Below are 70,597 nucleotides of genomic sequence, written 5' to 3' on the forward strand. Positions count from 1 at the left end.
AGAAGTTCACTGATTGCGAGGTTAGATGTTCACCTATTGAAAAAGTTTGTTGCGCTTTAGTCTGGGCTACACGAAGACTCATACAATACATGCTGTAGCACACTACTTGGTTTATCTCCAAGTTAGATCCGCTAAAGTACATGATGGGTGTGCCTGCTCTCTCTAGAAGGTTAGCCCGATGTCAGATGTTATTATCTGAATTTGACATTAAATATGTGAGCCAAAAGGCTATAAAGGAAGTGTCATATCTGACTTTTGGCAAGCATAACCTCTAAAAACTATGAACCACTAGACTTCATGTTCCCAAATGAAGATTTGATGGACATATATTTAGAAGAAGCCAACACCTCCACATGTGACACCTAAAAAATTCATTTCGATGGTGCATCAAATGCGTTAGGGCATGGCATTGGAGCTATCATGATCTCACCCAAAGGAAATCATTATCTGTTCACTAGTATATTAAACTTTGACTACACTAACAACGTGGCAGAGTACGAAGCTTGTGTTTCAGGGATCCGGGCTACTATTGGACATAACATAAAGACCTTACGGGTATATGGATATTCCACCTTAGTAATCTATCAGCTCCGAGAAGAGTGGGAGACAAAAGATGTAAAGCTGGTGGAATACAGAAAGCTCATATTGGATCTACTCGAATAGTTTGATGAAGTCACTTTCCATTACGTGCCTAGGGAAGAAAATCAAATGGCCGATGCCTTAGCTACTTTGGCAACAACATTCAAGACTGACAGGGAGTCTGACATGATGCCAATTGACATGCAGTCGTATGAGTACCCATCTCATTGTTACCAAATCGAAGAGATAAAAGATACCAAACCTTGGTACCACGACATCCTGTAATACATTAAGAATCAAAGTTATCCAGAAGAAGCTACCAAAATTGACAAAAGAACAATTAGAAGGATGGTGGAGAGATATGTTCTTGACTGAGAAATATTATACAAGAAAAGTCATGATCAAGACTTGTTAAGATGTGTAGATACAGAAGAAGAAAAGATGAAATTGGAGGAGGCACATGACGAAGTTTGTGGAACTCATACAAACGAACATATGATGGTAAGACAAGTTATGAGTTGTGCATATTTCTGGTCCACATTGGAGAGTGACTGCATCAACTATACTAGAAGATATCATAAGTGCCAAAAATATGGGGATAAAATAAATGTTTCACCTCACCCTCTTCACGTGATGACGACACCGTGACCCTTTTCTATGTGGGGCATGGATGTCATTGGACAAATCCTTCCAAAAACTTCAAATGGTCATCGGTTCATTCTAGTAGAAATTGACTATTTTACCAAATTGGTGAAAGCTACGTCATATGCTAGTGTCACTCACTCCACTATTTGCAAGTTCTTGAAAAAGGAGATCATATGTCGGTAATGCAACAAACTTAGATGATAGATGACACTTGTGAACAATTTAACATAAAGCATCATAACTCTACTACTTATAGAATGAAGATGAATGGAGCGGTCGAAGTAGCAAATAAAAATATCAAGAAAATAGTAGAGAAAACAACTAAGACATACAAGGATTGGCACGAGAAACTAAATTTCCTTTGTTTGGTTACCGAACTTCAACTGGGGCAACCCTATTTTCATTAGTATATAGGATGGAGGCAATATTGCCCATTGAGGTAGAGATCCCATCACTTCAGGTTTTGTCAGAAGTTAAACTAGATGATGCAGAATGGGGGCAAACTCAATATGATCAATTGAACCTAATAGAAGAAAGAAGGTTGAAAGCCATTCACCATGGTCAACTCTACTAAAAACGAATGATCCGAGCACACTATAAGAAGGTTCACCCAAGAGTATTCCAAGAAGGAGATCTTGTACTGAAAAAGGTCTGGCCAATCCAAAAGGACTACAGAGGAAAATGGATACCAAATTGGGAAGGGTCTTATATCGTAAAAAAATGCCTTCTCCGGAGGAGCACTAATCTTGACTGAAATGGATGGGATGGAACTGCCTAATCCTGTTAATTCGCTTAGGGTGAAAACCCTAAAGGGTGCCCTAAGTTAAAGCTAAAAAACGTTTAGAGTGAAAACCCGAAAGGGCGCTCTAAATTGAAAAAGAAAAAAAGAAAAACAAGAACAAAAAATAAGGTGGGTCCAAGATGAAAACCCGCAAAGGGCATCTTGAAACCAATGATGAATCTAATTTAAAAACCCAAAAGGGAGGCTTGGATAATGATCAAAGATTCACGCATGGGAAAGTTCTTAGAAATAGACAGTAAAGTATCAAAACATCCAAGTCTTCTGTTGACTTAACAATTTGGAGGAATTTTACACTCTCCCGAACGTTGTCACATCTTCAAAGTTCCCGTGACAAAAGATGTACTCAAAAGTCATCTAATGGTGTATCAGTTCAAAGGCGTTTGCATCGTCGAGATCTAGGGTATCTACTTGTATTTCTTTTATGTATTGACTTTTCAAATGTTTGCCATGTATTCTTTGTTCTTTTTCTCATAAATAAATATGGTAATTTCTCTGAAAAAAAATCAATTCCTTTCAAGCATCTTAGATTGAATTCAAATAAGAACATTTTATTCACTTTTGGAAAAGATCATTGTGTATTACTGCACAAAAATTTACTGAAAAATACAGGTGTTTGGAAGTCGATAAAGGTTCTTGCACCATACTTGAGATAATAGATTCTAGTTTATTGAGACGACATTGATTAAATCAAGACTATAAGTAAAGTTTTTTCAAAACTCCCAGAGAGTATATCAGATCAAAACCCGTTGAAGATCAGAGGATCCAAAATCAAGAATCAGATATTCAAGATTGGAAAAAATCAAGAATCATCAAGAATGACAAGAAGAGATTGAGAGTTCTCTCTAAACCCTAAAATAACAATATTGCATATACATTTTAGGCATACATAAGAATATTGCATCTATAGCATCGCATATATGCATTTTGCAGACTTTTGTTGGAGTCAATTTCAAACTCAAAAGAAGCTCAAGATTAAAAACAATGCATCCCATCCAAGCTATATTTCAACTTCACAATGGAAGATATCTGGCTCAAGGTAAATTTATTTAATCTGGATTCAACTTCATGACGAATGAGTCACCCACGATTTCAACTTCACAACGAAGGATATTGTGCCCAATAGATCGACTTAATTTCACAACAAATGAGTCATTTGCAACAACAATGAAGTATCTCCCAACCTAATTTACAGTATAGCTCAAGGCGAGAAGGGTTATCTGTCAACGAAAACTTTTGAGTTCGATTCCATTTAGCTCGAAGGCGTATCAACCGCATGGTAGCAGCGATGAATTACTTTCCGGTTGAATTTTCAAACTGAGATCTTTAAGCCAATAAGATGACCAAGGGTGGCTACGATTTGGCAACAATAAGTCATTGTCCAGTTCAAATTTCGGACTAAGTTTCAACTTCACAGCGAAGGATATCATGCTCGAAGCATCCAAGACCGACTCAACTTTAGGATGAAGGGATCAACCATGATTCTAACTTTATGATAAAGGATATAGTGTTCAAAGACATCTCAAGATCAACTCAACCTTACGAAGAATGAGTCACCTGTAATACGGCTCAACAACAGGAAGCCATTTCCTATTTTTAAGTCAAATTTCAACTACGCGATGAAAGATATTCGATAAGAGAATCGACAGACATTGAGTAAGATTTTAGTCACAGAGAAAGATATCAGACTCACAGGGGAAAAATTCGATTTTGGACCCTCTTCTTACCGAACAAAAATATGTGTCCTTTTATCTTTGCCCTATTTTTGTTACACGATAAATGGGCAAAGAATGGCAACTGTAGACACTTATTTTTGTCAGTGGTCTTTTTTAATATAGGATAGCATACATAATAATTTCAAATATAGTTTTTAAAAATATATAATATATAGTTTTTGGAAACTTATTTTTGAAAAAGTATAATATATACTTTTTAAAAAAATAGTTTTGAAAACGTATAATATATGATTTTAAAAAACATTTTTGAAAACGTATAATATATGGTTTAAGAACATTTTTGAAAAACATATATATAATATAGTTTTGAAAACATACTTTTGAAAATGTATATATAGTTTTTAAATATTCTTGGAAGAATATATAATATGTAATTTTCGAAAACATATTATTTTTGAAAATATAATATATTATATAGTTTTTTCCTTTTAATGTATATATATAGTAAGCTTATTATTATTTTATATATTATATTATATTATATTTTTATTAATTTTATTTTTATTTTTTAGGGGTCCAAGTCCAGTTCGATAAAAAAGGTCCAAGTCCAAGGCCTAACCGGGTAGCCTGACCCAACAGACCCGATTCAAAGCCCAAATTGAATTAGGGTTTCGTACTAAGCAAACAGTGCTGCACGAAAAAGAAAATAACGTGCGTGAAAGCCACGTGCCAACGTGGTTACCAACTGGCCAGGATTCCCAGCCAAACAACTCGAGACTAAACCATCCCGGGATGGCCAGTCACACGAACGACCGAACGGCCCGAAAATAACGGAAACTAGGGAAACAACCCGTGGGTAGTGGAAACAATAATAATCGGCGGTGGGGTACAAATACCCCCAACCAATATTTCAAAAAACAACGATAGTCACGAAAAACCCAGCAAACAATGGAAAATACCACGACATCCAACAAAAACAAAAAAAAGAACAAAAAAGCAAGCAACAAAAAATGAAGTACTCTAAATAGCAAGAAAAATCATATAAAGCATTTGGCTTTGAGGTCGCGTGGAGGAAAACACGGCGGTGGAAAGCCAAAAGTTTCTAGAACTTGAAGGTAACTTTGGGCCTAGACCTACACTTTTTCGGGGTTTTTTATGAGATTTTGGCATCGGTTTCGTGCTCACTGGGTTGGGGAGAGCGTTTTAGGTAAGTTTAGTTTTTTTCAACCGCCAGAGCGGCTAAGCAGCGGCGTTCGGTGGCTGGCCATCAGGGCCGGTTGGAGAGCAATGAGAGGATTGAGAGAGTTTAGGGGGAGCTTTGGTGAGAATGAGTCTGAAAATGGGTTTTTGGGTATTTATATACCAGGGACCTTTGTGTAATTAATATACTTTAATTATTTTCACGGTCCCTCAAAGTTTGATGTGTAATTCATTTTGGTCACCTATTGTGATTTTACCTCTAAATTTTCAATTAATTCAATTCAGTCCCTATTTAAATTTCTTATATTTTACAAATTTACCTCCTAATTTTTTATTTTTTCTTGCAGTTTTCAATTATTATCAATTTGGTCCCTAATTTAATTTTTTTACAGTTAAATCCTTTTAATTTAATTTTTTATATTTCTTAATTTAATCTTGTTTTGTTTTGATAGTAAACACTGATTTGATTCATTATTTTTTAGGGTCAATTTTAAACTCTTCAATGGTAAGTAATTCAGATCAAACTTTTTAAATTTTAATTTGATTTTTAATTTTCACCATTAAGACAGCCGGGAAATTAAATTGGTACCGAAAGGGCAGTACAAGGGTACTAATCTTTCATTGACTGTAACCGACTCTCGAACCCGACATATTTATGGTAAAACGCAGATCAGGTAAGATGATAAATTAGGGTGTCCGGTCAACCTAAATATTTTTCTAAAAAATAGAAATAAATGATTAGTGGTGGCTCTAACATGTTTTATTTAAGTTGAAGCCTAATTCTGGGCCCACATGAAGGATGGTTACAACATACATAGAGGTTACGAGAGTACAAGTACATGATATTTCATGTATTATAAAATAAATATCTATACTAAAATTTAGCGTATCTTATAAAAAAAAACTCTTCTAACATCCATACAAAATCCTCCCTACAATGTGAACTCCAAAAAATTGTAAAGGATATAAAAAGATTACATATTTTTAAAATAATTTCATGTCATAAATTTAAGGCTTAGCTGTAAAATAAGTGCCTAAATTATATCGCTCTTCACGAATAGATACCTACAGTATTTTTTGAATGATCTCGTTGCCTAACGTTACAAACGTTACAACTTTAGGTGTCCGAGTCGTAACTGCCGTTAGTTTTTACATTAAGTGACACGTGTCATAATCTGATAATTTTAAATTTTTTAATTAAAAATATTATATTTATATAAAAACCCTAATTTCTATTAAATTAAAAAACCTTAAAAATCATAAATCCTAACCCTAACCGACATAGTTTCCTTTCAATCCACGACCACCGCCGTCGACTTAGTCCCTACCATCCTCCTAGTCATATGCCGTTGTATTTGCGTCGATTGGTCGTCAAAAGCGTATGGGATCGCGATTTTTATCCTAGGGTTCGCGGGGTACAAAACGTTGATTGACCGTCGATCAGTCGCAATTTCACTGGGATATTGATCGTCGAGGGTAGGTGAGGTCGGATGGAGCTTCATAGACGGCAAATGACTACAACCTGTGTGGGTAGGTTGAAATGAAGGTTTTTAAAGTTTTGTTTCTATTTCAAAATTTTTGTGCGTGTTCTTTTTAAAATTATATAATTTAAATTTTTAAATTTTAAATAATTTTTTTAAAATTACTAGAATGTGACACGTGTGTTCTTTTTAAAATTATATAATTTAAATTTTTAATTTTAAATATATTTTTTAAAATTACTAGAATATGGCACGTGTCAATTAATTAAGGAGAAAATTAACAGCTTTTATAGTTTGAACATCTAAAATGATAACGTTTGTAACGTTAGCCGGGATCATTCAAAAATATTGTAGGCACCTATTCGTGAAAAACACTATAGTTTGAACACTTATTTTATAATTAAGCCTAAATTTAAAGGTTAAAACTTATTCTATATTTATAAAATCAAATAATTGACTACTAAGAAACTTAATTCGAGAATATTTCTTGTCCAAAATAAATATTTACTTATTAAATAAACTCGATTAAAATCTGACTCAATATCTAATAAATTGCTTTAATTTTTATTATTGAATTTTCAGTAAGATTGGTTTGAGAAAGTTATGGTTCAGACTTGCAAAGCACATACAAAATCACCACCGGTATCTACATCAGTATCATCAATGTCATCAAGATCCATACTACCACCAAGCAATTGAGCACCAACTTTGAGACCCGCATCAGGCTCCCTAGCTCATCTATTATAGACAATATTTTTTCAATACTCAGACTGATCATTTTCTTCCTCAATTTTCAGTTTCCTATCCCCTCCTTCCATGAACTCCATTGGCAAGTTCTTTAAAAACCAGGGATGCTGCTTGATTTATGGTGTGGTTATTCTCTATGAACACAAATACAATTCAGTGTCACCTTACATGTGAAGAAATCTGTTAAAAAAAACTCGTAAACATGTCGAAAATTGTATGGACCTTTTCGGGGTCTGCTATGAAAGTCCTAGATAGTAGATGCTTGCAGTCCTTGGAGAGTCGAACGTAATCGGGGATAAAATAGTGGACACTAAGAATCCACTATCGGAATCCGATTCAGATTAGATTTTTTTCAAAACACTAAACCATCATATTTACACATTCTTTTTCAATGATTAAGCACCGATGGTCGATTTTTGAGCAGAAAACGAAGATCTTAATAAGAATACTTACCTTCCCATCATATTCTTTTTTTAGATAAGACCTCAGGGGCAATATAGGCCGGGGTTCCTACAGTTGATTTGGGCTGGGAATGAAACACACTTGACTGTAACAAATATGTAGTGGAAAGTTAATAATTGAGTTCATATATAGTATGTAGAGCAGAATTGCAGAAGCATATATGGTGAATGATTTAGTAGGATCACTGCCTTGGAGTAGCCGAAGTCGCATATTTTGAGTCGCGGCGTCAGACTTCCGTTTAACAGAGTGTTTTCCAGCTTCAGATCTCTATGAAAAATTTCCTGTGTAAAAGAGGATAAACTTAAAATGGAAAACAATTTTCAGAATTAAGGAATACAGTAGGCAAGTATATGTTGGAAACGTAGGTCGGCACTCGAAAATTTATAATTCACACGCTATTATTAATTACAAGTATAACATTAGCTTCTACTAGTTTACAAACGCAACCCCGTTATTCAAAGATTTGCTAAACTATCTCTCGTATGTTTTTCACTTTTGACTCACTAACATACATAAACTAAAACTATCAAGGCCTTTTATAGGCAATTTAACTGCCTAAGTATGTTGCATTTCCAAGCTGTGCTCTACTTCAATTTTGCAATTTAGTTGATAAGCTTTGCATGTGATGCTGCCAAGTTTTGTTGCTTCCCGACTCTTTAATTCATTTTCCATTTGTCACGTTAAGCTTTGCCGCCTTAATCTTAATCTTTCATATGCCACATTGCCTTTCATCACATGTTTATTTTCCATGTTAATTCTTAAATAATTCATGATTCATTAATCAAGAATCTTCTAGCTTTTACCACTTTAATCTTGCGATGTTAATGAGTCAAAATCATGTTTGACTTTCAAACATTCCCTCTAAAACTTGATTTTTCATTCCAAGCTTTTCTTTGAGTCTGTAGAATACGTCTCCTTTCAATGGCTTTGTGAAAATATCTGCTAGTTGATCTTCAGTTCTGTAGTAAATTAGTTCCACATTTTTATTCTTCACATGCTCTCGTATAAAGTGATACTTTGTATCAATATGCTTGCTTTGACTATGGGAGACTGGATTCTTGTCCAGGGAAATTGTAGACTTGTTGTCGACATAAATTATAGTTGGCTCTCCTTGTGCCAAGTCTAGCTCGTCCAAAATATTCTTTAACCATATTGTTTGGCAAGTGCATGATGAAGCGGATATGTATTACCTTCACATTTCGAAAGAGCCATCGTTTGTTGCTTCTTTGATGACCATGAAAATCCTGCAGAGCCGATATGAAATAGATATCCAGAAGTACTTTTTTGGTCGTCTAAGTCTCTCCCATAATCACTATCAGAATAACCAACCAACTTCGAATTTTTGAATGCATGTAGAACAAACCATGATATGTTGTACCTTTTACATATCTCAAGATTCTTTTTGCTGTAATCCAATGATCTTGTTTCAGATTCTCCATGAATCTGCTTACCAATCCCACAACATATGTTATGTCTGCTCGTGTGATAGTCAGATACCTTAGAATTCAATAATTCTTTTAAACAACATCGAATTCACTTGCTCTCTTGTTGAATTCTCACTTAATTTCATGTCTGGTTATGCTGAAATGGCTACAGACTTGCAATCTTCCATTCTAAATTTTCTTAAAATTTCTTCTGCATACTTCTTTTGTGATATAAATATTCCTTCTTGCATTTGTTTCACTTTAACTCCAAGGAAGTATGACATTTCTCCAATATCCATCATTTCAAATTCTTTAGTCATAACTTTCTTAAAATCATTAAACATACTTGGATTATTTGCTGTGAAAATCATGTAGTCTACATATAAGCACACAATCATGATATCACCATCTTCATTTTTCTTCGATGGACTCTTCATGAACTCATTTCTTTGGAAGTATTCATCCATTCTCATGTTCCACGCTCTTGGAGCTTGCTTTAGTCCATATAAAGCTTTCTTCAATCGATAAACGTTGTACTCATGTCCCTTTTTAATGTATCCAGATGGTTGCTCAATATAAACTTCTTATTCTAGGTAGCCATCTAGAAATGCTAACTTCATATCCATTTGATAAATCTTCCATTTGTTTTGTGTTGCAACTGCTGTGAGAAGTCTGATGCTCTCGATCATTGCTACTGGAGCAAATACTTCGTCATAGTTTATTCCTTGTGTTTCTCGACATCTCCTTCTTTGTTAGTCAAAGTCTTGTAAACCCATTTTACTCTAATTGGGTTATGACCTTCTGGTCACCTTGTTAGCTCTCATGCATCATTTCTTTCTATTAATGCAATTTCTTCATCCATTTCATTCTTTCATTTGTCATCTTCAACCACTTCTTCATATGTTATTGGATCACTATTCACAAGTAAGCAAAAAAAGTGAAACATTATTTAATTCATAATCGTTATACCTTTCTGGTATTCTTCTCTCCCTCGCAGATCTTCGAACTTCTGTGGGAGGTACTTCAAGATTTTCTATTATGTTGCTACCATCGTTGCTACTGCTGCTTCATGACGATGATGCCTTTTGTTGAGGACCTTGATCATCAGCTTGTTCATCTTGATTGATAAGATCGTCATCTTTATCTTCATTAAAAAATAGTCCTTCAACTTTCTTTTCTTCTTTGCTCCATCTTCAATATTCTCCTTCATCGAACTCGACATCCCTTGAAATTATTACCTTCTTGGTAAGAGGATTATATAACTTGTAGGCTTTGCTTTTTACATCATAGCCAACGAAAATATATTTTTCTCCTTTGTCGTATACTTCACACTTTTGGTTGGACATCGGTTCAATAGGTAAAATGCACATCGAACTACTTATGCCCAGAAATTTCTCGGTAGATGCTTACCTTTTATTATGCTTCTTGCCATGTCAAGGATTATGTGGTTCTTTCTTCCTACAACTTTATTTTGTTGTGGCGTGTATCTGAAAATCAACCGATGGATGATGCCTTGCTCTTTACAGAAGTTTTCAAATAAATTTGATGTATATTCACCTCCTTTATCTTATTTGATTATCTTCATATATTACTTTGTTTTTCCGCCATTGCTTTAAATTTTTTTCAATTTTTCTAATGCTTCTGATTTTTCTTTCAAGATATAAATCCAACATTTCTACTAAAATCATCAATAAAAATTAGGTAATACATGTTACCACTAAGTGATGGTATGCAAAAAGGACCGACTATATCTGTATATACTATCTCCAACGGTCTTTGGGCACTCCAGGATCTACCAACTTCAAAGCTTTGTCTATGTTGCTTTCCTTTAATGCAAGCCTCACATAAATGATTTGGAGGGTTGATCTATGGCAGTCCTTTCACCATACTTGTTTTTGATAATAGCTTCAAGCCAGAAAATCCAAGATGTTCATATCATAGATGTCATAGCCATGAAACATCTTTAATTGTGGTCTTCATACACTTGATTTCTCCCGAATCAATGTCAATTGTAAAGAGACGATTTCGAGTCATATTAACATGGGCTATCAATTGTCCTTCTTTATTTTCAATGGCAAGTGAGTGATTCTTCATCTGCATTTCATATCTTTTTTCAAGGAGTTAACCAAGACTGATGATATTGCTTTTCAAAATAGGTACATGATAAACATCTGAGATGTTTTTCTTTTCACAATTTCTTTGAGTAATCATAACTTCTCCTTTTCCTTTTACTTTCTTGTGTGAGTCATCTCTAAAAGTTACTCGCCCATGGACTGTTTCATCTAATTTCATGAAGAACTCCTTTCGACCACACATATGGTTGTTAGCACAATTATCAATATACCAAATATTTTTCTTGAATTCTTCATTTCATTTATAAGTGAGGAATACATGAGATTTTTCAATTTTTTATTCTTCAGCTGTTGCTAAGTTATTTCTTTCTTATTGTTTAGGTGTTGATCGACACTCATAACTATAGTGACCATACTTATTACAATTATAACATTGTATCTAAGATTTATTTCCTTGTTGATATCTACCTCTAGCTCGACCTCGGCCTCTGAATCCTTATCCACGACATGATGTTTGATTGCTTTCACTTATTTGATCAGTGCCATATGACTGGCCACCATGTCCACGAGTTTCTCATCCTCATCCTCCTCTGTATCTTCCACGATAACCACCACGATTTCCTCGGCCTCATGTGTAGCTATTGCTAGCTTCTCTTTCATTGACATTCATCTTGCTTTGTAAAGTTTGCTCCAAATTTTCAGAATCTTCATTTTGTTTCATTTTCTTCTCATGGGCTTGAAGTGAACCCACAAGCTCAACAATCGATATTTAAGATAATTTTTTTTGATTCTTCGATTGTCACGACAATGTAATTGAATTTTCGTGTCAACGATCACAAAATCTTTCCATCACTCTAACTTCATTGAGTGATTCCCCATTTCTTTTCATTTCATTCACTACCGCTTTTACACGACTAATATAATCATCGATGTTTTTAGTATTTTTCATTTTTAACATCTCAAACTCAGCTCTAAGGGATTGTAAACGTACCTTTTTCGCTTTTTTGACACCTTGGAGAGATTTTTGTAAAATCTCTCACGCTTGCTTTTCGGTCTTTGTATCAAAAAAAATTTCAAAGGTTGATTCATCTACTCCTTGAAAAATAAAAAAAACAATGCTCTTCTATCTTTTTTCTGGGATTCCTTCAATATCTTCTTTTCTTCATTGGTCAGGGCTACTTCTGTTGCTGCATTTTCAAGCTCAATGTAACCTTCCTCGACGATATCTCAACAATATTGGGAACCTAGTAACGCCTTCATTCGAATGCTCCAATTTTCATAGTTTGTCTTTTTCAATCTCGATATTTGAGGTTGAATCATGTTGGCCATCCTTACCGCTGTGTAAACACGAACCAAACTCTGATATCACTTGTTGGAAGCGTAGGTGGGCACTTAAAAAATTATAATTCACACACTATTATTAATATGAACCAAAGTACGAGTACAACACTAACTTCGACTAGTTTACAAACACAACCCTGCTATTCAAAGCTTTGCTAAGCTATCTCTCATATTTTTTTCACTTTTCACTCACTTACATACATAAACTAAAACTATCAAGGCCTTTTATAGGCAATTTAACCGCCTAAGTATGTTGCATTTCCATGTCGTGCTCTACTTCAATTTTGCAATTTAGTTGATAAGCTTTGCATGTGATGCTGCCAAGTTTTGTTGCTGCCGACTCTTTAATTCATTTTCCATTTTCCACGTTAAGCTTTGCCTCCTGAATGTTGATCTTTCATATGCCACGTTGCCTTCTATCACATGTTTATTTTCCATGCTTAATACTTAAGTAATTCATTCTTCATTAATCAAGAATCTTCTAGTTTTTGCCACCTTAATCTTGCCGACGTTAATGAGTCAAAATCATGTTTGACTTTCCAACAGTATGGACATATATATATACCATTGCATGGCAATAGCTCACTCGTGATATCAGTTGTAGATAAAGGTGTTCATTTTTCGGTTTTAACCGAATTAACTGTCCGAACCGAATTAGTTCGGTTAATTCGGTCGACCACCGAATTAATTCGGTCAGGGAACGGTTAAGAAATTTTTTAGAATTCGATTAACGGTTAATTCGGTTCAAATCAGTTAATTAACTGAAATTAAATTTTAAATTTTAAATATATTATATATAACATATGTGCTCAGCCCAAACCATTTAAAACCCAATTAATAATTTAAGATCCAATAACTTTTAAACCTAAATCAATATTAATTAATTAAAAAATCCATATAAAGTTTTATTTTATAATTATATATTATTTAAATTAATTGTAAATTGTTTTTTTGAATTAAAAAATATTCAATTTTTATATAAATTAGAAAATTTTTTAAAAAATTTTGTTAATTCGAAAATTAACCGAAATTTATTCGGTTCGGTTAATATTTTCAAAAAAAAGTTCGGTTCGATTAACGGTTAAAGAAAAAAAAGTCCGATTAATTCGATTAATGATAATTCGGTTCGGTCGGCCACCGTTTTAACCAAATGAACACCTCCTAGTTGTTGAAAGAAAAACCTTGCCTGATGCAGTAAATACAATAAGAGTGAGCTAAAAATGAATAGAAACATGTTAAAATTTATAAAAATGTTTATGAAAATAGACCTCATCTTCACTAAATCTACCAGCATTGCATATTGTTTCAAAAAGTTCTCCTCCAGCTGCATATTCCATGACTATGGCAAGATGTGTTGGTGTTAACAGGACCTGGAAGTGGGAAGAAACAAGACTTGAAGGACTGCAAAACATAAACAATTTCAGCTTAAACCTTACCTCTTTGAATTTTATTATATTTGGATGCTTCAAAGATCTATGGTTCATAATCTCCCTTTGCACATGCTCTGCAGATCTCATGAAATCAATCCACCATTAAAGAGAAGAAAGACAACCCAAATTAGGCAGTGAAAAGACGAAGCCAAGTACCTTGGGGCCTCTTTCAATATACTTGACAGCAAAATGCTCACCGGTTCGCTTGTCCCTAGCAAGTTTAGCAACACCAAAGTTGCCTGATCCAATATCTTTCAGTATCTCATAACGCTCCATTTCTCAGCAAGAAGTTATTGCAGTAAAAATATGAGCTTTAAATAATGTTGTGTTTTGGTTTTGGGAGTGGGATTGGTGAAAGCAAAGGGCCAAGGAAAAACGATGATATTGAGGGTGTCAACGCCATCGAGACAAGAAACAGACATTAAACGTGGAAGGCAATAAGAGGTCGGAAATCGAAACAGATAGCTTGCCTTTTTTTTTTTGTTGGTCAAATTATCTTTTAAATTTAATAAACTTGAATTATCTAAATACTTTTTTTTATAAATATTTAACCTTTATTATATAATATACTCATAGTGTTTTTAAGAAAACTATTTAGACCTCGTTAAGTGTATTATTTTTAGAATTTTTGAATTCAAGTAGTTACGTCTACATATGTGTGCACGTTGTTAGTGATTAAGAAAGATCCTAAAAAAATACTATCTTCTGATCACTCTGAATTATTCAAAAGTAGAAGAAGATTGTTAACCTAATTTAACGGAATATTTTCAACGCAAAAATTAGAGTTAGAATTTTTTATTAATCTAGGTAAGTATAAGACAATATCTATTTAAAGATAACTCTCAATCATTTGATATTAAACATTCACGATATCTATTTAAAGATAAACTTAAAGAATAATTTTAATTTTTTTACTTTTAAAATTAATGATAACCCTTTTCATCTAGATTTTACACGGGTACAGAGTCAAAAGTTAAGAGAACAATATGTATAGATATCAAAACATATAATAGTCAAATTATTTAACTAAAGACCAAAACTACGTCATTTTAATTTTTAGTTTTCATTTATTTGAACTTTGAAAATTTAATTTTGACTTTAACTCAAAATTCAAACAAAAATTCAAGTTGATAATAATAAACGCATCTTGCTAGAGTAATCGAATAAAAATGAAAATTCAAACAAAAAATTTAGGAATAGAAAATTCAAGTTAATTAAAATACCAAATTGAATAAAAAATAAATGGAAAAAATAATAAATTGGTCGTTAATAATAGGAATAGAAGTTACATAGGTATTTTATAGTATTAGTGGAGCATTTGGTTAAATTTAGTAAAAATATACTTAAAAATGAGTAATCAAAGAAATAAAGAAATCATGCAAAGTTAAAGGATTAGATTGAAAAAAAATAATAAATCGATTTTCATAAATAGGAATTGAAGCTATATAGCTATTCTAAAATGGTTTAGGAGTTTATGGTTCAAATTTGGTCAAAAATGGATTTAAAATGAAAGAGAAATTGAAGAAATATGAAAATCAAGGAGTAAATTATAAAATAGTAAAATTTAGTTTTTTGAATAGATAAATTTGAACTCAACTCGAACTTAAAATTGAAATTGAAATTCAATTTGACTTGAATAGCTTAAAATTAAAAAAAAATCGATTTTCAAGTAGAATAGAGTTTTATTCATACCTACTTAAATGTGTCATCACATGATTGAAGGATTAACTTTATTGAATCAAACTTAAATTAAGATCAAATTGATGGAATACACAAGCAATGAGAGGATCAAATGCACAGCTATATAATTTTTTTAACTACCACGTCAACAAATCTATTATTTGTTAATGACTAGTGACTTGATTGATAACATTTTTAATATTTAAGTGGCTTAGTTGAGGAAAAGGTTTCATTCAATTGTCAAAATTTAATCAATCTCATAATTTAGTGATTATTTTTTATTTTTTATATAATTTAAAAAAAACACAAAGCAAAAATAAGTGTTCAAACTATGTCTTTTAAGATTTAGGTGTTTAATGAGTTTTTCATTCAAAGTAGATGTCTAACGTTACCGACGTTAACTTTTTAGGTGCATGGCCAATCACAACTGTTGGATTCGACCATTATCTGACACATGTTAGATTTATAAAATTTTATTTTAAAATAAAAAATAAAATTATAATTTATCTAAGAAACACATTTTTTCTTAAATCTAAAAAAAAATTCAAAACTCTAAAAACCTGTTGAAAACATTTTTGATGTTTCGATATAACAAATTAAGTGTTATTGAATTTTAAGATTTTATAACCATTTTTAAAGTATATTCGATTAAATTATTCGAATATCAAAAATATTACTCCAAGTTTTTCAAGGGTCAATTTCAATCCTTACTAAAGTGTAAAATTGTGTTTTAAACTTAAAATATTTTTGAAACAATTTTTACAAAGTATTTCAAACCAAAACCGAGCCAAAAATCAATTTTATAAAGGTATGTACCGATGCACTATTTGATGTATCGATGCACACCCTAATTTGAATTCATTTTATGTACTGATGCACATCCATGCATTGATGCACTCCTGATTTTATTGAAACATCAAATGCATTTTATGTACCGATGCACAAACCATGCATCGATGCAGTCCTGGCTCTTTTTAAACATCGAATGTAATTAGTGTACCGATGCACCCCAAGTGTACCGATGCACTAGGTCTTAAAACGGTCAAAATATTTGAATTTTACACACAATGTATCGATGCACCTTGAGAGTGTACCGATGCACCTACGCTCCCAACCAGATTTTTAAATGACAATTACACAATAACAACTCTATTGACTTCACCAATGATCCCCAACGTTCAGAAGTGATTCAAGGTGTATTTAAACAAGCTTAGGAGCCATTGATCAATAACAAGAAAAACAATTATGAGAGAATCAAAGAGAAAGCCTTGAACTTATCGTTTGAGCATTTTGAAGCCTATTTTTCATTCAATATTCATTTTGCTTTCAAGAACACCCTTTGTACTCAATTGTATTATTTTTTAGCTTTCTTTCTTTGTTCTAGAATTGTGAAAACATCTTGCCTTGTGAGGTTTTTCTGTAAGTTTGCGAAATTTGTATTCTTCTCTTTGGGAGAGAGTGTTCTAAAGAATTTGGGGTATAGTTCTTGAGGGAGTTGTAAGGTTACTCTTTGTCCTCAAAAGAAAGAACAAATTAGTGAATTTGTTGGAAAATCCTTAGTGAGGATAGCTAAGGTAGTGGACGTAGACTTTGGTTGAGAAAGTCGAACTACTCTAAATCGTTGTGCAATTATTTTCCATTTTCTGCAAAAGCTTCCACCAAAATTTTAATTGACAATTCACCCCTCTTAGCTATTTTGTCGATCGATTAACTCAACAATTGGTATTAGATCCTCACTCATTTGAAGGTTTAATCACCTCTTGAGTTAATTTGGGAAGAGTTAAATCGATAAAGATGATGTCCACTTCTGGTTCATTCTCCATGGAAGAATCCAGACCAATTGACGTACATCCTTACTTCAATTGAACAAATTATCGTCGTTGGAAGAAGTTCATGATGATATTTATTCAAGCCCATGATATGGAAGCTTGGATGATAATCAAGAAAGGATATTCCTCTCCTACTAAGAAGGCAAAAAAGTGGAGTGATCAAGAATGGAAGAAAGCTTAACAAAACACAAAGGCTATGCACATGTTATGCTGTGCAATTGATCCAGAAGTCTATAATGGAGTTTCTTCTTGTTCAAACGCCAAGGAGTTGTGGGATAAGCTTGAGGAAATCTATAGAGACGAAAAAGAAGAGCAAATTCCAATGATGTCTCTATTTTCTCTAACAGAGCCCAAGGTATCTTCAAACTCAAAAAAGTTAAATTTACGTTCTTTTAATGAGTTACAAGATGCGTATGATGAATTATTTTCAGAGTTTGAGACCATGAACTCCAAATATAAGAAATTGATTTCTAAATTTATAGCTAAAAATGATCTTCTTTTGAAAGCTAAAACAGACTTGGAAAATCAAAATGAAATATTGAAAAAGGAGTTAGAGCTTTCAAAAATGAAATCTGAAAACTTTGAAAAATAAATTTTCAAATTAAACAAACTTCTTCTAGAAACTAAAATGCATTTTGAAAATCAAATGAAATATTGAAGAAGGATTTAGAGCTTTCAAAAATGAAATCTGAAAACTTTGAAAAAGAAATTTTCAAATTAAACAAACTTCTTCTAGAAACTAAAATGGATTTTGAAAATCAAATGAAATATTGAAGAAGTATTTAGAGCTTTCAAAAATGAAATTTGAAAGTATGGAAAAATAAAATTTCAATTTGAAAATTAAGCTTGATTGCTTAACAAAATAAAAAAGGTCATTTTAAATAATTCATCTAGTTCAATAATGACAATATGCTCACATTGTCATTATCATGGTCATAAGGAACATACTTGTCCTTTAAAGAAAGGAAAACGATTTAAAATTAGACAAGCATGAGTTCCAAAAGGAACAAGGGGCATTAAAACTAACATTCAAGGATCCAAAGAAATTCGGATACCAAAATCTACTTAAATGTCTCTTGTAGATGTGTGGGAGCAATGGTGATGAAAGTGAAGATATTCAAGATGCTCTAGCCACACATAAAAAAGGAATGTGTAACCTCTAAACTTAATATTGTTATTTTATTTGGTTGCTCATTTAGTTTATGCATACATGAGTATTTAATCTTAAATAATTATGCTTTATCTCATGTATGTTGAAAAATGATTTATGATGAACAATCTAAAATTTTCAGAAATTTTTCATAACTTTAGTTCATCATAATAATTTTTCGTCAAAATTGTTTCTAAATATAAATAATATCTTTTTAATAATTGATATCAATTTTTCAAATACTTTGGTTTTGATAAATTTTTTACCTTAATTTTTTTTAATGTTTATGCATAGAACTCAATTTTTTTAATGCATAACATTTCCAAAACATTATGCATATGCTCTTAATCTTGATAATCGACATTGCATAATGTGTTTTATATGTGAATGTATTAAAGCATAATCTATTGAGTATTAGTCAATTATGTGATAAGGGATACAATGTCATGTTTGAAACTAATGGTTGTAAAGTCATTGATATTGCATCTAATCGGATTATGCTTGTTAGTCATAGAATAGGAAACATATACATGGTGCATTTAGATTCAATAAATATGACTAATTTATGCCTAGTTGCTAAGGATGAGCATGATAGTTGGTTATGGCATAGGAGACTACGACATACTAGCATGAGTGTTTTACAACAACTAATTCAAGGAGATTTAGTTAGAGGACTACCAAAGCTAAAATTTGATAATGATAAAATCTGTGATGCATGTGCTAAAGGAAAACATAGAAGAGCTTCCTTTAAGTCCATTAATTATGTATCAACTAGTATAGTATTACAATTGATACATATAGATCTTTTTGGGCCAATTAGAACTATTAGCTTGGGTGGAAAACAATATGCATTTGTCATGGTAGATGACTATTCTAGATATACTTGGGTTCTATTTTTAAGTACTAAAGATAAAGCATTAGAAAGATTCATCACGTTTTCAAAAGTAATCCAAAACGAAAAAGGTTACTCCATAACTAGTGTTAGGAGTGATCATGGTACTGAATTTGAAAATCTTGGATTTACTGAGTTTTGTAATTCTAATGGTATTAGCCATAATATTTTAGCACCAAGAACCCCTCAACAAAATGGAGTTGTTGAAAGAAAAAATCAAACTTTAGAAGAAATTGTTAGAACCATGCTTTGTGAAAACAATTTGCCAACATATTTTTGAGATGAAACCACAAATACCCGCTTGTTATGTTATAAACCGAGTAACGATTAGGCCAATTTTAAAGAAAACTCCATATGAACTTTTCAAAAATAAAAAGCCTAACATTAGTTATTTTCATCCTTTTGGATGTAAATGTTTTGTTTTAAACAACGGTAAAGAAATTCTTGGAAAATTTGATGCTAAAAGTGATGAAGGAATTTTTCTGGGTTATTCCTTGAATTCTAAAGCTTATCGGGTATTTAATAAAAGAACTTTAGTTGTAGAAGAGTCTATACATGTTGTTTTTTATGATAATCCCCTTCCTAAGAAGGATTCTTGTGTTGATGGTGACGTAGGTATTGTAAAAACAAATGAAGTTAGACATGACACTAGAGAACCATCATCAAATGAAGAAACAAAAGATGAGGAAACTCACGATGTTCTCGAGAATCCAACCATTGTAGAAAGGAAAGTCTCTTACCCAAGAGAGTACAACTATGTCAAGGATGGTGAGATTATAGGTGATCCATCCAAAGGGGTAACAACTCGATCTTCTCTTAGAAATATATGTAATTATGGTGCATTTATCTCATTAATAGAGCCTAAGAATATTCAAGAAGTATTAGATGATGAAAAATGGATTATGGCTATGCAAGAATAATTAAATCAATTTGAGAGAAGTAAAGTATGAAAATTAGTTGAAAGGTCTAGTAATATATCTACTATAGGTACTAGATGGGTATTTAGGAATAAGCTTGATGAAAGTGGTAATATAGTGAGGAACAATGCTAGACTTGTTGCTCAAGGCTATACTCAAGAAGAGGGCATAGACTACGATGAAACATACGCTCCCGTAGCTAGGATGGAAGCAATTAAAATGTTATTAGCATTTGCATGTTTCAATGAATTTAAATTATATCAAATGGATGTTAAAAGTGCAATTTTAAATGGTTTTATAAAAGAAGAAGTGTATGTGGAACAACCTCCTGGTTTTGAAGATTCAAAATTTCCAAATCATGTTTTTGAATTGACAAAAGCACTTTATGGTTTAAAACAAGCTCCTAGAGCTTGCTATGAAAGATTGTCAAACTGTTTAATTGAAAAAGGTTTTTCAAAAGGGAAGGTTGACACTGCATTGTTTTTAAAGCATAAAGGTAAAGATTTATTAGTAGTTCAAATTTATATTGATGATATAATATTTGGTTCTAGTAATGATGTTATTTGCCAAGAATTTTCTAAGCTAATGTAGAGTGAATTCGAGATGAGAATGATGTGGGATCTCTCATATTTCTTGTGACTCCAAATCAAGCAAAGAAAAGATGACATCTTCATCAGTCAAGCAAAGTACATCAAGGATATGCTCAAGAAATTTGGATTGGATAATGGAAAACCTCATGCCACTCCAAATCAACAAAGCTTAACAAAGATGAAGGAGGTAAATGTGTGGATGTTAAATTATATAGGTCAATGATTGGTTCTTTGCTATATCTAACCGCAAGTAGACCGAACATTATGTTTAGTGTTTGCTTATGTGCTAGATTTCAATCATGCCCTAAGGAATCACATCTACTAGCCGTTAAGAGAATCTTTAGATACCTTAAGGACACTCCTAGTTTAGGACTTTGGTATCCTAGAGACCCTAGGTTTAGCTTGCATGCCTTCTCTGATGCGGATTATGGATGATGCAAAATAGATAGAAAAAGTACCTCTGGTACTTGTCAATTCCTATGAAATATGTTGATTTCATGGTTTTCAAAGAAACAAAATTATGTTGCATTATCTACCACTGAAGCGGAATACATTTCAGCCGGTAGTTGTTGTGCACAAGTTTTATGGATGAAACAACAACTTTTAGATTATGAAATTGAAGTAGGTATTATACCTATCAAGTGTGACAATGCTAGTGCTATTTGTCTCACTAAAAATCCCATTCAATACTCTAGAACTAAGCACATTGAAATTAGACATCATTTCATTAGAGATCATGTTACTAAAGGAGATATAGTTCTAGAATATGTTGATACTTTGCATCAATTAGCGGATATTTTTACAAAACCTTTAGATAAAGAAAGATTTTGGACACTTAGGAGAGAATTAGGTTTAACCAACCTAGCTTGACTTGGTGTTTAAAATAATTTTAGCACTTTTAATTAGAAATGAAAAATGCTTATAAAAATAATATTTTTGATTGCATTCTTTGCTAATAGTTAGGGGGAGTTTATGATCTTGAGTGAAAATTAATTACATGTTCAAATAAAATTTAAGCATAGATTTGATTGATTAAACATAGTTAATTTTCAATCTATGAGTTGTCAATACCACTATAGCTGATTAATTTAGCATTTTGAATGATTAAAAACGGATTTTAACATTTTTATGTGCACTGCATCGATACACTATGACAGTGTACCCATGCAATTTTTGAATATGTATCGATACACTATGAAGGTGCACCGATGCATTCCTTGAATGTGCATCGATAGATTATGCAGTGCATCGATAGATTATGCAGTGCATCGATAAACTCATCGGGATTCAGGCTTAAAATCTCAAAAATTATCATTTTGCCTAAAACCTAAAAACACTCTCATTGCCGCCGTTCAAGCCCTTCTCACCCCTACTCTCAAAATTGCTCCAAAACCAACATTTTAATTCGGATTCCATTCATTTATCAACTCCTAATCCTGTTTGCATCAACAAATCCGTGCAAACAACATCACATTCATCTCAATCCGAAAATTTTCAAGGTAATTTTTCTAAAACCACTATTTTATTTTTTTGAACTTAGAACTAGTTTTAATTAGTTCTAGGATGAATTATATATCGAGCATTACTTACATTATGTTTCTAAACTAGATTCTATAACCAATTTCATCAAAAACACAAGATTTTATCAAATTTTTCAAAATTTCGAAATAAAAAAATGTTTTTGATTTTAAAATTGTTGTTTTTGATTTAATTATGTTGTTTTGAAAACTCCATATTGATTTTCAAACATAATTTTCAAAATTGCCCATTAGGATTTATTTTAGAGAACCTTGAAATATTGAGGACTCATTTGAGTTTTGGGATTGATATTGTTGCATACATATGTTTCAAATTTGTAGGTAATCTTACCCATTTCAACCTTTAACCATGTCTAAACGCCATAGGACATCCTCTAGTCGTTCGAGTCAAAACTGACCTCCTATTTCTCCACCCAATCCAAATCCAAACCCGAACGACCCGAATATGACTATTCTAAACTCCTGTTTCAATGAGCCTAGTCATAGACAAGATCTATACCATATGTATCATAATTTTTTTGATTCATACAAAATTCGGGAAGAGTGGATTCCCTATATGCAAGCAATGGTCGATATAAATTTTCAATATCTTCCTACCCTTACATCCTTGAAATTTGATAAACTTTTTTACCTTAAACTGATTGTCTATCATCAATTAGTCTGCATTTTCTATTCTAATGTGGTGTGTGTCCAAAACAAGCGTCAAACTGCAACCATAGAAATTTGATCCTATCTTCTAGGTCAATTCGTTTATATTGACTCCGACACTATCGAAAACACCTTTGGACTAGACAATGACGGTTTAGATAACGAGAAAGAGATTGTGGTTACACCCTGTAAAGCTAAGAATAGTGTAAGTACCTTAAGAACTCATCACGAGTGATTCCTTCACTTGATCATCTCTTGGTGGTTTAGACCATCCAGAGGTAGGTACTCCTCCCTTAGAGTATTAGATTTATGGTGGATACATTGTATCCAACATAACAAGAAAATAAATTTGCCACTGATCATTTTCAGCGCATTAGTAGATACTGTAAACGTTGTCCCATCCAAAAATGTCAAAACTTTAGTTTACGGTTGTCTCCTTAGTAATTTGTTTATCAAACTAGGGCTTAGGGCCACGCTTGATATTCACATCCCTCTCCATAACCAAATAAATCTCACATCTTTAAAGAAATTGTGATGGAAAGAGGACAAGGGTCAATAGGTTCGATCCATCGAGAAAACACTGAGAGCTAGTTCTTCACGAACTTCTCTGGTACTGGCAGCGGACGGTGAACCAGAGCTTCAACAACTTATGCAAGATATTGACGATCACGTACCCGAGGACGAGCCGACACAGCAAGAGAGTTCGATGCCTCCATACTTTACTTCATTCATTGAGACATTGGATATGAGGTTTGCATCATTAGAGTCCTACTTGACTGCTATGGGGACTCAACAATTGGTGAATCAACGAGAGATTCGAGCTAACCGCGAAGCAATGGACAATCGATTCAATGCTATGGACGATAGACTCGATGTGCTTACACGAGATGTGGCTAATATATGGGGCACATCTATCTCCTCCCAGTCCTCCTACGGATGCTTGAACTTCGCTTGCTAGTTTTCTCAGGATGAATCATAATGGATCCTAACATTGTGTTTAAACATTTTGAATATTTGGCTTTGTTTGTTTGGATTATGAATATTTAGTTTGGATGTTTGGTTTGTTTGAATGATTATTAGTATTTTGAACTTAAATTGAATTTTTATGTTAAATTTTGCATCATTTACATTTTAGAACATTTATGACCAATTACCGTTACACATTATCTATGAATATTGATTTATGGAACTAATGGCAAATCTTTTTTCTTAATTGTGATCTTAGCAGCTTAAGCTTTATCTAAATATCAATTGGCTAAATTTTCAAAACTTTGTTTAAAAACGTTTTTAGAGTCTTTCTAATTTAACAAAAAGGGGAGAATAATAAGGGGGAGTAATTTTCAAAATTGATTTCAAAAGATGATTTTCAAAGAAAATCTTAAAATTATTTAAATGTTTTGTTATATCAAAAAGGGGAGATTGTTGAAAACATTTTGATGTTTCGATATTACAAATTAAGTGTTATTGAATTTTAAGATTTTATAATCATTTTTAAAGTATATTCGATTAAATTATTCGAATATCAAAAATATTACTCCAAGTTTTTCAAAGGTCAATTTCAATCCTTACTAAAGTGTAAAATTGTGTTTTAAACTTAAAATATTTTTGAAACAATTTTTACAAAGTATTTCGAGCCAAAACCGAGCCAAAAATCAATTTTATAAAGGGATGTACCGATGCACTATTTGATGTATCGATGCACACCCTAATTCGAATGCATTTTGTGTACCGATGCACAGCCATGCATCGATACACTCCTGATTTTATTGAAACATCGAATGCATTTTATGTACCGATGCACATATCATGCATCGATGCACTCCTGACTCTTTTGAAACATCGAATGTAATTAGTGTACCGATGCACCCCAAGTGTACCGATGCACTCCAAGTGTACCGATGCACCCGAAGTGTACCGATGCACTAGGTCTTATAACAGTCGAAATATTTAAATTTTACACACAGTGTACCGATGCACCTTGAGAGTGTACCGATCCACCTACACTCCCAACCAGATTTTTAAATGATAATTACACAATAACCGCTCTATTGATTTCACCAATGATCCCCAACATTCAGAAGTGATTCAAGGTGTATTTAAACAAGCTTAGGAGCCATTGATCAATAACAAGAAACAACAATTGTGAGAGAATCAAGGAGAAAGCCTTGAACTTATCGTTTGAGCATTTTCAAGCCTATTTTTCATTCAATATTCATTTTGCTTTCAAGAACACCCTTTGTACTCAATTGTATTATTTTTTAGTGTTCTTTCTTTGTTCTAGAATTGTGCAAACATCTTGCATTGTGAGGTTTTTCTTTAAGTTTGCAAAATTTGTATTCTTCTCTTTAGGAGAGAGTGTTCCAAAGAATTTGAGGTATAATTCTTGAGGGAGTGTAAGGTTACTCTTTGTCCTCAAAAGAAAGAACAAATTAGTGAATTTGTTGGAAAATCCTTAGTGTGGATAGCTAAGGTAGTGGACGTAGACTTTGGCTGAGAAAGTCGAACCACTCTAAATCGCTATGCAATTATTTTCCATTTTCTGCAAAATCTTCCCCAAAATTTTAATTGTCAATTCACCCCCCTCTTGACTATTTCGTCGATCGATTAACTCAACAAAACCCTAATTCAAAATCTCTTTACCCATGTCGATCGTCGTTGATGTTGCCCTAGTCGACACCCTTTGTCGTCGACCACTTCATCTAATCAGATTCCAATGCACGGTGGGAGGAATCGTCCCTTGAATCATTAGAATAGTCATCACCCTTTGTCGGAATCGCTTATTCGATTGCATTATACGCTTGAAGCATGAAGGTTAGGTCGTTGGATGTTCGGGTAGTTACGCACCAACTCAATTTCAGGCGATTGGTGACATTGGTGGTGGCTTACGGTGATAAGAGGACTGAAATTAGGATTTTTCAAGATTTTATAATTTTTTATAATTTTTTAAAAAAAATAGGTTTTTAAATAATAATTTTAAGCATTTTCTAAATATTACTTAATATTTGAATATAAAATTTATAAATTTATACATAAATATTTTACTACTTTATATTAATTATTTATTAAATACATTTTTATAAATATAAATTTATATAATTTTTATATAAAAATACTTTCATTCATCCACGTAAAAAATATAATAATAATACATGCAAATAGTGTGGCTGTACTGTTTTCTTATTGAAAATATTTTTTTTAGAAAAAAAAATGAAAAAAGAAAACAGGGCTAAATGCCGAGACGTGGGAAAAGAATAGGGTAAGATACTCGTGGATCTGATTCCAGTCAACTCAGAGATCACACCAACTACTTTTTTTATTTCACAAAGGAATCCTCATGGACAAGATACTAGAAATTTCACTAAAACTTCACCAACAGTTTGACTCACTTCAAACCTTACTTTTTTTCTGATTAAATATGAGTATTTGATTCGATCGATTGGTTTAGATTGAGTATTATAAAAAATTATTATAAGAGTGATTCTCCCAATTTGATTAACTCAAAAATTTTTAACTTGATTTGATTTAATTAGATACTTATCCCTAGAACTAGACATGCACAAAGTCGGATAAAAAATCGATCCGGTTTTTTCACCTAGCCAAAAAACCGGATTTTAAAAAATTGGTTCAGATCTTAACCTGTTTGGAGGGTCGGATGGTGTGACCGGTTTCGGTTTGAAAAAACCCAATTTTTTTAAAAAACCGGATATAAAAAACCGGTGGTGGTGAGCAGCACTACTCTTGTGCAATCTGTCTCTACTCCCCTCCTGAAGGCTTTGAGAGTAATGCTGAGCAGCACTACTCTTGTCATGTTTTATTTGTTCTTCCTTCTTAAACACTCTCATCAAAGCACATTCATCACCATTTCTTGCAAGCTTTCATTATCTTCCACTTAATCGCATTAGATCCTCATTTAAGCTACATTTCACACACACCTATCACAAACCAAAAGCTAATCAAAGCACAACTATTCTAGATAAATTAGGTGTATTTATAAACATTTTATGCATGTGAAGAGCATATACACAAGACACTCATCAACGATAAATTAAAATACTTAAATATTAAAATGTTAAAATTACATCGTCATCAATTGCAACAAAGTTTACGATAATTGAAATACTTAAATACTTCCAAGTTCGATAAATTCAAATACTTAAAAACGTCCAAGTTCGATAATTGAAACAAAGTTTAAAAATAAACTACATCGCCATATCTTCTTCATCATCTTCGCCTTCTTCGTTTGGAGGGGATATTCTAAGTTCGACTTCTTCAATGTGTAAGTTTGCTTCCAAATTGGCATCAATTGCATCTTCTAGGGTGGTGATATGTTGCTTTCGAGCCGCTCCATCCAAATAATCCTTCAAACAAATGCATATATCCACCGACTCGAGACTTAGTCTTGATCTCTGTTGCGATATAACCCTGCCACTAACAGAAAAAGTGGATTCTGAAGCTACCGTAGAAGCTTGGACGGTTAGTAAATAGCGGTCCATGGCGGCTAGAATCGGAAATTGTGCTTCCTTTTCTTTCCACCGAGCCAAAATATCCAAACTTTCAAACTCTTCAAATGTCATTTTTGATGGAAAATCGAATGACATGTAATTTCCCAACTCGCTACTTGGGTGGTAGTACGTGATCGTTTGGATTGGGAATTTACTAGAGCGTTAAAAAGTGACAAATTTATGTTACTTGGACGTCTACTAGATGATTTCGCATTCGTTCTCATTTGATCATGTATTACACTACTTGATTTGTATTTAGTTAAATAAATTGCAAACATGTCTAGAAAACATTTGTTAAAATAATTTATTTGGTTTTGGACAAAGTTGGGTTCATCATTGGTTAGATTAAAAGCAAACGGAATTTGTTCGATTAGTGTTTTAACCCCGCCAACATTTAACGTTAGGTTTAAAGCGGCGACACAAGTAAAAATGGGGGGAATCTCCTTAAAATATTTTAAAAGTTTTTCCTTCATTGCAAAGCCAATTTCTTGAAAAACTTCGGTTTTAAATTCAAAGTCATTTAGTCGCTTAGCCAACAAATATATTTGATTAAGAACCAACGGGCTAGTAGGGTAATAAACACCGGATAAAAAAGTTGTTGCATTTTTAAAAACCCCAAGCAAATCGGTTATTTTGGCTATAGTTTCCCAACTCGAATCCGGATAAATGTTTGAGACATGGCCCCTCTCGAAAAGTCGATCGTGAAATGTTTGCAATGTTTCCCTTTGCCTTAAGGCGGTATGCATCATCATCCAAGTTGAGTTCCAACGAGTTGGACAATCCAAATTGGGACCCAAAGTTTTTTTATTAACCGACTTACAAAATCATTTATAATCATTTAATCTTTTGTTGTTGTTACAAAGAACCGATTTTATCATTGCTTTAAATTCTAATCTAATCGGCTCAATAACCTCCAAACCGACTTGCATGGATAAATTAATTATGTGTGCAACGCAACGGGTATGAAAAAACGCACCGTCTAAAATCGGTGAAAGTAATATTTTCAATCTTGGAACCGCGTTTGTATTATTCGATGCATTATCAAAGAATATAGAAAAAAAACTTTTTTTCTAATTTATGAAGACAAATTACCCTTTTTAAAAGTGTAAATAAATTAGCACTGGTATGCGGCTCACCGAATAATTCAAGCGCGATTGTTCTTTTCATCATTTTCCAATTATCTTGATCTAACCAATGTGTCGTAACAGCTAAAAAAGAATTTCCAGTATTATGAGGGGAATTTCAAACATCACATGTAAGCGACACACCATAACGGTGTTCTTGGAATTCTAAAAACATTTTTCCCTCGCCGTACGCCACATTTTTATAGCATCTCTTCTAAGGGTAGTACGACTTACTTGAGTATAACGTGGTTGCATTAGTTGTTGAATTGTTTCCGTGAAATCTTCATCATCAAAGTGGTCGAACGTCAATGCTTTTCTAATCACGAACTTTGTAAACGCTTATCGTAATTTTTCGTTGTCGTAAACAAAAACACTACCTTGCAGTGTAAGATTCGATTGACTTGGATCCGATCTTGAGCGAAGTGCCTTGCATGATTTTGTAAAATGATTCTTCAACGTTGTGTTTCCTTCCGGTGCAAAAAACTTTAGACAAAGTTTACAACGCGCCCTCCTCGAGCCATTTGATATCTCACATAAATCATAGTGATCCCAAATATCTTTGTTTCGAGTGTGTTCGATCACTCTGACGACTTAAGGTTTCCCCCGACGGAAGATTCAGCCGTGTTAGGGTCGGTATTTGTAGCCATGATGAACAAAAAATTACAAAAATAAGATTTGAGAGATGTTTAGGTGGTTTGTAATAAGATTTGAGAAAGTTGTAATCAACCAAATACATCCCCAACCTATTTATACATGTTTAGGGTGGTAAAATGGTATTTTTTAAGAAAAAAACAGTCAAAAACAATCAGAAAAACGCCCCCAACGGCTAGTTTTTAAAACCCCAGACCGGATTTTTTTCGGATAAAAATCGGTTTTTTATCTGGTTTTTTTCAAACCGGTTTTTAATCCGGTAAAAAAATAGATTGTCCAATTTTTTCCCAAACCGGTTATACTATCCGGTTTTTAAATATCCGATCTGTTTAAAAAAACCGGTTTTTCCCAAATCCAGTTTCGAATATTTTTTACGCAAAATCGGATATTTGAATTTTTTGTGCAGCTCTACCTAGAACTCTTTGAGTGATTTCAGTCGTAAAAGAGAGTGTTATTCTCTATAGAGGTCAGGGTTGAAGCCAGAATTGAACTATATATATGAGGGGGCAAGCTGTTTAACTTTGTAACAAATAGGGTCCTAAAAAGTAATTAGACCATAAAAATTAAGAGATTATGAGTTTAATTTTACTAATTTTAAAATTTAAACGTCTTAAAAGTAATTAAACCAGACAAATTTGAGGTCAAAACTTAATTCTATTAATTTTAAAACCGATATTGTACTAAAAAACAATTATACCAAAAAAAATTAAGAAGGAAATGGCTTAATTGTTTCAAAACTATCAATTACTTAGAATACAATTTTTTTTATTAATCTAGGATGATAACAAAAGGAAGTATATGTTCTAAAGGCTCTCAATCATTTGACAATGAACACTCGAATACCTTGCATCAATGGTGCTCGAACCTAGGACCTTGAGAAATAACAACTATTCCTTGAGAAATAACAGCCTTTAATCACAATTGCTTTATTTACTGTGGTCAATGTGAGCCTTATAATATCTCATACTATTAAATTAAAAAAAAACTTATCCCTAATCATAATTACAATAGACTCACATTAATCATACATTGATTAAGCATTGTCGTCAAAGATACTAAATAAAGCAATTGTCAATCTCTATCATTCAATTTCCCAACAACCATTATGAATATCCTCTCCATATTCAACGTAAATGTTACTTTCATATATTTATTTCTTTTCATGCCTTAAATAACTGAGTTTGAATATCCGAGTTGACTCTTCAAGAATTAAAAGGAAAGCACAGGTGTGTGGAACATGTTTTTTTTTTTGGTCTGTGGATGACTGGTCGTTGAATTGGTCATATCTTTTAACAAGCATTAATTTCTCATATAAAAGCTTATCCCTATAGGTTGATTTGCCATAGTTATGGAGAAGAATGAAGCAAAGAGGGTTTTGGTCACTTCAAATGGAGATGAGATATCAGTGAACATTGCTTTGCATTTAGCCAAACGTGGTTGCCGGTTGGTTCTGATGGGAAACGAAGGGTGTCTAATGTAAGTGAAGGAGAAAATAATGGAATTGACGAAACGAGCGGCGACGGTGGCGGTGGTCGGATTGGATATGGAAGATGGAAGAGAGGGAGCCTTTGATGAAATAGTTGTTGAAGCATGGAATGTGTTTGGACATTTGGATGCTCTTGTGAATTGCTATGCTTATCATGGTATTTATAATATATCCATTTCCGGTATTAAATATATTAGTATCCGACACTCACTCGATCGGACATAAGTCTACACATGACGTATCTGTTTCTGAAACAGGGAAGATACAAGATCATCTGGAATTACGTGGAGAAGAGTTGGAGAGGATCATAAGAGTAAATTTCACGGCTGAAATTTTCTACTGAATGCCGTGGCCAAGCTCATGCGGGACCGTAAATCAGGTGGTTCCATCGTGTTCATGACCACAATACTCGGTGCTGAAAGAGGACTTCATCAAGGGGCTGCTGCGTATGGTTCGTGTTTGGGAGCAATGCAGCAGTTAACAAGAGTAAGTAAATTCTTGACAAAATCTTTGATAACTCAAGAAATCTGTCGGGTTAAAATTTACTTAGTGTCGATCGTATTTATACACTATACTGATCTATAGAAGGATGAGCATTTGATCTCAACCCGACGGGTTCCGAGCTGATCCGGTTGAGTTAGTTTTTTGTTTTAAAATTTTTGGGTCCGAGGTTTTTAAGGGTAGAGTTCAAATTTATAGTGGAAAATATTAACCGACTTGAAATAATATTATAATTGTTAGAAGATGGGTGAAGAATTATGAACAAATTGAGAAAGAATGCATTGTTTGATTACAAAGCAATTAGGTTGATTTATACACAGTTCAGCAGCACATAACTGCTCTTAACAAGCTAACTGCTCGTTTAACAAACTAACTACCATTTAGTAGCTTATGCTAACAGCTTATGCCAGCAAGGCAAGTCATGCAACACACGCTTCTTAATTCTGCTAATATTCTCCCTGCTTCTTCCTTCCTTTAGAGTAGACAAACGCATATTCTTGAACGAAATTCTTCAAATGCAGTCCTGGCCAATGGCTTGGTGAATCCATCCGCAATTTGATACATAGCTGGAACATAACTGACATTCAATTGTCCAGCAGCAACTTTCTCACGCACAAAATGGACATCTAAATCAACGTGTTTGGACTGGGCGTGATATACTGGATTCGCACTCATGGCCACCGCACTGGTGTTGTCACACCAGACAACAGGTTTAAGGCTCTGTGGAATACCTAAATCTGTCAAGAGAGCTTGAATCCATGTGATGTCTGCTGTCGTATCTGCCACGCTCTTGTATTCGGCCTCCATTGTGGATCGAGAGACTTTTCGTTGCTTTTTTGAGCACCAAGAGACAAGGCACTTGCCAAGGAAGATTCCATAACCTGTGATGGACCGTCTATCATCGATGTTGGCCCCCCAATCAGCATCAGCAAACGCAACTATGTCTGATGCACGTGCAGCTGGAGTAAACAGAAGTCCATGGTTAAGAGTAGAAGCTAGATAACGCAGTATTCTTTTTACTGCAACAAAATGAGATTCACGTGGTGCTTGCATGTGTTGAGCAACTTGGCCAACACTAAACGAGATATCCGGTCTTGTATGACAAACATACAAGAGTGAACCAACTATACTTCTGTATTCACTGGCATTCTGGATCAGCTGTCCTTCTTCATGAGAGAGTTTGGGAGACACCACCATTGGTGTAGCACAGTTTGCTGCTTTCACCATCCCCGTTTTCTCTAATAATTCTATGATGTATTTCCTTTGGCTCAGCATGACAGCATTATTCATATATTAACTTCAATGCCAAGAAAAAAACTCAAATCCCCGAGATCCTTCAATGAAAACCGAGTCTGAAGAACAGAAACAAAATTTTGTATAGCAGTAGGAGCTGGGCCAGTAACCACTATATCATCGACGTATACAAGAACATAGATGTAGCCTTCATCACTATGCTTTGTAAACAGAGATGAGTCTGCTCGAGAAACTGCAAATCCCATCTGAACCAGATTTTCTTTTAGCTTGACATGCCAGTTGCGAGGAGCTTGTCGAAGCCCATAGAGAGCCTTTTTTAGCTTGCATACCAAAGGTTTACCAAGATCATCAATTTTCTCAAATCCAGGAGGTTGTTGCATGTACACCTCCTCGCTTAAATCTCCATTGAGAAAAGCATTGTTGATGTCTACATGTCGAAGCTCCCACCCATTCGACACCGCTATAGACAATATGATGTAGAATGTTGTAAAACGTACCACAGGACTAAAAGTGTCCTTGAAGTCATAGCCTGGAATTTGTGAGAACCCTTTGGAAACTAGTCGTGCTTTGTATCTGTTAACCGATCCATCAGAGTTGTGCTTAATCCGGAAAAGCCATTTGCACCCAAACCCAACTCTATCTTTGGGGAGACTGACTAGTGTCCAAGTATCATTATTAATCAATGCATTGTACTCATCGTGGACTGCTGCAGACCATTGTGGAGACTGAAGAGCAGCATTGATTTTTGTAGGGGTATCATCATCCAGTGTAGATGAAAATACTTTAGGTTTGAAGATCCCACATCGGCTACATGTCATCATGTGATGAACACGAGTTTGAGGTAAATTGTTAACAGCCTCAGGACTGGGTGGGACATCAATATCGGGCTCAAGAGCACTGTCTTGCATTCCATCATCTGGGATGTTACTAACTTTAGTACCCATATCAACAATATCACCAGTAACACTCTCAGAGGAATGTTGTGAAGAATTATCCGGAGTATGCTGAATTACATTATTAATCATCTCGTCTTCATTATGAATTGCTGCATTACTCACTTCTTCATGCACGGTGATGATATTTGGTGACTCGGCTTCATTATGTACTTCTGCATTACCATCTTCTTCATGCACGGTGGTGGTATTTGGTAACTGACTTGGTAATTGCTGGCAGAAGGTTTTAGTTGTTGCAACAATTTGAAGTGGCTGCGAGTTCGAGCTAGTGCTGACTGCAAATTTCGCCGAGGTGCAGTTTTCTTTCCCTACAAAAGGAAAAATAAACTCATTAAATGTAACATGACGAGAAATATAAACTCGTCCATCGGGTGCCAAGCATTGGAACCCTTTGTGTTGAGGGCTAACTCCCAAGTACGTGCATTCTTGAGACCTGAAGGCCAGTTTATGTCTTTGAAACATACGCAGATGAGGGAAGCATTGGCAACCAAAAACCTTCATCATGGAATATTCAGGTTTTCTTTCAAACAGTTTCTCGAATGGTGACACACCTTGTAGCACCTTGGTAGGTAGGCGATTAATTAAATACACTACAGAAACCACTGCATACGACCAATACTTAATAGGTAATGAAGCTTGGGCTAATAAAACTAAGGCAAGTTCAACAATGTGACGGTGTTTTCTCTCCACCACACCGTTCTGTTCAGAGGTGTGTGGGCATGTTAGTCTGTGGACAATCCCATCACGGGCTAGCAGCAATGAAATGCTTCTGAATTCACCACTCCAATCTGTTTGTAATGCTTTGATCGAGCTGCCAAATTGATTGGTTACTAGCTTCTGAAATAATTGAAACGCTGTATATGCTTCATCCTTGTGTTTCAACAAGTAAACCCAAGTATGGCGAGTAAAAGCATCGACAAATGAAATGTAAAATCTAAAGCCATTGGAAGATACATGTGGTGGCCCCCATAAATCCGAGTACACAAGTTCAAATGCAGAAGAAACCACTGAATTTGATTCATTGAAAGGCAGTTTATGACTTTTTTCCCAAATGACAAACAACACATTCTTTATTTACATTAGACTTGAATTTGAATCCTAGTTTAGAAGCTAGATTTGCTAAAGTCTCAGCAGCTGGATGACTAAGACGTCGATGCCAAATTTCATCCAATACAGTCAATCCAACACAGGTATTTGCTTGAGCAACATGGACTGCTGAGGATTTATTATTCATATCGAAAAAGTATAGGCCATCACTTTCTTCACCTTGAAGTAACAACTTCCCAGTGGCTTCATCACGAATACAACATCGATTGGTATGAAACTCAATAAAAATGCCGTTGTCCCTAGCAAGCTTGGAAACCGAGAGCAAATTCTTGGTTATTTGTGGAACATGCAATAAGTCATGCAAAACAAGTACTCTTGAATTGGTATTTACACGAGCATCACCAATCGAAACAACATCAAGAGGCATACCATTTCCAATTAAAAGTTTACCTGGACCACGATACTCAGAAGCATTTAGCAGGGTATTGGCATCTGAGGTAACGTGATGTGTGGCTCCCGTATCGACCACCCAACGTTCAGATTGTATGGAGGCTGTATGAGCTTGTGGTTGGTCACCTGTGGAAGATCCACTCTTACGTTTGACACAACACTCACAGCCATCATTGGTAGAAGGAATTGTAAAATTTCCAGAAGAGGAATTGATTTTATAATCTGATTGAAACTGCCCTTGATTTCCAGAAGTAACACACGAGAAATCCTTATCATACCTATGCCAGCAACGATCGACTAGGTGTCCCACTTTGCCACACAGTTGGCACTGAATCCTAGATCTGCCACGACCTCTTCCACCAGCTCGATTATGAAAGGAATGGCCAGACCTCTGATCAGAATTGTTGCCCATCAGTGAGGTATTTCGAGCATCGCCCTGTGCAACATTTGCACTCATAGGTAAGGAATCCAGCTGATCCTCAAAGCTTGCTAGTTGCGTTTCTGCATCAATTAGCATTGTAGAGATGCTGTCTAACGATAAGGTTTCCCTCATGGATGTGATGATCGCCATAAAGGGTTGATATTCTCTAAGAAGCCCTTTGAGAATGCTCGCAATCTGTTCAACTTGTGGGACAGAACTTCCACAAGATGCCAACGCATCACATACCTCTTTCACCCGTGTGAGGTACGTACGCATGCTGTCACCACCTTTCTTCAGCGACTGAAGTTTATAATGGAGACTCATGACTGCTGTCGTTGATCGATTGGCAAAGAAGTGGAGTACCGTATTCCAAACAGCTGCTGCCGTTTCAGCACCTACGAATTGGGGAAGAAGATGGGGACTGATTGTGGACAACAACCATGATACGAGGGCACTATCTTGAGCCACAAATTCTTCATACTCATTATTGACACGAACCGTGCCATCACCATCGACCAGAGTTTCTGGTGGAGTAACTGCTGCACCTGTAAGTAACCTCTCCAAACGATGACTTCTAATGGTAAGCAGAATTTGCTGCTTCCATAGAAGAAAATTCATCTCGTCGAGCACCACGTTTACTTTCTTATGAGTAAACGCCTTCGAGTTCGCTGTAAACTCCATCAAGAATTGCAGCGGAAATCAATCATAGAGCCCCAAGATCAATGGCGATTGATACCATGTTAGAAGATGGGTGAAGAATTATGAACAAATTGAGAAAGAATGCATTGTTTGATTACAAAGCAATTAGGTTGATTTATACACAGTTCAACAACACATAACTGCTCTTAACAAGCTAACTGCTCGTTTAACAAACTAACTACCATTTAGTAGCTTATGCTAACAGCTTATGCCAGCAAGGCAAGTCATGCAACACACGCTTCTTAATTCTGCTAATAATAATTATCTCTTATATATTTAGAGATAATGACAATAATGATTTTCTCTATATTTTTTTTCAATTTGATCATAATTTCATCTAATAAAAATAATTACGCATAAAATCAAAATTAGTCCGCAACATTTATAAAAATGGTCATTTTTCCCCCTATTCTATTTTTGAAGCATTTTGTCCCCCAACTTTTTATTTTAGAACAAAAAGGCTCTTAACACTTGACAGAATAATCATTTTGTTCCTTTTTTTCTAGGGCATTTTAACCCACAATGTTTCATTTTAGGTTATAAAAGACTTATATTTTAGAACGTTAATCGTGTGTTAACTAATAATTTTCATCTATAGAGAGAGCTTTTTGCTCCAAATTGAAATGGTGGGGTCTAAAATACTCTAAAAAAGAAGAACATGGGCCAAAATGACCATTTTGATAAATGTTGGGAGCTACTTTTGACATTATGCCAAATAATTATATATATATTTTTTTAAGTTGGGACAAGTCAGTTGTGGGTGAGGGGTTCAATTTTAGGCCGGATTCGAGTGGGCCAAAACCTTGACTCAACCTATTGTCATCCCAATCTGTAACACCCATCTCCCGTATATCTTTTCGTAAAATTTTGTTTCAATTTCTAAACAACCTCAAAGTAGGATATTCATAGAAGCAAAATATTAAAACTATCAATTTAAATACATTACAACATATTCAATTTAGCTCCATTACATGCCAACTAAGTTTTCAAATGGAATAAGATTGTCCTAACGTTACTGATGGGGTCAACCTTAATTGATGATCGTTGCTACTACTGTTGCACTCCGTACGCAACTAATATTTGCTTTTACCTACGCATGAAATCAACATACGTTAAATATTTACTTAGTGAGACATAATACTGCAAAGATATCAAACTTGTACATAACTATCTTATGAATATTGAATGATGATTTAAATTACAAAATCCATCATGACCAGATAAGCCCTTCTAAGTTACATCATAATTATTTCAATAAGTCATCTAAATTATTCTTAGTAGGCCTAACCTATCTATCTTCCTATATATTTTTCCACAATTATTCTTTATTTGCGTGGTGTACGTTAAGTTAGAACATACTATACATGTATTGCACCAAAGTGTCAATTTACACCTTTATACCAAATGCACAGCTAGGCCATTTATCTTTTACTCAACGGTCATTAACCGTTCATCTAACTGCATAATTGACACCTTTCTGCCAAATGCACAGCTAGGCCATTTATCGTTTACTCAACGGTCTTTAACCGTTCATCTAATTGGCATAATTGACATCTTTCTACCAAATACACAGCTAGGCCATTTATCTTTTACGCAACTGTCTTTAACCGTTCATCTAACTGGCATAATTGACACCTTTCTGCCAAATGCACAGCTAGGCCATTTATCTTTTACTCAACATTCTTTAACCATTCATTTAACTGACATAATTGATACCTTTCTGTCAAATGCACAACTAAGCCATTTATCTTTTACTCAACGATCTTTAATCGTTCATCTAACTGGCATAATTGACACCTTTCTGCCAAATGCATAGCTAGGCCATTTATCTTTTACTCAACGGTCTTTAACCGTTCATCTAAAGCATAATTGATATATTTCTGTCAAATGCACAGCTAGGTTATTTATCTTTTACTTTAGAATAGTTTCTACCATAATAATTATTTATAATATCAATTAACCCTTTCAAATCATTATACACTCTATGGTTTATAACTATAGTGCCAATGCAGAAATCCCACAATCTTACTATAATTTACGTGGATTGCTCATCCACTACCAATACATCAATTCACCTTCTTATTATGAACTTCTGATAATTGCACATATATTTCCCATATGGAAATTCATACACTTATTATAAATTTATTAGTTCGTACACGTAGTATCCATACAGAAATTAATACACGCAGTATGAATTTCTCAGTTTTGCACACCAAATGCCCAAACGGAAATTCATACACTTATTATGAATTTCTCAACTTTTTGCACACTCTCTGCCATTTGGTAATCACCATACATATATAAATCAATCATATTTCTATGACTACAATAACATATTCATACATAATAAATGCACTCACCTAGATTGTCTCGTTATTATACCTAAAATGCAAAGTTGATCACTCTAGTACGTTGCCTTTGTCTTTAGTTTTGCTTAACTCGAGAGCTTGATTTCGATCTACTCAAGCATCCCATAACAAACATACAATATCAATTGTTAGTATATTTCCTAACAATTATACTCAAAAGTTACTCAAGAGTACATACTATTAACTTTCTATACAATATTAGCCTATTTTTAACATTTCAGACTCACTAGTATTGATACCCCACCATGGTATCGATACTACTATACTATGGTATCGATACTCTATTACGGTACCGATACCATTTTTGCATTTTGTGATCAAATGGTATCGATACCATCTTCATGGTATCGATACTCCCCCTCTTGGTATCGATACCACTTGAATCGGTATCGATACTACTCTATATATTATACTGATTTTAAGCTTATAGTATCAGTATTGTTCTATTAGTAAAGATACACGTGCCCAGAATTTCCAGTTTTCAGCCCGATTATCACCCAAATTGGGTCAAATTTCTGTATGTTTACACCATACAATACCATTAAGCTCTTATTTACCTATCCATACTAACTTTCTTTCATTTAGTTACTTAAAACATCTAGCATCCTTCAATATCATTTGATTCTAAGATTCACACCGCATTTTCCAACTTGTTTTTAAACTCATTTAATGCTTCTAATATCTCATTTACTACTTTGACAAGTCAAATATACCAGTAAACATCAATAAACACTAATATACTAACATATCATTTCAAAACTCATTTTCTAAAATCTTCAATATTTCCTCTATTTCATAGTTTTAATCTCATATAACCCTTCCTTAAGGTTACCTATCACTTAAGGTTACAAGAACCAACCAAAATCAACCGAAAACATAAGCTAGATAAAGCTTACCTTAAGCTATGGAGGGACACTCTCACCCACAGGAAGAAGAAGAAGAGAAAATAAGTTTTTCCCTTTCCTCTTTTTCTTAAATCCCTAATTTAAATGGGTTTTAAATTCATTTCACCTAAAAGACCAAAATGCTCTTTCAATAAACTATCTCTTACAAATTGGTCTTACTTAAGTCATTTCTTATACTTTATCAATTACTCAATTTAGTCCTCCAAATTTTTAATCCATTTCAAAATAATCACTGACCTATTATTTGGAGTATTGCACTATCTATAAATAGTAATTATGATTCTAAACTTGACATAAACATACACTAATGCACTAGGGATTAATACATAAACCCATAGGGTTGTTGAGAAAAGGGGATATTCTACTTTATCTTTGACCTATTCATTCATCCAAAGATTCCTAGCAAATTTGCTTACGTAGGGCATAGGGAAAAAAGATTTCCTCATATAAGACTCCTACCATATTATTTTTAAAATTAGGGTCATTGCTACAAGACAAGAGGAAGACGTCGGGAATACCACGCAATTTCAATTTTGTCGGAAAAGACGTCGGGAATATCATGCGACTTCAACTTTTTCGAGGAAGATGCATAGACCACAATGTGTCTTCCCCATCGTCGACCATTTTTTCTTTACATTTCCATACATATTGTTTGGGAAAGCTGAAGACGCTTGTTGTTTGAGAATTTAAGTCACCAGGTGTTTCCGACGTATTTCCCTTGATACTGGAACAATAACCCTAGTTCAAGAAATAATATGATAGGAGTTTTATATGGGGAAATCATTTTCCCCACTGCCCTACATGAGTAAATTACCAAAGATTTCTTTTTTATCTCTTCATTATCAACATTATCAATTAACGGTCTTATATCTATCATCTGCAACTCTCCGTTAAAATATTGAAACTCAACCAAATGGGATGTTGGCATCTTTGTGGCTGATGTATAGTTTTTACTACTTGTTTTCACAGTTATCAGCTTTGGAGATTGGGAAACATAAGATCAGGGTTAACGCAATCGCTCGTGGTTTACACTTGGAAGACGAATATCTAATGTGGGTGGGGAAGGAAAAGACAGAGAAATTGGTGAAAGACGCAGTGCCATTACAGAGATGGTTGGATGTTGAACACGATCTGGCTTCAACTGTCATGTATTTAATCGGTGATGGTTCACGATACATGATCGGGACTACTTTATTTGTAGATGGTGCGCAGTCTTTAACCAGGCCTCGTATGCGATCATTTATGTAGTTTTTTTTCGGGTAAATTATAAATTTAGTAACTGAACTTTATTATCTCTCCTATTTCACTCATTGTACTTTGAATTTTTTCAATTTTCTCACTGAACTTAATACATTGGGTTTTTTTGTTCATTCAACCGTTTTCTCACTAACACCATTATAAATGGGTTGTTATATAGACACAAAACGACGTTATTTTGATGAATTGTTTTTTAAAAAGACATCATTTTAACGCTCTTAACTATTTAACGGCAGAGTGACAAAAAAACTCAATGTATTAAGTTCAGTGAGAAAATTGAAAATGTTAAAAGTTCAGTGATGAAATTTGTAATTGACCCTTCTTTTTTCTAAGACAAATAGCTACTAGCTAGCCCAAGGAGCAATTGTATATTCTTGGTCAATTTATTACTTTAGTCCATACTATATGATCTAATTTCAGATTTAGTCCCTGTTTTTTAATTTGATACATTTGTTTCTCTAATTGTTATTGATGTAGACAATCTGTCCAAATTGTTAGCAATACTTTTTTTTTTCAAATGATTATTTTTGTATTATATCATGATAAAAAAATTTGTTTAGTCTTTATTCTTCGATTTTTAGCATTCGTGAGTTCTCTTATTATTTTAATTTGGACACATAGTAAAATAATTACTTAATTCAACAACCAACCCTTAAATTATATCATATTACCATTAATTGCACCCACAAAGGATATAAATATTACTGCTGCTTTCCTTTTACTTATGTCAGTAGCATATTTGCATGCAGGTCTTTCGGGGAGGGGGGAACTCCAATTCTTTTACCCATTAACATTTTCTAGGATTTTATCATTTAGTTTTTTTACTTTCGAGAATATATTTGTGGATGATAAATCTTGTTTTAGTTTTAATGTTTAAATAAGGGTGTTCAAACGGTTAATTTTATCACTGACCAAACTGAATTTTCATTAATCGAATTAATCGATTTTTTTTTGTTTAACCATTAATAGAATCGATTTTTTTAAAATATTAACCGAACTGAACAAAGTTAAGTTATTTCGGCCATTTTAATTAGATTAATTTGAATATAATAGAAGTATTTTTTTATTTGGGTTAAAATTTTAATTAGGTACTAATAATTTATTGAGTTTAGTGTGATTAAAAAATAATTGAGTCTTAATTTTTAATGAGTTTGAGCTTAAAATATGTATTTAATATATATAATATATTTAATATTTAGTAATTTCTATTAATTAACTTAGTTCGGATCGAATTGATCATTAACTAGATATTGAAAAAAATGTTAATCGTTCGCCGACCGAACTAATTCAGTGGCCGACCGAATTAATCAAACTAATTCAATTCGGTCGATTAATTCCGTTAAAACCGAAAAATGAACACCCATATATTTAAAGTCTTTTAAGGGAAAAATATAAAATTGATCTATTATGGGTCAGAGTGTTACGATCAAAATATAAGATGGTCTCGTCTATGGGCGGGACTGAATACGGTATGGAATGATATATGCAAGAGCATTATTTGGACCGTGACAAGTACTGGCCAAAACCCATGCTCTGTGCGGTCGATGGTCACAAAGGGGAGTGGGACTGGAATCGATTTCGACACGATCTACCTGATTCAGTAATACTCGAAATCGCTGCTGTTAAGCTCTGCATGACGGAAGAGACGCGCAGGGATGGAAATGGGAGGATACACGGAGATTTTCCATATCCAGTGCATATAGGAGTAGAATAAACGTGGAGGAAGGGGCGGATATGCATGTGTGGAAAGCAATATTGACGTTTAAGGGACTGCCTAGAATCGTACCTTGCTTTGGCTCATTTTTCGAGGACTATTATTAACAAATGAAGAAAGAGTCCGTCGACATTTAAAGGATGACAGTAGCTATAGACAATGTGGAGCTCCGGTCGAATCTTTATCGCACACCTTTCATGTGGGTCCTATTGCCCGGACCACCTAGAACGAGTTAGTAAAACCGAACTACCTTACTGAATTCTTATGTATGGATATAGCTGAGTTGGTTCGAATATATCTAAAACAGCAAGCGAAATTCCCTGTACCGAGTGAGGATTGGGACTTTGTTTTTGGGTCGATTATATGGTGCATAGAAAATTTTGAACCTGAATTCATTGGCGATTTTTCCCAAAAATCACATTACACCTACATATTTTCCTGTCATGCACCGTTTAGGTTATATTTCTCAATCTAACATCCTTTGCAGAAAGGTACGCCCCTACATCACGTGGGGTAATGTACGTTTTACGCCACGTGGGGTAAGGCGCGCCCCTACAACTCGCCTTGTTAAACATGTAAAAAATTTGAGTTTTAATTTTGTAAATATTTTTAAAGTGGTGCCTAATATGTAATTAATTTATGTTATGGTGATATTTGTGTAAAAACACCAACTTTATTTTTTTATATTATTTTTAACTATATTAATAATGTTTATTGACTTTTAAAATTAATTGTTTAAAAATATTAAAATAAACTTTTAATTACAATTGAGATGTCAAATTAATTATTATTCATTTTTTTAAAAATAAATAAAAGTGCAAAAAAATAAATAAAATATAAAGTTAAAAAATATTACTTCTTTATTTAAAATATTCTTTCTAATATTAATTTTAAAAAAATATAAAATTAATATTAAATTTTATTTTTTTTTTTAAAAATGAATAAACATTATTAATTGTTGTTAAAAAATAATAATTAATGACGAGACAAAACAGTTTTTTTGAAGATTGAATAGAAAAGATCAACTCTTTGATTGGATGTTTATTCGTGGTACAATTGAGTTGATATTTAGACAGCAGTTAGACAATTTTAAGTTATTGACTTTTTATGATCGAATTTTCATTCGATTCCTGTAGCTTTCCACACCTACGACTGTTTAACAATCATAAACTTGACTAAAATAAACTTTTAATTACAATTGAGGTATCAAATGAATTATTATTCATTAATTATTATTTTTTAACAACAATTAATAATGTTTATTCATTTTTAATAAAATTAAAATTTAATATTTATTTTATATTTTTTAAAATTAATATTAGAAAGAAAATTTTAAATAAAGAGGTGATATTTTTTAGCTTTACATTATATTTTTAATGAATTTTATTCATTTTAATTCATTTTTATTGTATTTTTATTTATTTTTAAAAAATGAATAATAATTAATTTGATCTCTCAATTATAATTAAAAGTTTATTTTAATATTTTTAAACAATTAATTTTAAAAATCAATAAATATTATTAACTTTTGTTAAAAATAATATCACAAAAAAAATAAATAGATAAAGTTGGCGGTTTTACATAAATATCACCCTAACAGAAATTAATTATATATTAGGCACCAGTTTAAAAATATTTACAGAATTGACACCCGAATTTTTTACACATTTAACAAGACGCGCTGTAGGGGGCGCGCCAGATCAACCTAAAGCGCGTTGTAGGGGAGCGTCTTTTTGCAAAGGGTGTTAGATCAAAAAATATAACTTAAACGGTGCCTGACATGAAAATATATTGGTGTAGTCGAATTCATTGAAGTAGAGGGCGTGATGTGACAACATATTGAGAAGGGAACACATGCGAGAGAAGCGCATAACACAACAGCCTTGGGACAGAGAAGTACTCGAGCTTCGATTAGGTGGAGACCCCACCTTCGGGATGGTGTAAATTGAATACAGATGGATCACGAAAATTAGTTGAAGACCTGTCCTCTTGTGGTGGAGTCATACGAGATACTAATGGTGTATGGATTGGAGGTTTCTCGAAAGTGATAAGGAGTTGCTCGGTTCTTGAAGCGGAGCTTTGGGGTGTTCTCGAAGGGCTGAATCTAGTCATGTATTACAGGAGTATTTAACCCTAATTTTTATATTTGTATCACATTGTACATTCGATTAAAATTCAAAGTGAAACATGACATTAACCCTATTCGAAAGCATAACAAGTCATTTTAATTTTTAAGAGATACAATTTAATAGCAATGTGAGTTTCTTTTTCATGAAGACAAGATTTCAAAGTTGGATTTTTTCTTATTCCAAACAAACCAGAAAGACAAAATGGTACATATCCATAGGTGAAAGATGAAGAATCTAAGCCCCACTACAAGTTGCTTAGGTGCTTCAATCAATCGAAAATAGAATATATGTATATCTTATCCATTCATGTACTTCCAAAAACGTGGAAACTTTTGTTTTACTGTTTAGTCCATGTCTGCATAAAGCAAATATCCCATGTCGAAGAGTCATTACAGTAATTAATGGTGTTCACTTTCCGTACGCAATATTACAATCCTTTGACATGACTTAAGACAAACTCACATGATCTATTGAATTTGTTAATCTATTATCAGAGTTAGATATATTATCAACTGACAAGATCTACTAAATTTGTTAATCTATGAGTAATCATCATAATCCTACACCAATAATAAAAGTGACTATAAAATCTCTTAGTGACTAAGAGAAGCTCTGGCATCACCCTCCACACATTCTCTCCTCTTCCTCCCTATGACAACAGAAAATCTTTTAATCGTCGATTGTATTTTTTTCGTCCAAATCAGAAGGATAAAGTCACAACTCAAATATTACCATCAATTAATGATCTACTCTCATTTTCTTAAAATATACAGTAAATAACATACATACATCAACTCAAATATTACCATCAATTAATGATCTACTCTCATTTTCTTAAAATATTCAGTAAATAACATACATACATGCATACACACACAAACTCATCTTCTCTGAAGATTCATATTCGCTTATCCAAATATAAAAAAAGGAGATGAAGCAGAAGAACTACCATCTACCATGGATTCAAAGGGGGTCCCTAAAAGGTCACAACATGAGCAAACCAGAGACGAGGAATATTTTCTTACTTGGTAGGTTCCACTACTTTTTTCCCTTATGCTGATTCCCTCTAATAATAATAAAAGATATTTTATTAAGTCCCTAACTATTATATATAACCACTCTACTCTTGTTGCGATAGTAGACACCATTTCATCAATTGATCTGATATCAAATAGCAACAATATAGAGATATTAAGATGGAGTCCAACAGGAAACGCCGAGGGTTCCTCAAGGCGAAGCTGACCCCATTGTACCGAGCAGCAAAGTCTGGTTCGGCAACGAGTGTGATGCCGAACCAGGCTTCCACCATGACAGCTTCGTTCAGCCTTAGGGTTCACCAGGACTACAAAGTTTCGCAAACGAAGCAGGTTTCGTTTTTCATACCTGCTGATAAGAAGAGAGAAAATTTAAGCCAAATTGATACCTTCTTTGGCGTTGCTGGTGATGAAGCTGTTGATTTCAAAGCTGCAACTTACATTTCTTCGGTCCAAGAACGTTTCAAGCTTGAACGAAACAGCTCTGAACAAGCTCAGCTTCAAGAAACTCACTAGATGATAATGGAGAAGCCTTGATAATTACTCTGTAAATTAGTATTAGTGGCCCATTAAGTTCCAGTACTAGACTTTTCAAATAAAGATTCCTTTAACATTTGCTATGTTGTTGTAGTTTTTCATTTTGTAGATATATAGAACTGGAAGGAGTTTCATCGAAGATTTCTGCTGTAATTCATGTGAAGGTAATTTGATTTGATATACCCTGTTTCAGTTAAAAATTCATTTCTTTATTTCAATAGAATTGAAGGTAAACAATGATCACTGATGTACGAATAAATTTCTTCCTTACAATTGAAGGTTTAAAAGTAACAAAAATATTAACATCGCCGTCTTATAATAAATCGATCACTCAACCGTTAACAATTGTATAGCACAAGTGATTAAGCACTTGAATCTCTCTCAAGAGGGCTAGGTTTGAATCTTTTCAACCTCTCTACTCCTTAAAATTTTACATTGATTTTGTTTTCAATAAGGTGGTGACATGTTTCATTATCTTATTGGGCAAATAAAATCAAGGGTAAATTTCATGTTTAGTACTTAAACTATTAGTCTTGATCTGTTTTAGTACATAAACTTATAATTTTTCAAACTCATACCAAAAGTTTAGTTTTATTTATTTATTTTAGCACCCCGTTGTTATAAATTTAAAGTGTTTAATACGTAAACTATCAGTTTTGATCCGTTTTAGTACCTAAATTTTCGATATTTTTCAAAACTTAAGTATGATTTTGGTACTAAATGTGTTTTGGTACTTAGACATTCATTTTTTCAAAACTTAAAGACGATGTACTAAAATGAAACAAAAAGTAAATTTTAGGTATAATTTTGAAAAAATTGAAGTGTAGGTACTAAAACAGATAAAAAATGATAGTTTATGCATTAAATGCGTAGTTTACCCTAAAATCAATTAAAGAATGATAAATGAATAATGGCGTCGTCGTTAATTTTTTTAAACAACAAGTGATCAAACCAAAAACGAAATATAACGTTATTTATGATTTTGAAAAAATAATAATTAAGCGACTAAAACAAATAGGTGAGTGACTTAATTAGATAGTTTACCCAAAAGATTAATAATTTTTGGGTAAATTAGTTATCTAGCCACTAAATTATAGCATAGGTTCTATTTTGACCATTAAACTATAATTTTTTTTATCAATTAGGTCATTAAACTAGTAAAAATATTTTAATCAAGCCACCGACCATTAAATGTTAATGAATATATGGACACGACAGTTAAATAAATTTGTATCTAGGATTTTAGGATTTAGAGTACTCTCATATAATCATCTTGTAATTTACGACTGATTACAACAAAATCCTCTTGTATATAAGGTTCTAGAGTTTTCTACGTAAATTTGTATGTTGTTGTCTTTATTTCTTATTATTTTACGATCGTTTACTTGTCATTATCTGTAACGATGACCAGTGACAGATGCAAGTATATTTTAGAGTGGACAAGTGTTTATTTTGAAATTCGAATTTCTTTTTGTTAGTTATTTATTTTATCGATTATGTTTACTATGAGATTTTATTTGTGTCCACCACATATAAATTTTTTATAATAGGAATATAATCATGTTCATCCTCAAAACTTCTGAATTCGCCAGTGACTAAGTCGAAGGATATGATAGTGTGAACAAAAGTGGCGGTGTAGGTGGTTTGAAAGTTGGCAACCAAGCCCTTGGAGGGACAAAGGGTCATTTTTAATTACAATTCATGCGAGAATGGTGGTTCGGTTGAAGTGAAATGAAGAGCTGATCCGAAAGTAGGCAACCGGAGTGGTTCATGTGAATTTTCCGGTAACCGGAGATATATTCATGGTGTTTTCGAAGTTTCACTTTTATCTCGCAGGCCTAAACTGTCTTTCCAGATATATCAATATACTTCATAATCATGGGGTGAATAAGAAAAATCCTCAAATTGAACCATTTTAATTTAACAATGAAAACAAGATTTTAAAAGCAAAGAGCTCAACTTTCCCATGCAGACGTATTCGGTGACAAATACAAGATTTTATGTTAGAATGGACGAATTTATAAGGAGAAAGACAAACTTATAAAATTTTAAGAATAATAACAGATTTTCAATAGAAAATATAAAACAAAATCTAAAATATATACGAATTTAAATTTTTTTAAGGGAATAACCATCTCTACCCATCCCTCTCTGTCGATCCCTGATATTATTCTCCATTTATCTCTTCGACTACATATACATATATATTTAGAAAAGCAATAAAGCAAACCAAAAGAAGCCATGAAAACGAAATAAATATTACAAGTTAATGGAAGCAAAAGAATTTGGTTGGTTCTCCGTAAAGCAAAACCCACTAAAATTTCCATGCCTCATTACCTTATCTCTTCTTTCTCACAAAGTTTCACCAACCTCATTCGCCACCAAGAAAACCTAAACCCTACATAAAACACAAGGCATCGGAAGAGAATATCAAGAGAAGTAGAGAAATGATCAATGCAGATTGGGGACCGGTGGTTGTTGCGGTGGCGTTGTTCATCGTGTTGTCGCCGGGGTTGATGTTCCAATTGCCGTCGAGGATTAGAGTGATAGAGTTTGGGAACATGTGCACAAGTGGGATAGCCATCTTGGTTCATGCAGTTATATATTTCTGCATATTCACCATCTTGATCATGGCAATCGGTGTTCACATACATGTTAACTAATTCCTCTAAAGGGTAGGCCTCTCTCTTGATTATGCCCTTTGCTCTTGTTTTAATTAGTTTTCATGGTTGTTTGTAATTGTAAAAGAATTGCTCAACTGTGTAAAAATGAAGTTTATGTTGAAATAGTGATTATAAGGGTGGTGTTCTATTTTAAGGAAAACTCAGTTAAATATATAAATGGTCCCTAATTATATAGGAGTGTTGTTTTGTTGAGTCTCCGATTATTAAAAGTTACAAAATGATCATATGATTCTAGGACATTGTTTTGTTGAGTTTCTGACTGTTGAAAGTTACAAAATGATCACTCGACTATTCATATATTCCAAACTCATCTTTTCTATTTGAAAGTTGAAGGTAATTTGAGTTAGACGTTCACCTACTGACTAGATATGATAAAATCATATTTTAATAATGTATATTGAATATGCCGTTGTTTCCAAGCATTGGCTCGACGACATAGTGTAAACAGAGAGTTGATCCACAAAATTCAACTCAAACGGTTATGAGCTCAGATTTCATCATATCACAATCAACAGGTTAACATCCATCTCAGACAAACATTAATTTTTTAATGAAAAAGAACGAGTTTAAAACATATGAATAGGCCGACAACTATTTTGTAACATTTAATAGTTAGGGGATTCAACAAAGTAGTACCCTATAGTTGTATGACCGTTGTAACATTTAATAGTTAAAGGACTCAACAAAACAATTCTCTATATTCGAGAGATCATTTGCGTACTTTACCCAGAATAATAATATCATATAAGAATGTGTATCGAAACAGAGTGAAGGTAAATGACTTACTAGAGTAGAGGATGAACAAAATATTGTAAAAACGTGACATAATGTTTCGAGCACTGGCACGACGACATAATGTTTCGAGCACTGATGTAAACAGAGAGTTAATCCACAAAATTCAACTCAAACACTTATGAGCTCAGATTTCATCATATCACAATCAACGGGTTAACATCCATCTCAGACAAACATTAAGTTTTTAATGAAAAAGAACGAGTTTGAAACAACAACTATTTTGTAACATTTAAAAGTTAGGGGATTCAACAAAGTAGTACCCTATAGTCGTATGACCGTTGTAACATTTAATAGTTAAAGGACTCAACAAAATAATTCTCTTTAATCGAGAGATCATTTACGTACTTTACCCAGAATAATAATATCATATAAGAATGTGTATCGAAACAGAGTGAAGGTAAACGACTTACCAGAGTAGAGGATGAACAAAATATTGTAAAAACGTCAACAGCAAGGTTCGAACTTACGCGGGCGTAGCCCAACAGATTTCAAGTCCGTCTCCTTAACCACTCGGACATATCGACCACAGAATTTTGTGTTTTTCATTTCGGATATTAAACCCTAATTTAATTTAAAGTATTAATGTTAGCAATTGATTTTCAAAGGTTACTATATACTCAAGTACCATACTCTTTGGTCATTTTTGAATTTAGTCTCCGTAATACCATTACTTTCAATTTTTAAGTCAAGCTAGTATTATTTCATTTTAAAATATCATTTAATGAATTAAAAAATATATAATAGTATTGACAATTGGATTTAAAATTTTGAATTTAAAAAAATTGAAAGACTAATTTTTTGACAAATTATAATCTAATTTTAATCCTACTTAGAGAAGAAGAGAATGGGGATTCTATTGGAAGGAAGCAGGGGCAAATGCACTTGACTCTAAGGGACCGACACATACTCATTATTTTAAATAAGTTATTAAATTCAGTTCAATATATTAAGGGAATAAAAAATAAGGAAATTTGTATACCCATTTTGTTAAAGAAAAGTAATATTAAAATTTTGGACATCTATTTTTAAATTTTTGGATCAGCCACATGAAGGAAGAGGAGTACTTCTAATGAGTTTAAAATTCATAACCTAAAAGAATACGAGAAAATAAATATGAACAGCTTAACTAACCAGTTAAACGTTTTTTCTCTAAAAGACTAAATTATTAAAAATAAAAGAACTAAATTCCATGTGCGTGGAGAAACTTATGACATATTTTAATGCTTTTCAAATTCTACACGCATAACTGTCAAAATATATCAAATTGATATAATTTTTTGAATGGAATGGAAAGGCTAAAGAATTACATCAACCTCTACCCCGTAAATAAAGTGGACCATGAACATTTTTATGGAGAATATGATGAAGACTCGTTGGAATCGATTTGCATATAGCTAAAGATCCATTCTCCTTGGGAGAGTTCATGGTCATGTAATGCAAATTGATATAATTTTTAAACCTAAAAAGATAAATTTATTGACTTATTTGTAATTATAATAAAATTGATAAAATAAATTAAATAATACGAATAAATATATTATTATATAAATTTAAAAATTAACACATCATTAATTCTCTTAATCAATTAACATTTAATGATTTGATCGACACCAAAATAAAAAGTTGTTGACTTAATTAACAAAAAGTTTATTTAATAATTAAAATAAAATTGATATTATAATTTATAATTAAATAACTAAAAGAAATAATTTATTTTTTATCATTGGAGAGTGTGGCAAAAGTCATAGACTATCATGTGTGATGCGTCAATATTAAAAAAGTAGGTGTGTAATCACCAATTTTTACCCATATAATAATAAAAATAATAATAACAAAAAAAATGAAGGAACGTAAATCCCTAAATATCCAGGACATTTAATGTCCCGGTTACTGTTGATGCCATCAACAAGCTCTCTAGTAGACTCCACGCCCGATCATTGTGCCACCAAATCCCAGCAGCTTCCTTCACCCCAGCCCCAACGCTCCACTCGTCATTAACAACCACACAAAAGCCATAAGCAACAATTTATTTTTCCATATTATTTTTATGGATGTAACTTGGTTATAAAACCCTAACAAAAACACTATAAAGGGGGAACTTTGAAAAAAATTGTAAAATCTCTCCATTCGAAAAATTTGTAACAACAGGATCTCAGTCCCCATTCATTCAAGAATAATAATACGAAGCCAGAAGAAGAAAAATAGAGATCAATTTCTTTTCAAAGATTTTCTTCACCATAGTTTCATTTTTAGATTACTTTATGTGTGCATAAAAATCTATTCGAAAAAAATCAAAAATAAAAAAGGAAAAGGAGAGAAAGAGAGGGAAGTTTACCTCTCAGCCAAAGATTTGCCGACGTTTGGAGCCACCATTGAAGAATCCAAACGGTGAGGAGAAGCACGGTGAGGAGGGAAACCATATATCTCAAAATTGACCCGATCCAACAGTGGAGGATGGAGATAAGAACGATGGAAGCCAAATGATTCTCGACCCTTTTCCTAGAGTTGGGGGCCTAATCCCACAAAACTGAGCTTTGATTCGAGCTCACGGCTCCAAGACGAGCCAGCCTGTGTAATTTGGGCCTGAAAGACCGCCGGTGACGATTGGCCGACGGTGCGGAGATCGACAGTGTATGAGACAGCCGGTAGGCAGACAAAATTTAGAGAGAATAGAGAGCTTTTCTCTCTAAAAAACAAAAAAAAAATTGAGAAGAATAAAGAAAAGAGAAAATATAAGGGTATTTATACTCAAAACCAAATGGCGCCGTTTTGAACTCCCTACCTGCGCGTTTTGGTCCCGAGGGTCTAACTATCTTCGCGAGCCTCATATTTTACTCACGTGTTCAATTTGGTCACTTGATTTGTTATTAGTTTCTTAATTAATTTTGATTTTTGTCCTTATTTTGATATTTACCATTTTTATTTTTAAATATTAACTTCTGGTTTATTTTCTTTTAGGTCCTCCTATATTTCACGAGTTTTTACATATTATCCCCTATTTTATTCATTCAATAGCATGCTTAATTTTGAATTTATTTCAATTTAGTCACTATATTTCATTCTTTTCATTTATTTCAGTTTTACATCTGTTAATTCTGTTAATTTATGAATTGGTCCTTCATTTCTGTTATTTTATTTTATATCAATTGTGGCCTTGAATTTTATTTTATTACAATGTAGCCCTACTATAATTTATTTTTCTAACTTCTCAATTTTATTATTTTCAAGTTATTTGAATCAAGATTTTGGCTTTGTATTCATTTAATTTAAGCTTTTACACTTTTTTATTCATTTGATCCTTTATTTATTTTTAATCATTGTTTTAATTAAATTGTTTTAGTAAATATTATAATTTGTTCTTTTTATTTCTTTTCAGGTATGTCATCGAAATAAATTCTTGTTAATTCAGATTTAATGATTTTTTTAATATTGACATGTTAATACTTAGATTCCAATTTAGTCTTTTAGGTTTAGATTATTCACATGTTAGTCCTTTAACTTTTAAAATAGGTGAATTCTAATTTGGTCCTTGCTCTCATGCCCAAGGGTTCAAATTCAATTCCCAATTAAAATGATTAATATGACTAATGATTAGAGCCTTAGTTACACTTTAGTCCCTAGACTTTTGACTTTTTACATTTTATACCTTAAACTTTAATTAGATTATCCTTTTGACATAATTGATTAGGATTAATATTAGAGTCTCTATCTTAGGCCTAATTTCACCTTTAATTCTTAAATTAGAAGAATTCTTAATTTGGTCCTCGCTTCTGCTCGAGGTTCCAATTTAATTATTCAAATTGCTTAATTAATCAAAATCGATTAAGGTAATATTAAAGCCTCCAATTTAGGTTAGATTTTAATTTAGTCCCTTTAATTTAGGGATCATATCTATTATTCGATTCAATAGCGGGTTAAAATCAAGTAAGATTAATATTAGAGCCTCCATTTTTAGGTTTGGGCCTTTTTGTTCTTTAATTTTCATAATTGGACACTTTAAGATAGAGAAAGCCTTAATTTACCCTTATTTTAATTAGGGTTAATAATAAATTGTTTGATTGCATCATGTTTTAAAATCTAAGGCAATGTTCACTTATAAAAAGAGTCAATAGTATATCTCATGCAAGTATGCTCAGAGGTGACTATTGGTGATTCCTGAAATAGGTCGATATTCTTTTCAAAATTGCATCATGATTTCTAAAATATTGAGGCAATGCCCGGTTATCAGGCACAATAGTCGATCTCTCGCATTTATGCTAGGGCGAATGTTATTGGCTTTTATAAACGAATACCCTTTTTAGCTTTGCATCCGTAATGATTTTTAACTTAAATAAAGTTCGAACTGAAAATTCTCAATTCTAAATATAGGGTAATCAACTATGTACCAATTTTTTGGTGTTGTAGGGTGCTAATCCTTCCCCATGCATAACTGACTCCTGAACTTATTTTTTGGTTTTTGTATACCCTAAACTTGGTATTTTAATAAAAATATTTTTTTTATTAAAATCACCTGATTTTTATGGTGTCTCGATCACACATTAAAATCGATGACACATTAAAATGAAACGGTGTCGACAACATGATGACTACACTAGGGACCTTTTGTTTTCAAAAACAAATTTAAAGTCGAGCCACGAGTTGGTTACCCTATATTTAGGATTCTGGAAATTATGAGTTTGATCTTATTTAATTTACAGTTCATTATGTTATTTAAAAGAACCTTTTTGGTTAATGCTTACACCTCTGTGAATTTATTTAGGACTGTTGCATATCATAGCTTTAAACCTGAGCTCAATCTTGATTTACCTAAGTAGGGGAAACATCACACCTCATAAGTAGCATTAGGTTTCCTCGTATGGGTCTGATAAATTACCTTTAGAAAGCATTTTAAGATGTCTGCTCGTATGTCAGTTCCAAGATATACTTTTACTGGTGTGACCCTCTAAGTTGAATAAGATTAACAAGTCTATAATGGACCAGAATAAGAGTCCTTGTTAACCTTAGCAGGTTGTAAGGACAACTTGGGAACCATTTTGCTAGAACCAAGCTTCATGTAGAGAATTTAATAAACCTATCCCTCTAGAGCCATGTGGATAACCTAGGAAAATTAGAACGCATGCGGTTAGGACTTTTAATTTCCTTTGTATGTTTTATTTTGCAATCTCAGCTTTGAGTCGTATTTAGTTATTTTTGTTAAGCTTACATTTCTTTGAATAATCATTTTAACAAACTTGATTATTTTTGTCTTGTTTCTACTAAATTTATTTCCTTTTATCTTGTCTTGTGCTTTGTTGTATTTTTGCATAAACATGACATATCCTTCAAATGTATTGATCCCTGAAATAATTGATCTTTTAAAAGGTTCTTGAGAAACAATACCCACAACAATGCCTTTCATTGGGTTAGATATAATTTCAAAGATTCTCTAAGTAGATCGAGTAGCGGCTAAAGATAGTCTACCTAATAAGGAGACAAGACAGACGTCTACCTGCTAAGGTAAGAATTTGAAGTCAAGAAGATTTGACGTTGAAGCTAACAGTTGAATGTCACGAACTAGATCGAAATATTTTTAAAAGTATGAGACGAAGTAGAAGCTTTAAAGATTTTTAGTATGTCTAAATCTGACGAAAGAATACGTAATACCCAAACGCTCGCAGGAGTTGTACAACGTAAAGATGGACCAGCTTTTCACTTCCCTAGTATACCGAGACATTGTCAGTTTTTTAAGAATTGTTCAAGGAACATTTATTTTTGGGATCAATTCCTTTGTTGAATTTACATTTTGCATTCTCATTTTTTGCATATTTGCATTTACATGTGCATCTTTGCATTAGCATCTATATATTGTACATTGCATGATATACATTGTATCCCAACGTGCATTAATCACGGATCCTAGGAGTAACTCATGGAGAATTTTGTGATAGAAGTTTTTTAGGTAAATTGAAGTTACCTCATTCATACATAAAAAAGGATTGAGAGCTATGGACGTGATGTTAGCGTCGTCTGAGGTTCAAGGCACATCATTGAGATCTGTGGGGAACCGAAGAGCAAGGTCCAAAATTTGTTTGACCCAGGGTATTGACCTTTAACGTGTAATGAGATATTTTGGTGCCAGTCAGGAAAAGTTCTTCCATCCACCGTTAAACCTTATTGCACTGGCTTTGTCCTGTTTGAACGTGATTTTGTTCTTTCATTGTATACTCAATAAATATTTTATCGATTGATCTTATGTCTTTTTTCCAATGTTATGAGCAATAAATCAAGTTTTAATCTTGTAATTCTTTGAATATAAAATGAATTAAAGGTTATTTTACTACTGCATTAATTATAGATCTTTGATATATGGCAAGATTAAACCTTTCGTGTTCCCTCCAAAGCCGAACACCCTTACTCGTTCCCTTATACGGCATGTGATCATTACCAATAGACCAAACTTTACATCACCTTCCTTATAATCAATAAAGTCATGCCATTATCCTTCCTGAAACACCAAAATATGTACTTTTACCTTTCCAGATAGAGCTAACCTTTCCATAACATTACCTTTTTCAGAATTATGACTTTAAAGTCATACATTTCCCTTCCTAGACACATAACTAACATTCTTTTCCCAAACTCAATAAACCTGGAGGCATAAAGTACAAAACGAGAATAATTCCCGTAAGAAAGACAAGATGGAGTGTTACAGATCAAGTTTTTGCAAGATAACTCGAATAATTGGAGTGAATGGAAGAAGAAGAAATAAAAAAATAATTGAAATAATTCTATCATGCATTAATTACATTGGTTTTATGTAAATATGGTTAATCCTGAATAATCGTCCCCCTGAGGATACATCTTTTACAAGGACTTTCGTGTATGAGATGATGAACGGCTTTGTTTCATTTATCCTTTAAAAAAAAGAAACATAAATATATATCTCTTGTTGTCCCCATTTGAGGATGAATTATTTTCTTCTGATTCAACCTAACCAATGATCACCCTCCACACTAGGAGGCAAGGTGAAACAAATCTGCTTGCAAGAATGAAAGCCATCAATCCATATTTTATTACAGAGGTAAGTCATGGTGATAAATAACAAGATACCGTAAGGTAGACCAAATACAAAGCGCTTGAAGATCAAATCAAGTTGACAACATAAAGAGAAAAAAGAGAATATATAGTAAAAAGAAGAAAAAAACATAAAAATAGAGAAAATAAATAAATAAGAAAAAGAGAAAAAAATAAAAAAAAAAAACAAAAAAAAAAGAAGAAAGAAAAATACTTCAAGACGAGTGACTCAATAATCCTCAAACCACAAGGTTGCTCAAGTACGACTAGTTCGAAGATCTAGATTCAATACGAAGATAAAGAATGCAATGGCATAGCAAGATGGAGATAAACTCTAGGGAGAAAGCCCAAAATGGGTAGTCTAGAAGGATCCAGAAAAATGAAGAAAATGAAATGGTTGTAAGCAGATTCAAATCAGGCAGAGCAAGATTGAAGATGTCAGTACAAGTTTATCATTGGTTCGATCACCTTTAAACACTTGTTTGGGCCTATTTATCCTTTTCTTTCATAACCGTGAGCCGTGAACTACATTATATTCCTGAAAAGTCTCTTCTAATCATACATGGATTTCTAAGTGGAGAGATTATCTTCAGATTTCATTCCTCCTCTTAGGGATAATTTTATTTGCAAAAAAAATAGTTTTCTAAAATCTTTAGTGCATGATAGAGAAAAATAACAAAAGAAGGTTCAAGACGTAAAATTTTAGATAACGTCTTGAAACCAAAGGAAAATTTGAGTTGAAAACCTTGAAAGACAGCTCAAATATGAAGATTGTCAACTGCTGCAAAGAAGATGATCTTATACATCTCTTGATAAAACAATGCACAACCCAAAGGAGCTCACGAGGGCTGGGAGCCAGTGAACATTTCCAGAAGATAAACATAATGGCTAACTTTATTATATTAATGAACACCAAAATCAAGAAAGCTAGACCTTAACCAAAGAAGCCAACATGTAACATATTACCTCCCAAAATTAACCTGAAACACATTACTTCCCCAAATTAATCTGAAACACTCTACTTTCCCAAGTCAGCCTAAACTTTATATCAGCGTTAATCTTTACACTTGTCAAATGTATATAATTTTTGAAGGATTAAAAGAGAAGTTGACTTACTTGATATTCAATGAACTCTTGTTTTACAATTTGTTTTGATTGTGAGCCTGAAGAAAATGAAAGCGTTTTTGAAATTTATTCATCAATTTTTTTCATATTTGTAAAATTGAAAGAGGAAGAAAAATATTTTCAAACAGGACAATCTCAAGTGAAAAAGGTCCTTAAAGCTGGTGAGGCCCATCCTGTCTCAGTTGGAGAAGAACAAACAATATCAGAATAATAAATACATTTCACAATCTTGAAAGCAAAGTAGTTTGAGAGATCAGAAGAATTGGAGGATAGAACTTCTAACACTTCCTTGTGACGTTGTCAATAATCCATCAAGAAGAATATAATCACCTTAGTCGAAAGAGGCACATATCTTAGCTCATAGCAAATATTCAAGAAATTTATGTTAGAAGAATTGATCACTTATTAAGTTTCCATCTAATTGTGGCATCATGAAGAGAAGCCCTCAAGCTATTTCGATAACATTGCTGATTAATGACACAAGAGTGAAACCATTCAAGATTAAGATTTTGGCATAAAGAGAGTTATGAGTACGCACATTGGGGCATTACCAAAACCAGATCTCGTTGAGATCACAAGATTTAAATCAAGAAGTTGTGGTGAATAAGCCTCACCATTTGGAGTGTCAAGGTCAAAAGATGAAAAAAAAAGAGTTACCTTGAGAAACTGACCATTCATGCTTCAGTTGGAAGACGGGTCCTAATAAACAAATTTGATTGAGCAGTCGAGTCAAGGAAAAAAATGGCATTAAGGCCATATACCTGATCATAAAAAGAATTCAAGAGAAAAAACATTTCCTCCGAAATGAAGACAGAAAACAAAGACCATAAGATGATCAAACTGATCCTCAGAAGATTACAAACCTGAGCTGGCAAGGTGTTACATCGATATTGAGGCATGATCCATTAAAATATGATCAAGTGAAGGAAGATTGAGGTCTTCACTTTTATGCGATAAGAAGAATGATCGGCATTTTTTCATACAAGTAAGTCATACACTACATTGCAATACATTTAAGTGCATTCATATTTACATACATATATACATAATTCTTACAGATTTTCCAAGGGAATAAAAGAAAGAAAAGAAAAATAAAAATTCAAGCCTCAAATGGAGGGAATTACATTCAAAGTGGCAGAACCTCAAGAATTGAGGAACCTGTTGAACTAAGTTTTGATATAACAATTATGGCAAAAAAAATTTAGACTTGAATTGAATTTATTCAAAGTTTTCAAAAGGTTTCAAAAATAATTCAAAGTCCATTAAATTCAAATTTGAGCAAAAATACAAATGGGTACTGATACCCCTATGAATAGGTATCAATAACCCCTATGAATGGGTATCGATACCCTAGGTATCGATACCCATCGATACCCCTATGAAGGCTCAAACATCGAATGCAAAAAGGGTACCGATACCCCTATGGGTATCAATACCCCCTAGCTCCAACGGCTAGCAACGACTAGTTTAATTTAAATTTAACAAAGGAAGTATCGATGCCCTTTAAAGGGGTACCGATACCCCCTGTTATGGACATCCTTATTTTGCAGAAAAATAATCCCCAAACGGCTCCAAAACATCCCCAACGGCTAGATACGACTTCAAACTCATTTCAAGCTATAAATACAAGCTGATGACACTTGAAGAAAATAAAAAACACCTATCCAAGCATTCAAACACAAGCGAAGAGTTTTTAAATCTTATTTTTCTATTCTCTTGTAAATATTGTGTTCTTGTGAGCTTAAATCTTGTAAACACCTACCTTAGAGAGGTTTTCTTGTTTATAATTCCTTTCTTTTTGTAAAGGGGTTTTGGTTCTAGCTGAGCTTGTTAAAAGCTAGGGATTGGTTCTAGTTTAGCCATTGAAAAATTAGGGAGTTATAAAGGTTATCTCTTTGTCCTGTAAAAAGAAAGAACAAATTAGTGAATTTGTTAGAAAATCCTTGGTGAGGAGCTAAGGTAGTGAATGTAGACTTGGTTGAGAAGTCGAACCACTATAAATCATTGTGCAATTTTCTATCTTTTAATCTCCTTACTCCCTAAACAAAAAAAAACCGATTCAACCCCTCTTGGCGAACCCTTTTGGTTATTGATTCATGGTTCTGCAAATCCTAACATAACCCAATCCACAGAATGATCATAATTCTAAAGCAGGGCATTTTCCCAATCGATATCATATTTTTAAAGAAACTAAGTTTGATTTTAGGGGTTTCTTGATGTTTTCAAATAATTTTAAAAAAATCTGAGTCCGATTTTCGGAAGTTTCCTGATGATTTCTTCAAATGATTTTTGAAAGAATTTAAGCATAATTTTTAGGGGTTTCTTGATGTCTTCAAATGAATTTTGAAAAAAGCTAAGCATAATTTTTAGGGGTTTCTTGATGTATTCAAATGATTTTTGAAAGAAGCTAAGCTTGATTTTCAAGGGTTTTTTGATGTTTTCAATGATTTTTGAAAGAAGCTAAGCATGATTTTTAGGGGGTTTGTTGATGTCTTCAAATGAATTTTGAAATAAGCTAAGCCTAATTTTTAGGGGTTTCTTGATCTCTTCAAATGAATTTTGAAAGAAGATGAGCCTGATTTTTAGGGGTTTTTGATGTTTTCAAATGAATTTTAATGGAGCTAAGCCTTATTTTCAAGGGTTTCTTTATGTCTTCCAATGAATTTTTTAAGAAACTAAGTTTGATTTTCAAGGTTTCTTGATGAGTAAGTCCCTCAGGCCATGAGTAAGTCTTTTGAAAATGATGCTTGAATCCTTCGGGTCATCTATAAGCCTTTCCAGCAAGATGATAAGTTATCCGGGACATCCATAAGACCTTCGGGCATGATATTTTCACATGATTTTCAAAAAAAATGAGAAAACGATTCCAAAGTTTCTCATTTAAATCTGTTCTGAAAATTGATTTTTTTTAAGTAAGAAAACGATTTCCAAAGTTTCTTACTTAGTAAGTCTTTTGGGCCATCAATAAGTATTTCTAGCATGTTGCCTAAATCTTTCAGGTTATCTATAAGCCTTTTGAGCAAGATGATAAGTCTTTCAGGCCATCCATAAGACCTTAGGGTAGGATGTTTTCACATGATTTTCGGAAAAAATGAGGAAATGGTTTCCAAAGTTTCTCATTTAAATATTTTATGAAATTTGATTTTTTTTAAGTAAGAAAACGATTTCCAAAGTTTCTTACTTAGTAAGTCCTTTGGGCCATCAGTAAGCCTTTCAAGCATTATGCCTAAATCCTTCGGTCATCTAAAAGCCTTTTGAGCAAGATGATAAGTTCTTTGGACCATCCATAAGACCGTTAGGCTGGATTTTTCACATGATTTTCAAAACAAATGAGAAAGCGATTTCTAAAGTTTCTCATTTAAATAATTTTTTAAAATTAATTTTTCAAAAAAAAGTAAGAAAACGATTTCCAAAGTTTCTTACTTAGTAAGTCCTTCGAGCCATCAGTAAGTCTTTCGAGTATGATGCTTAAATCCTTCAAGTCATCTATAAGCCTTTCGAGCAAGATGATAATTTCTTCGAGTCATCTGTAAGACCTTCAGGCAGAATGTTTTCATATGGTGTTTAAAAAAAGAAAAATAATAAAATAATAAAAAAGAGAAAAAAATAAAATATGCTAAAAAATGAGATGCAAAAAATGAAAGAAGTCAAAAAGAAAAAAATAATAATAAATTTCTAGATGTGATAATTAACGGTAGATGTATTCTTCTCAGGTCCGTCATTTGTGAGGATGAAGTGAGCCAGGTGAGAAGATTTTCAAATAATGATAGAGGCAGACCATTATATTGTAAGATGAGAGGAAAAATCGGTGGAAGATCAATAAAGAACCCTGGTGTGAGATAAAGCTTGAAGAATTGGAGATGGGGACTCAGCCAAGAGAACGAAGCAAAGATGACATCATTTACCGCGAAGACTTGACGATTCCATCACAGAAGGAGGTGGATCAACATTTCAGGGGAGAGTTAATAATGAAAAGAACTCTTTCGATGAAGGATAATAAGTTCATAATGAGAAGAACTTGTTCAACCTTAGCTCGATTACATCATGGAAGTAGGTGGATCAACATTTCAGGGGAGAGTTCATAATGAGAACAACTCATCTGATGAGTGAGAAGAAGTTCATAATGAGAAGAAATTGTTCAACCTTGGAGATTCAATCACAGAAGGAGGTGGATCAACATTTCAAGGGAGAGTTCATAATGAGAAGAACTCATCTGATGAAGGAGAAGAAGTTCATAATGAGAATAACTTGTTTAACCTTAGCTCGATTCCATCACAAAATAAGGTGGGTCAACATTTCCAGTAGGAGTTCATAATGAGAAGAACTCATCCGACGAGGGAGAAGATGTTCATAATTATAAGAACTTGTTTAACCTTGTTTGATTCCATCACAGAAGGAGATGGATCAATATTTCCAGTAGAGGGTTCATAATGAGAATAACTCATCCTATGAGGGAGAAATTCATAATGAGAATAACTTGTTCAACCTTAGCTCATTTCCATCACATAAAGAATTGGAACAGCATCAATACTTGGCTCATCCATCGAATATGGAGTTAGATCAGCATCATCACTTTGTTCAATTCTATCACGGAAGAAGGTGGATCAACATTTCCAGTGAAAAGTTCAAAATGAGAAGAACTCATCCGATCAGGGAGAAGAAGTTCATAATGAGAAGAACTTGTTCAACCTTAGCTCGATTTCATCACATAAGGAATTAGAATAACACCGACCTTGGCTTATCCATCTCATAAGGAGTTGGATCAGCATCATCACTTTGTTTGATTCCTTCCCAGAAGGAGGTGGATCAACATTTCTCGTGAAGAGTTCGTACTGAAAAAAACTCATATGAGGAAAGTGAAGAGTTAGAATGAGGAGAATTTATGGCTCAGAAATTTCAAGCAGTCAGACCAGTCATTGGTGATTTATATGTTTACTCTATTCCTGTTTCATATCAATGAGCAAAGAGGGGCATCTGTAATCACCAATTTTTACCCATATAATAATAAATAATAATAATAATATAATAATAAATGAATGAACGTAAATCACTGAATATCTGAGGCATTCAATGCCCCGGTTACTATTGTTTCCATCAGTAAGCTCTCCAGCAGCCTCCACGCCCGGTCACTGTGCCACCAAATCCAGCAGTTTCCTTGACACCAGCCCTAACGCTCCACTCGTTATCAACAACCACACAAAAGTCATCAGCAACAGTTTCTTTTTTCATATTAATTTTACGGACATAACTGATTTATAAAACCCCAACAAAAACACTGTAAAGGGAGGAACTTCGAAAAAAAATTGTAAAATCTCTCCATTTTTAAAATTTGTAACAAAATGATCTCTTTCCCCATTCCTTCGAGAACAATAATACAAAGTCAGAAGAACAAAAATAGAGATCAATTTCTTTTCAAAGATTTTCTTCACCAAAGTTTCATTTTTAGATTACTTTTTGTGTGCATGTGAATCTATTCGGAAAAAATCAAAAAGAAAATGAGAGAAAGAGAGGGAAGTTTACCTCTCGGCCAAGGACTTGTTGACGTTTGGAGCCACCATCGACGAATCCAATCGGTGAGGAGAAGCGTATGGAGGAAGAGAACCACATAACTCAAAATTGGCCCGATCTAACGGTGGCGGTGAAGATCGAAACAATGAAAATCGAAGGGTTCTTAGTCTTTTTCGTGGAGTTGGGGGGCGAATCTCACAAAATAGAGCTCCGATTCGAGCTGAAGGCTCCAAGACGAGACAGCTAAAACCAAGTTCAATTCGAGCCCACGGATCCAAGACGAGCCAGTTGACAGTCGGCACAAAGGCAATTGGTCAGTGATGCAACATTCGACGGTGGCTGAGACAGCTGACAGACGACCAAAATTTAAAGAGAGGAGAGAGATTCTCTCTCTAAAAAAACAAAAAAAAAATGAGAGAAAAATGAAGAAAAAAGAAAATAGAAGGGTATTTATACCCAAAACCAAATAGCGTCGTTTCGAACTCCCTACCGGCGCGGGGTCTAACTCTTTTCGCGACCCCGTATTTCACTCCTGTGTTCAATTTGGTCACTTGATTTGTGATTAATTTCTTAATTAATTTTTATTTTTGTCCTTATTTTGATATTTACCATTTTTATTTTTCAATATTAACTTTTGGTTTATTTTCTTTCAGGTCCTCCTATATTTCGTTTGTTTTTACATATTAGCCCATGTTTTATTCATTCAATTGCATGTTTAATTTTGAATTTATTTCAATTTAGTCACCATTTTTCATTCTTTTCATTTATTTAAGTTTTACGTCTGTTAATTTATGAATTGGTCCTTCATTTCTATTGTTTTATTTTATTTCAATTATGGCCTTGCATTTTATTTTATTACAATGTAGTCCTTACTATAATTTATTTTTCTAACTTCTCAATTTTATTTTTTCATGTTATTTGATTCAATATATTTACTTAATTTAAGCTTTTATGCTTTTTTATTCATTTGATCCTTTATTTATTTTTTAATCATTATTTTAATTAAATTATTTTAGTAAATATTATAATTTTTCTTTTATTTTTTTTCAAGTATGTTAATTAAAATAAATTCTTGTTAATTCAGATTTAATTGATTTTTTTAATATTAGCATGTTAATACTTAGATTCCAATTTATTCCTTTAGGTTTAGATTTTTCACATGTTATTCCTTAGACTTTTAAAATTGGGGAATTCTAATTTGGTCCTTTCTCTCATTCCCAAGGGTTAAAATTGACTTCCCAATTAAAATGATTAATCAGACTAATGATTAGAGCCTTAGTTACGCTTTAGTCCCTAGACTTTAGACTTTTACATTTTAGCCATTAAACTTTAATTAGATTATCCTTTTGACATAATTGATTAGGATTAATGTTAGAGCCTCCATTTTAGGCCTAATTTCACCTTTAGTCCTTAAATTATGAGAATTCTTAATTTGGTCCTTGCTTCTGCTCGACGTTCCAATTTAATTATTTGAATTGCTTAATTATTTAAAATCGAGTAAGGTAATATTAAAGCATCCACTTTAGGTTAGAATTCAATTTAGTCCCTTTAATTTATGGAGTAATCTGAGTTGGCCCTCGCCTAAATGCTCATGGGGCCATATCTATTATTCGATTCAATAATATGTTAAAATCAAGTAGGATTAATATCAGAGCCTATATTTTTAAGTTTGGGCCTCTAGGTTCTTTGATTTTCATAATGGAACATTTTAAGATAGAGAAAACCTTAATCCCCTTAGTTTAATTAAGGTTAATAATAATTGTTTGATTGCATCATGTTTTAAAGTCTAAGGCAATGTTCACTTATTAAGGAGTCAATGGTATATCTCTTGCAAGTATGCTTAGAGGGTGACTACTGGTCATTCCTGAAATAGGTCGATATCCTTTTCAAGACTGCATCATGATTTCTAAAATATCGAGGCAATGTCCGGTTATTGGGCACAATAGATGATCTCTCGCATTTATGCTAGGGGCGAATGTTATTGGCTTTAATAAACGAATACCTTTTTTTTTAGTTTTGCATCCGTAATGATTTTTAAATTAGATAAAGTTTGTGTAACATCCCAAACTATGGGTTAGTGACTAAGTTGTAAAATTTTAGAATTTAGTGATTAAAGTGGAAAAGTTTAAAAGTTTAATGATTTATTAGAAAGTATTTCCTGAAGGGTTGTTAGTAATTATTAAAAGAATCAAAGGGCAAATGAGTCATTGAACAAAGAAATAATTAAATAATAATTAATGGGTATTAAAATACCCATGTGGAGCATGTGTAGGAAACAAATGTTTCCATATTACTCTTCCTTCTTCTTTCTTCATCATCTTCTTCTCTTAAACGTGAAAGCTCAAAGCAAAGGTGAGTTTTCTGATTTCTTGATTGTTTGTTGATTTTAAGCATGAGTTTTGATCATTAGATGATAACTAAGCTTAAGGAAAGCTTAAGTTATCATAAAATCAAAAGATAAAGGAGTTATGATAGATTAAAGAAAATGGGTTTTTAAGTGTAATTTTGTATAAGAAGGTTTAAATGAATTTGGAGGATGAATTTGACTTGTCATCCATGAGAATAAGAAGTTAGAAGTGTTAGAATTAAGTTTGGATAACATGAAAAATTTGGTATGATTATTGATTTCCATATGAAAGATGGAATTTTGAGGTTAAAGATGAAATAAATGGATATAAATGAGTTTAAGCATGTGTATGTGAGTTAATGATATGAAAGGGGTTGAAATATGGCACAATTAAATTAGAAGGAAATAATTTACGTGTATAAATGAGAATTTTGGACTAGTGTGCATCGGTACACATTCAACATGTACCGATGCATCAAGGGTAAATTTCCAGAAATTATTCAGTGTGCATCGATGCAGACAGGTATGCATCGATGCATGGGAATTTCGAAGCTATTTTGTGTACCGATGCACCCATAGTGCATTGATACACCCCTCTAGGAAAAATGGAATTTTGGTTCATTAAATTAGCCTAAGTTATTAACATCAAGTTTAAGGTTTAGGCTTCTGATCATTGTTTTAAAAATTATATTTATGTAGACACATAGCCTAAACGAGTTCCGAAACAATCAAAGAATTAGGATCGAATCAAAACAAGGGTAAGGTGAGTGCAATTTAAATTGTACTTATGTTATTGAACAAACATTGGCTTGCGACGAGCCATTGACGAAGTACTATGGTAAGAGGTAACCTTTAAAATGTTATGTGAGTCTTATGTGTGCATTAGTATATGGAAATGGGTGCATGTTATTATAGGTTACATGATCTACATGCTTACATGAATATGCAATATGTGATATATGATGTATATATGAACAAGATATGACATGCATGTTTACTTGAACACATGTGATATATGTTATATGATATGGATCTATGTGACTACTTGAGAAAGAATATATGTCTATGAGAAGACATAAGAACAAGGTATAAGCTATGTGACATATGAATATGAATCATATGAAAATGTTCTACATGTAAGTGAACTATGTGCCGATATGAATATGTGATAATTATAAAAGATAATGCCCATGTTATGTGTCATGATATCTAGAGGTATAGTTGGCATGCCAAGAGTGGAGGGTCTACGCGGTCCTTTGGGATAATTCTACGTGGTCCTTCGGGACATATATGTAATTCTGTGGAACATGTATGTGGTACTTTGGTACATTTATTTGGTCCATTGTATTATGTATATGGTTCTTAAGGAGTGGTCCTTCGGGACATATATAATATGTGGTCCTTAGGGATATAGTGGTCCTTCGGGACATTTCTACGCGGTCCTTCGGGACAAATATTCAGTGCCCCTAAAAGGAATTTATATGAGTTATGGTGACAGCATTTGTGCACAACCTCAATGTACTCACATACCTTAAGTTCTCAACAGTGTACATGGGCTAATAAAGAGATTTAATAAGTATATTGAATATGATATGTATATGTGACATGTTATATGGAATAGATCACAGGATTTATGTAATAGTGTATTGCTTGGTTAATGCATGATATGTTATGTATAAGATTGCTAAATTATAAGGATTAATGATAAGGAATATGAAATGCTAAACGTGTTGATAAAGATATAGGTGTATGTGGATATATGTTACAGAAATGATATATGTTTTTATATGATATGATCGTAATAAATGTTTATATGCCTCACTAAGTCTATGACTTAGCGTGTGATTATTTCACGCGTAGGTTTGGAAAGCGAAAAGAAAAGTGAAGAGGAACAAGACAGGTCAGTTCCCCTTACCAAATATCATATTAGAAATATAGATCGAATTGCATGTATTTTGTGAAATAGAATTTTAGTTGGCATGTAATAAAAAGGATTTTTATTGGATATGCTTTGACTGAATTTTGGAATGTTTTAAACGTATTTATATAAATATAAACGCATAGTAATGAACGGTTAAATTTTTACGAATTTTATGTACATTTTATGAAAATCACTGTAGTACTGTTTATGGCATTGTTCATTACTGTTCACGGAGCTGTTAATACCGTATTTTACTGTTCATAAATACATTTTTGCCTCACAATTTTATAACAAATATAATTGAACAATATATGATCGTATTTTCTTAATATAAGTTCAAATGTTATGTTATTTAGCAAGAATAAAGGTTTTGAAATGTCATTGTGACATCTCGGACTCGTATCCGGGTCGGATACGAGTTGGGGTGTGATAGTTTGAACTCAAAATTTTCAATTCTAAATATTGGGTAATCAACTAGGTACCAATTTTTGGGCGATGTGGGGTGATAATCCTTCCCCACGCGTAATAGACTCCCGAACCTATTTTCTAGTTTTTGTAGACCCTAAACTTGGTATTTTAATAAAAATAAAATGTTTTATTAAAATCACCCGATTTTTATAATGTCCGGATCGCACCTTAAAATGATTGGTGGAGACTCATAAATTTCAAAATCTTTTTAAAGAAAAAAACCCTTAAGTTGTACTAGTTTTTCCCCACCCGAGCAAAAAATGGAGTCGACAAGGTGAATAGAAAAATATTTATACTATAATAAGCTTGTAGAGTACTATGATGATTGGTAAAAAGTGAGTTTTTCGATTAATTTAAATTTGATTTAATATGATTCAATAAAATTTTAAATTATCACTCAATTAATTACTATCATAATAATAAAATTAGTCTTCAATCATTGTATAAATACTGGTCACTTTATTCTCTATTATTTTTAATATTTTAGTCTCCAAAGTTTTAATTATAAATCAAAATAGATCATATTAAATGAAAATTGTTAGTAAACTAACAATCAACATATATTGTTGACTTAAAATTTTTACATGTTGATTACGTGGTAAGTGCTATCATTTTTGGCGAAATGGTACATGTCACATCATAATTTTAAATGACGTGATATATGTCAAATCATCAATTAAATATATGTGAAAATATCATGTCAACAATACGTATTGATCGTTAGTTAACTAACGGTTTCTATCCAACAGTGACTATTTTAATCAAAAATTAAAATATAGTGGGTTAAAATATTTTTAAAAAAAAGAGACAAAGTAATCATTTATACAAATATTAGATACTAATTTTATCATTATACCTTAATTATTAAATTTAACTTTTTCAAAAAGTTTAATAATAATATAGATTAATGGGTTAATTGTATAAGGGTCAAAATTAGGGACTAGGGATTTTCATGTGATATTTTTCTCAATAGGTACCTAACAACAAGGCAGGTGGGAGGGGTCTTTCCCTATCATATTTTTTTTTTCAATTAAATTGTTAAGCCTATGTCATTTTTCTTTAATTAATCACTTGTATCTAATCTATTGATCAATTAATTCAAATCGGTAACTGCATAGGTAAGGGTGACTCATCCAACCCAATTTGCTCCATTTGCAATAGTTAGGGATTCCCTAACATTGTTTAAGGAATTTAGTGTTTCATCCCACTAAACCAACTGATTGTTGGTTCTATCATTTTAAACCTAGATAAATTAAAAGTATAATATTAAAATACATCTCGATCGAAGTCATTTGAATTTGAATTTTTTAATTTATTTTAATTTATAACATTTTAATTTTTTAAATAATTATTTTTTGAATAAAAATTATTAATTATCAATAATTATTATTATCGTGATACATATATATATATATATATATATATATATATATATATATTTAAATACTTTTGTAACACAACATAACATAAGCAAATATTTTTATTTAATTAATGTTACATGAATAAATATATTTTATTTAATTAATAACATTTAATAAGATGAAACCATCTACTTTATTTATACTTTATGGTCTCTTGAAAAATTATATATATATATATATATATATATATATATATATATATATATATATATATATATATAACTTAAATTATAAGATATCATAAAAATAAATTTGAATTAATGTAATAAATATATTCTTATAATATTTTATAATGTTAATTGTAATTTAAATAGTTTTATAAATATATGTAATTAATTTTAATAATAATTTGATTTAAATATTATTTTTATTAAAAATAGTTTAATGTATTAGTTAATCGGTGGACTTACTTTTCTAGAGATCTTAATTTGAGATTTATTAGTTATAATCTGTATTTTCTTTATTTTTTAAATAATAAGATAATGATACATGTTGTAATCTTATTGAATAATATTAATAAAAATCATTTTATTATATAATATTAATTAAATAAAAATTTACTTACATGACAATAAATAATTAATCAAACGTGTAACTAAATAATCAGACTTTAAAAAAATTTGATATTATATAAAACGTCGGCTCTAACTTTTTATTTAAATACCTCTTATTTTATTATTAGTTTTAAAATTAAATAAATTAAGGTAATATAATAAATGACCTCCGACAATAGACATTGTTTTGTTTAATCTCTTGCTATTAAAATTTACAAAGCGATCTCTAATTATGGAGTGTTGTTTTGTTGTGTCTCTAGCTATTAAAAGTTATAAAATGGTAGTATTTATATTTTCTAAATTCATTTTTTTTTATTAAAAAATTAATGGTCATATGATTTGAACGATAATTTGTTGATTAAGATATGATAAAATCATATTTTAATGATGTTTATTGACAACATTGTTGCTTTCAAACAATAGCTCGACGACATAATTTTTTAACCTCGACGATATAATTTAAACGGAAAATCGGTCCAAAACATATAACTCAAACAATTTCGAGATCAAATTTTATTATATCTCAATTAACAGGTTAATGTTCAACTTAGATAATCACCGATTTTTGATGGAAAATGATGAGTT

The 70,597-nt window shown here is 32.7% G+C and overlaps 3 protein-coding genes, 1 long non-coding RNA gene, 1 other non-coding gene and 1 pseudogene across 5 annotated transcripts; 3 read left to right on the forward strand and 3 right to left on the reverse strand.

Annotated features, from left to right (window-relative positions):
- Positions 1-8,732: 8,732 nt before the first annotated feature.
- LOC120136494 lies at positions 8,733-11,745 on the reverse strand. The gene is made up of 3 exons (XM_039152515.1): positions 11,629-11,745; positions 9,360-9,558; positions 8,733-8,833 (listed from the first exon to the last, which is right to left on the reverse strand). Exons 1-3 carry the CDS (start codon positions 11,743-11,745, stop codon positions 8,733-8,735), a joined length of 417 nt encoding a protein of 138 aa, XP_039008446.1.
- A 1,844-nt stretch (positions 11,746-13,589) lies between these two features.
- On the reverse strand, positions 13,590-14,069 carry LOC120136556. The gene is made up of 4 exons (XR_005517352.1): positions 14,013-14,069; positions 13,863-13,938; positions 13,695-13,796; positions 13,590-13,612 (listed from the first exon to the last, which is right to left on the reverse strand). It is a non-coding gene; the product is annotated as an uncharacterized LOC120136556 (long non-coding RNA).
- Positions 14,070-30,716: 16,647 nt separating this feature from the next.
- LOC120136495 lies at positions 30,717-40,713 on the forward strand (annotated as a pseudogene).
- A 4,988-nt stretch (positions 40,714-45,701) lies between these two features.
- On the forward strand, positions 45,702-46,171 carry LOC120136550. Its single transcript, XM_039152547.1, has one exon. It carries the CDS (start codon positions 45,762-45,764, stop codon positions 46,113-46,115), a length of 354 nt encoding a protein of 117 aa, XP_039008478.1. The 5' UTR covers positions 45,702-45,761; the 3' UTR covers positions 46,116-46,171.
- A 2,365-nt stretch (positions 46,172-48,536) lies between these two features.
- Positions 48,537-48,992, forward strand: LOC120136537. The gene has a single exon (XM_039152536.1). It carries the CDS (start codon positions 48,584-48,586, stop codon positions 48,797-48,799), a length of 216 nt encoding a protein of 71 aa, XP_039008467.1. The 5' UTR covers positions 48,537-48,583; the 3' UTR covers positions 48,800-48,992.
- Positions 48,993-50,057: 1,065 nt separating this feature from the next.
- On the reverse strand, positions 50,058-50,139 carry TRNAS-UGA. Its single transcript has one exon. It is a non-coding gene; the product is annotated as a tRNA-Ser (tRNA).
- Between the last annotated feature and the right edge of the window lie 20,458 nt (positions 50,140-70,597).

The sequence above is a fragment of the Hibiscus syriacus genome, unplaced genomic scaffold (assembly GCF_006381635.1).
Source record: "Hibiscus syriacus cultivar Baekdansim isolate YM2019G1 unplaced genomic scaffold, ASM638163v2 tig00110633_pilon, whole genome shotgun sequence".
Lineage (NCBI taxonomy): Eukaryota > Viridiplantae > Streptophyta > Magnoliopsida > Malvales > Malvaceae > Hibiscus > Hibiscus syriacus.

Excerpts from the sequence above, each read along its gene's own strand:
- LOC120136494 (XM_039152515.1), bottom strand. The coding sequence starts at position 11,745 with ATGAAAGAGAAGCTAGCAATAGCTACACATGAGGCCGAGGAAATCGTG. Across the intron at positions 9,559-11,628 it reads ACATGGTGGCCAGTCATATG|GGACATGAGTACAACGTTTA; the intron begins GCACTGATCAAA and ends TACATTAAAAAG. Across the intron at positions 8,834-9,359 it reads TTTCACAGCAAATAATCCAA|GATTTTCATGGTCATCAAAG; the intron begins GTATGTTTAATG and ends TCGGCTCTGCAG.
- LOC120136550 (XM_039152547.1), top strand. The coding sequence starts at position 45,762 with ATGGAGTCCAACAGGAAACGCCGAGGGTTCCTCAAGGCGAAGCTGACC.
- LOC120136537 (XM_039152536.1), top strand. The coding sequence starts at position 48,584 with ATGATCAATGCAGATTGGGGACCGGTGGTTGTTGCGGTGGCGTTGTTC.